Here is a 65,957-nt window from a genome sequence, read left to right on the forward strand (position 1 = left end):
CGTTAATTAGCATTTCTTTGAGCATTAGTAAACTCTGTAGTAATATATCTATACGATGTTTTTTTTTAATGGACAAAACAGATGGAACTGCCGATCGCTTCGAGATGTTGCAATTTAATTTTTAGCATTTTACTAAAGCAGTAGATATTAAAGTAAATATTTCTTTTACATGTACCTTCTTTACACAGTGGTATTTTTTTTTCTACACTACATTTCTCTCCGATTTTTCTCCATTGTTTACTTCTCAACATAGACTGTGCTACATGTATTAATACTGTCACGTGACTTTTCATACAAACGGGACGTAACTCTAAAACATTGTGATAGCGATTGATTTTTTATCAAACAGTCGAAATATTTTAACATTAAAATTATTTTAATATTTGGGCAGCTTAAAACGGTATTTTTGCTTCTGGCAAATCTTTTATGTGCACAACCATACTTAATTCAGTGTATGTTAACCCGGAAATGAAACTTTTTCTATTAGACAAGATGTTGCATTCAACTTGTGTATTGTCTGCATGTTACGCTCGCCGTATTTTTTTTTTCTCGACATGGCTTTTGAAGGACTGACTGCATGTTCGATTTTAATTTCAAGCTAAAAATCTTATTTATTCTGCTATTTCTTAAATCCGAAAATAAAATTGATAACAAAAAAAAAATGATTGCCTAATTTTTGAATTCAAAAACTGATCATTTAACGCTTACATAAACACTTTCAAACTACATGTAATTAACTACTCTCTAAGTAGACCAATCTTGTGGCCAAACGGGACATTCATGTTACCTGGCCAGGGACTAATTACGGAACACCTGTTTAATTATGTCGGATTACCCAGGTGAAATCATAATGTAATTATCTAGTTTTGTTGACAAAAAAGCGCCGGAATTCGGAATGTTCAGTGGTCGGAATATACAGTGTTTTGTTGTATATAAAATATAAAGAAATTTTTGGGAATAAAATATGAGGTCGGAAAGTCCAGTGTGCCGGATTGCACAGTTGTCGGATTGGACAGTGGGCACTGTACCTAGGTATATGGAAGCTTTCTGAGGTAGTGTAGATTCTTGATTGTTCAAATCATGAATCATGACTGGGGGGGGGGGGGGGGGATCCAAGTTTTACATTGAAATATAATGAAAAAATCTTTACATTGAAATATAAATCATGATCTTGATCCCTGGGGAGTAGGGTGAGGCTACAATAAGTATTACAAGGGGAAAATCTGGTGAAAAACAGCAGGGCCAAAATTACTCAGGTGAGTGTTGTGGCCAATGGGTATCTTGTTTAACTCTAGAAGTTCATTGAATTTCCCAAGTAATTATAAGCCCTACATCATATGCAGTATTGGTCCTGTAAGAGATGCACACCATCAGAACTACTTTCGATGCTGCATCTGGCCTCCATTTTCTGGATGATGAGCATGTTTAAGCTTTTGGAGCAGATCCCTTCCAAAGTAATTAAAAGCCCTGCCCTAAACTTAATGGATGATGCATCAAAGGATATACACAACCAGACCTGCTTTAGATGCTGCCTGCATTTTTAGGTCACCTGAGTCACTCAGGTGACCTTATTGCTATCTGTTTTCATCCGTCATCATGCACATGTGCGTCATGCATAAACTTTTCACATTTTCGACTTCTTCTCAAGAACCACTGGGCCAGTTTCAACCAAACTTGTCACAAAGTATCCTTGGTAGAGGGTGATTCAAGTTTGTCCAAATGAAGGGCCACACCTTCTTCCAAAGGGAGATAATTAAGAATTAGTGAAAAATTAATGGCATCTTTTAAAAATCCTCTTCTCAAGAACCACTGGACCAGGTAATATGAAACTTATATGGAAACATCTTCAGGTAGTGAAGACTCAAGTTTGTCAAAATCATAACCCCCAGGGGTAGGGTGGGGCCACAGTGGGGGATCAAAATTTTACATAGGAATACATAGGAAAAATCTTTAAAAATCTTCTTCTCCAGAACCAATGGGCCAAGAAAGATGAAACTTATGTGGAAACACCCTCAGGTAGTGTAGATTCAAGTTTGTTCAAATTATGTTCCCCAGGGATAGGGTGGGGCCACAATGGACAATGAAAGTTTTACATAGGAATACATTGGAAAATCTTCTTCACCAGAACCACTGGGCCAAGAAGGATGAATCTTATTTGGAAACATCTTCAGATAGTGTAGATTCAAGTTTGTTCAAATAATGATCCCCAGGGGTAGGGTGGGGTCACAATGGACAATGAAAGTTTTACATTGAAAAACAGGAAAAATCTTGAAAAAATTCTTTTCTCAAGAACAGCAAAGCCATGATTGGTTATATTTACATGGAAGCATCCTCAGATAGTATAGATTCAAGTTTGTTCAAATCATGACTCTGGGGGTAGGGTGGGGCCACAATGGACGATCAAAGATTTATATATAAATTCATAGGAAAAAATCTTGCACAATCTTCTCTAGAATAGCAAAACCATGATTTGTCTTATTTATGTGGAAGCATCCTTGGGTAATGTTAATTCAAATTTGTTCAAACCATGACCCCCTGGGGTTGGGAGGGGACACAACAGGTGATCAAAGTTTTAGTTAAGAATATATAGGAAAGATCATTTAAAAATCTTCTTCTCAAGAACAACAAAGCCACGATAAGTCATTTCAATACAGAAGCATCTTCAGGTACTGTAGATCACTAAATTTTCGCAACACCTTATTTTCTTGAGATAGTCATTGACTCTTTATTAGCAAGTCAGAATATTCACGAATTGTGGTTATTACTGTATATAATCTTTAGGAATACTAATTAATATACACGAGAATGAAATTTTCTTCTTCTATCAGTTTATTTTATACTCTATGGATCCTCTATGGATTGTTGTTTTATACTCAGGTCACTGTTAAGGCCCTAGGGCCTCTTGTCTGGAATATTAAACCATTCAAGTTTTTAGAGCAAGTCCATTCCAATGTAATTGTTAGCTCTATCAAGTCCAAATTTGCATGGATATTGAATCTAGGGATGCACATTACCAGAACATTTGTTTGGTGTGAGAATTTGCCTTACTTAGAGATAACTTAAGTTGATCTTCATAGAGATGTATTCTTTGATGACCTATCTCTGCTTTACCTGAAGACAAGATAGATTATATGATTAATTTAAAGAACCATGCTTACAAGTATTTTGTCAGTAGCTAGATACTTTTGTATTTAAGAAGGAGTATGGTATCAAGTGAGATTATACATGCATATAATGAACAAAAAAATTGTCTCAGAATGTATGCAAAGTTTGTAAAATTATGGTCTGGGAAAAAAAGTAAGTGTCCATAATTTACAAAACTATGATGAACTATCTTTATGGGAGTCAACTGTTTGTGGAATAATTTCCCCTTATTTTGAACTTGAAATTGCTGAAGATTTTTCATGATATAAATTTATTCAAACAGGTTTCCAGAGCATTTTATAAAGAGTGGAAAATGTAGCATTGAAGCATTTATTGTGACTACAGTGAAATTCAGTTATAGTGAAGTCCTGGGGACCTGTGAATTTACTTTGTTATATTTGTAATTCATTTTATCCATATGATAAATTCATAAATTAAATATAGCAAATTTGCAATGCACGCTTTCCTTTAGGTACTATAATGCTGAATATGTTCAGAGAAGTATTTTATACAGAAAAAAATCATCATGGAGATCTAAAATTTTCAGATGAATTTAATCTAAAGAAAAAAATTCTCGTGAAAAAATTATGTCAGTTCAATACTTAGAATTTTGTGATCATAAAAATTTGTTATAAAAGATGTATATTGCATTATTTTTAACTTCTGTAGAACATAGAATACATTTGTTATATCCATTAATTCATTATGTCTGTGTTCGTTATATCCATAAAATTTTACAAGCAATTATTAAAAATTTTGCTGGGGATCCCAAAAAACTTCATTATATCCATAAATTCACTAACCCTGTGTTCATTCTAAACAAGCTTTACTGTATATATAAAAAGTACATGTTCTAACAGAACAAATGGAATGTATTCCAGTATTTCCCAGCATTAGACCAGAGAATCAAGATGGAGACCAGAATGGAATTATTACAAGCCCCTCAGAAGATGACAATGGGCAGTTAGTTCCTGGTGGTCAGAGAGTCATGACAGATCCTGTCTATTTAGTTCGATCACCAGGTGGTGATGGTCAGCAATCTTTGGATCTCTCAGAGTTGAGTGGGACACTCAGTTACTTAAACACCAGAGGTATCATTTCTCTTATATATGTCTACCTTGTTTTTTATGATCTACATCATATTTTCTGTCTGTGTGACCAGGTTTACCTCATATTTCACCAATACTGCATAAAGTCCTAATGTAAAGAGTGTGCAATTATATTGTTGATAAAAGATTAGCTTAAAGGTCAAATCTTAGTGGTACGTTGGCTTCTGGCAATTGTGTATTTTTTACTAGTAATAGCAGCTTGCTCTTTGAGATGTGCACTATTTTCAATAGTTTATTTTGCTTATTAATAAGTACCTTAGTGAGTTCCAAAGAGGTCTTTTGATTATATTAAATACTAGTATGTTCAAATTGATTTCTTTTATCAGTAAATTATTTTTGTTTATAAATACAATTGCTTGCATGTGTCTTTAAGGAATAACTGTCTAATTTTTTGGATTCATGATGTGATCCATCGAGTGGCTTGCGTGATAATTTGCATAAACGCCAAAGGCGTTTATGCATAAAATTATCACGCAAGCCAATTGATTGATCATCGTCATGAATCCAAAAAATCTGACAGTTATTCCTTATATTTACATGCTCTTGATTCTGCAAATTCCCGTGCTAATAGCCCCGCTTCTGTCTGTATTTGTCCCGCCCCGCACGTGATTTTTTTAAACCGCGCCTATCGATGAACCAGTAGATTTATGTAGAAATAAAGTATTTTTACAATTTGTAATTTTATCTCGGACAAAGACATTGGAAATGTAAATATTAATTGTTATTGCCTTTCTTTTTGTGGTTATATGTGTATTTGTCTCTTTTAGGTTGAAAATCTATATGAACACTCTATAGATCTGCAGTAACTGACTTGAGCTTTGTTGAAGCCAGAGTCAAAGCTGGGAGAGCACAATACTTCTTTAAGAGGCCTGCTTGGGCTGTTCATTCATCATTTACACCGAAAGCATCACATTGAGGGAGGAAGGGCAGTGAAAAAATGTATCCAAAAAAAAAAAATCATGCTTTTATGATAGATAGAGCTATCATGAGTGGGAAGAAACTAGAAAAAGGAATTGAGGGGAAAAAAATAAAATTATAGTATGAAATATATATACTGGTATGATCAATTCCTATCTAAGGATGAAAGATGATTTATTGTTTTGGAGTATTTGACCACTGGGTTGTGCTGTGGCCAGTGCCAGCTGAGGTCACACAGCTGCAGAGACACAAATCATGTCTGTTCTATAGAGTTTTAAGACAAAAGGAAATGGGTTCTTTATCAATGCACATGACAATGGATACCAAACCATGTCAAATTGATTTTGCTTCTGATTCAATTGATTCAATTCATTTCCTGAAAAATTTAACAAGTGTGACTATTCATACACATTGTAATTTACTGTAGATTAACAAATTTTGCAACAGCTTATTTTCATGATTGTTATTTGGTATTTAAAAGCAAGTTGTCTCGCATAAATAATTGAAAGTAAAGTAATCATGAATAAAAAGTTATTTAGGGCTATTCCAGGAAAAAATGTATGGGAGGGTTGGACGGCACTTCATATATTTTTGTATGGGTAGTGGGTCTGGAGCAATTAAATTTGTATGGGTGGTTGTCCTCACTCGATATATTTTTAGATGGGTGGTTGTATTTACCCTCACAAATAATCAAGTGCAAAGTACTTCTTTCCTCTCATTTTGTATAAATTGGTAAACACTGATATTTTCGTCCTAAACAGTTGTAAACAGTAAAGTGTGTTTACATTGAAAGTGAAAGCAGAATCGAACAAAACGGAAACAAGGGCAGATAACCATAAAAGCATGTGCAACTGTGACTGCAATGAAAGTAGGGGATTGGAAAACGGATTAGTTGTGCTTTTGACTCCCTGGTCCAGTTTCTTTTTGCCAGTTTAATCAAACATGATTACATTGGTAAATTAAAAGATATTAGAAACAATCAGAAAGATCGTTTTATTTTAAACCGAAAGTAGAAAAAACGTATCTGATAATGAACGTTTTAGAGCATGACTACGGAGTTTGCAAGTCAAATATTTTACTTTATACCACATACAGAGTAAAAGGAAGATGAGATATGAGTTTGAAAACAATATGAAGTATATTATGTCAAAAACATGCCAGTCCTTAACCTGTTAAGTGTTAACTTGTCGAACTTGTATGCACCAATGGTCTAAGTTGTTAGATGGAATTTAGAATTCATTAAATATATTTTTTTAATCAAAGTTTTCACTTCACAGACACTGCCTACAGAAGTTTAGTCCCCCCCCCCCCCCAAAAAAAAAGCAGGAATCATTTTGTTATGAACAAGGTGAACAACAATTGTTAAGGATAGCTAATTAATTGTAGGAATGTCATTTCTACTAGCACATGTGTATACATACTTGTAAAAGCTTTACCTATTAACTTAGCTTTACAGACTACAAAGTCATGCATCAGAACAGATATACAAATCACTAGGCTATAATAAAGGCTTTCAGTGGTGTGTATCATAGGACTAAAGGAACATATTTTTTTAAGCTGTAGCAGGACAAAAAAACTTATTACTAAGACTAAAAACTTTAGTTGTTCATAAAATCATACAAAACTTATGTTTCTGTTAAAAATTGTTGGCATAAAACTATCTTATTTTTAAAAAAAAATTATTAAAAACATTTTTAAAGTAATGCAAAAAAGAAATTTATTTGCATAATAACATTTTGATCTTAGTCATAAGTTCTTTTGTAAAACGGGCCCTGGTTGGATAGATAGAGGATATTCAATGTTTTGTAGATGAATATGGAATTTATTTCACGAGTGGGACAGGATTTTTTGATATTTTCACGAGTGCGAAGCACGAGTGAAAATATCAAAAAATCCTGTCTCACGAGTGAAGTAAATTCCATATTCATCTACAAAACATTGAATTTTCTGTTTATTACATTTTCTTTGATTTTCCCTTTGCCTCTGTCTTTTCTTAACACAGTGTCATAGACTTGACGTCATAGTTGAGCGGTTGAGACGTCATAGCTTAGCAGTTGTGTGATTGAAAACATTACGTACAAAGCATGGATTATAGCAACATATTTTGGAAGAAATTTGCAGTTTTAGCTCTATCAAGATGCTTAGTTACTATTTCTATCTTATGACAGGCCAGAAATTACTTTTTGCTTACTTTGATATCCTTTCACACTGTGAGAGAATATCATTTTGGTATCCTTTCACACTGTGAGAGAATATCACTTTTATTCAATAAATAAATCACAGTATTTCACTTTTGAAAATGTAATAAATGTCAAAACCCAACACTCATTCGAAGTCAGATAAATTACAATACCTGAAAAAAGTACATAAAATTTTATTGTATATATATATGTGACACAATTTTTTTTTAAATTTAGATGGGTGGTTGTATCAAAAGCAATTTTAAATTGATGGGGGGTGGGGTAGAAGGTAATTAAAAATGTATGGGTGGTGGGGTAAAAATAAAAGTGCCTTCCAACCCCCCCATACAATTTTTCCTGGAATAGCCCTTATAGAATTTTGTTGAATCAAGAGTCTGTTACATGTATTGATTGGTGTGTGAAAGTTTAGAATCATCAGATTTAGACATTCATTTTTCATGTGTAAAAGAAATATGTACATGTACTGGTATTTGTTCTTGATGTTTTTAAAAATAGCAGTGATGACCAATTCTTGTCTTTTGAGAGAAATTATAAAATTGAGATTACCAGTAACAGTTTTTTTTTCAAATGTAGTAGAAATAGAGGATGGGAAACAATATATATATATATATATATATATATATATATATATATATATATATATATATATATATATATATATATATATATCATGTTGTAATGTCTCTTATTTATTTAGGCCGGCCAGCATAATGTTTTCTTTAAGGTTTCCAAGCAAGTGACTTTTGAATCCTAATTCAAAAATATTTTAGTATTAGGCACTTATTTTGTACATATGATTACATATGATTGGTCATTCAAGTGTAATAAAGGATATTTATTGTTTAATGTTTGAAATACAGATCATATTGCTGGTTCCAATATGTTTAATAATGTATTTAGGGATTGCTCTTTAAACATACAAATTTTTAAATCATGCAGCCTTTATTGTTTCTACATGTGCATGTCCTGTTTTTTCCTTGACTTAATTGGTTGGTAAGTTTTCAAATTGTGTATCGGTGCAAAACAAGAGATATTAATCTGGCCATAATATGTACCAGGTGAAGGCTAAAAAGCTGTAGGTATCAAATCAAAACCTCTTTTGTATCCATTTAATACCTTTTGGTCTCTTGTATTGTTCAAATTATATAAACATGAACATTGATTAAGTTTTATTTCATGTAAATCTTTGTTATTTTGTGCTTTTTATGTACATAAGCTGCATAGAATGTGCAGATATTATGGTTTTTTTTTTCATTTTGGCAATAAGTAGAAAAGACATGATGCATAATACTTGAAACTTATTTCATAATGTAGACCTAATCATTCATTATGACAAAATAAGGCATGATTGTTTAAGAACTTGCATAATTTAGTAAACCTTGAATGATTTTGACTTTCATTTACATTAATTAAAGTTATTTTCCTCAGTGATAAACAATAACAGTGTCCAGTTGCCTGCAGCTAGTAAAATCTTGGTTAGGACAAGTGAATATTTCAAATTACCTGGTACTTGTTTGAGTGAGAAAGTGAATATGTCTTAATATGGAAACGCATCTTTATTTTAAATTAGATCAAAAAGAAATAAATTGTACAATTGATTTCCTTCAGTACATTTATATTGATTTGGCATTTGAAATCTATTGCTAGGGTTTCTAGATAAGTTACGGTAGTCCAAATCATCATTCAATATAAATCTGACAATTTTTTTGTGTTTTTCATGTAGTTTAAAAAAAAATAAATTACCCTATCAGCCTAATGAATCAGATTTGGTTACATTTCTATCATGGAATTAGATATATTGACATAGTTTATTTACATACATACAGAATAAATTAAATCAAGTATGCATACATGTACAAATTACTCGGTTTGCTCCTCTTGAACAAGATAAGTTTGTTTCCTAGAAACTGTACTTTCATAGACATCTAAAGGACCTTCTGAAAAGAAATGACATTGTCTAGATTATTCCTTTAATAGTTTGTAATAATGTTAGCAAATTTTAATCACCTTTTGATGTTCCAATCAGAATTCCTGAGGAATTGAAATAATTAATTGATTATTTTTTTCATCTGAATAAATATCAAACAACAAAGATTTACATTCAGAAAAGTGAATATTTGAGTTGACTTGCTGCATTGGCAAGTGGGTCTAAAAGTTAATGTCTTTCCCCGTTTCTTATGGCATGTCAAACAATATTCGATCTTTTCCATTTGTATTGTATGTTTCTACTTATATTGTATAATTTTCCATTTGTATTGTGAAATTTTCCATTTGTATTCTATAATTTTTCATTTACATTGTAAAATTTTTATTTTTATTCTATATTTTTTCATTTGTATTGTAATTTTTTTATTTGTATTCTATATTTTTTTGTTTGAATTGTAAATTTTTTATTTTTATTGGATAATTTTTTATTTGTTTTGTATAATTTTTATTATTTTGTATTCTATAATTTTTCATTTGAATTGCATAATTTTCCATTTGTATTGTGTAATTTTCAATTTGTATTGTATTATTTTCCATTTGTTTTGTAAGCTTTTCAATTTGTATTGTAAAATTATACAATACAAATGGAAAATTATAGAATAGTAATGAAAATTATACAAATGAAAAATTATATGCAATACAAATGAAATATTATAGAATACAAATAGAAAACTATAGAATCCAAATAGAAATTATACAATACAAATGAAAAATTCTAAAACAAATAAAAATTTTACAATACAAATGGAAAATTATAGAATATTAATGGAAAATTATACAATACAAATGGAAAAGATCGAATATTGCAACGTTTGACATGCCATAGTTTCTAACATTTTTTTATATGATAATATCTTTAAAAAGTAGGAGGAAAGGAGGATTTATATTTTCAGCAAAATTAAATTACCACTACTAGTTAAATTTGACAATAACAAGTGATTCACCTACGTGTATATTAAATGGCCATATTTCAATCATAAATTATCACAGAAATAGTTTTGATATGCTGATGATTGTGAGAAAATTAATGGATAAATCATGCGATATGCTTGAGATTTTACAACTAAGTGCAATTTTTATTTTCATTGTAATCTGTCATATTTAATACTCTTATCATCTATGAATGATTAAACCATTCTAGTCACCTCTTATAGATTGTCTTTTTGTGTACTTGGTAGTAAATTGGCTCCTGTTGAAGAACAATGACAACAGGGCTACATCCCACCAAAGCCCAGGAAAGATTTAATCTACACCCATATTGTGAAATCACTATATATATTGACCTGTACCTAACTTTTTAGCTCAATTTTAAAGAAATTATATTTTAGGCCAAAGTTTTTTTTTCCATTGGTTTACGATTCCGCCGACCCTAATTTTCACCAATCATGAAAATAAAAATAATGACTTTTTCCGACATATTTTTCCGGATTTTTCTCAGCTGAACTGGTGGGTTTTAAATTTTAGAATGCATCTTAGTCGAATAAGCGCTTATAAATATATGAGACCTTTACAAACATTTAGGTGACCGTAAATAAACACATGTGCAAAGCAAAAATGGCGGTTCTGTCATGTAACAAGGTAATTCCTCACTGAAAGCAATGACACACACTTAAAGAACTTTTTCTGCATGGAAAAGTGAATAAAATATTGGATGCATGATCCCTTTCTCCAATTGCAATGTCTCAATTGGCTAAATTCATACCGTAATATTGGAGAGTTTATGCCCAACCCTGATCGACCTAGCAGACACGGTTACACCTATAGATAACAAGGATTTATCAGTGCCTTCTCAGGGGCCGAAATTCGGCCCCATTTTCAATTGAAAATGAGTTCAGTTTTTGCCAATTTGGCAGTATTTTTTGCCAATTGGTGAACAATGCTTTTATTTTTAATTATCTTGAAAAATCACAAAGTAAAATTGTCAGACTGTCTGTAATTTTCATCTATTTAACTCATTTAGCAAAGCTACAGTCATAACACATGTTTAAAAACACTGTAAAAACATCGCCAACTTTTAATCCGAATTTCCTCCGTTTTTCTAAAAAAGATGATACTATGTAATTATATAGATTTATTAAGTTATTTCCACCTACTCAATTGACCTGCGAGTGAATGGTAAGGACTTTAGGCATTATTTCAGATAGAAAAATATATTTTCAATGCATTAATACATATTAAAAGAGGACTTTTAGAAAATGTGTACTTGGTATAATTTTTTGCAGGAGGTTTATAATCTCCAGAAACAGATACTACATGACCTAAATTGAAATCTCATACACACATGTACTACCCTAAGTTGTATAAATGCTTTACACTCATTGAAGTCCAATTTACTTTTATTAGTCTTTTATTCATAATTGATCTTGTATGATGAAGATGGATCATATTTAATTGTCGTTTGGTTGCCCAAATTAGAGTTCATGCTGAAATGTTAAATGAATTACCCCTGAATACAGGATTTAAATTTTTTCCATTTTCATCAAATAGCCGATAATTTATTCCCAATTCCCCAAAAATGGTGTTTCCCAAAATAGGCTGATAAATCCATTGATAATAGTTAGGCCAATTTAGTGTTGAGAGATACATCTTAGTTGAAGTAACGCTGACTGGTATTTCACTGGATAAATTCAAATGTGTATAAAACATTTGTTATTCTTATATAGAAGTAAATTCAATATACAAATCTTTGCAAATTTCATACTCAATTGAGAACAAAGCCCTTTGAATTACTAAGTAAATAATGAGCATTGCCTACTGTGCATGTACATAACAAAAATTTTAAGAAGGACTTGATGGAGAAATTATTAGGCTATTGTGCCGCAGGTTGAACTTTAAATTTGATAGCTGCATGATCAAATTATTATAACCTTTATTTCAACAGTGTCAATTACTTTTGATATTGTTAAACAATTAAATCGTATTTTTCATCAATCTAAATTTAACTTAAATTTGGATCCTTATTTTTAGTTTGTGGGGATACCGAGGTTTATAACACATCACATATCACTGAAGAGCACAAAAAGAAGTTGAACATCATGAACCAAGCACTGATTGACAAACAAAAATCAGAACTATATGTAAATGAAAATGACATTCAGTCTAAAGTTAGAAATGAATCAAAATTTAATAAAAAGAGTTATGTGATCTAGACAATAAAACTTAAAAGTACTATTGACGTGTATTATTTTTTATTAAAATAAACATTGCTGGTATTTTAAAATGAAACTGTTGAATCCTAAATTATTTTTATTTTTATTTTTCGACCACCCAATGCATTTTTTTGAGACAGAAAATCGTAAACCAAAAAAAATAAAAACTTTGGCCTTAATTGAAACTCGATCACTAACTATATATTCAGGTGAGAACTATTCAACTGTTTTGAAATACTCTTACCTTGATCTTCCCTATGACCTTGCTAATTCTTCATTTTGTTCAATATGTTTTACGTCCCTTGATTTTTCTGAAAGGTATCCTCCAGTGCGATTAAAAGACAGAAATCTCTAATGAGACTGTAGCTCTACTGGTCTGTACTTATTACAACAAAGGAAAAGTAGCTTCTGAACTTTGCAACAGCAATAAATAAAATAATAACCCTTGGTTTAGTGAAAACGCATATATATTTGAAAATCTTTTCTCTGCTCTTGGGTATTTAGCAGACACTGTAGGTGCATTCTTATGATTGAATTACTGAACAAAAATATCTTCCTTAGTTTAGAGTAGTTTGACCCTTGACCTTTTATGACCTCAAAAATCTACAGTGGTCATCTACCCTTTCGGCAATACCAGTGTACAAAGTTTCATGTCTCTAAGCAAAGAGTTCTCAAGATTGATTAGTTCCTATGTCGAATTTGATCCATGACATTTGATCTTATCTATACCCCCCCCCCCCCCCTTCCCCCACTTGTCAGATAATTATGTCGACTTGTCAGATCTTTTTGTTGTCTTGTCACTTATTCACATGTTTAAAAATTCAACAGGAAAATGGGTCCATGCCCAATTAAGGCCATCCGTTGAAAACATATTTTACTGACAAATTGACATAAGTATCTCACAAGTCAACATAAAAATCTGACAAGGCAATATATTATCTTACAAGTAACATAATTTTTTTTTTTTACAATTCGACATAATATTCTACAATTCATCTTTATTATCTGACAAGCTGACTTGTCAGAAAATTATGTCAACATGTCAGATAATGATATCTACTTGTCAGAAAAATATATTTACTTGTCAGAAAATTATTTCGACTTGTCATATATGATAATGACAAGTAAATATGAATTAGTGGCTTTAAAATGCTGTGTTAACAAGATACCGAGTTCCTAGTCATGATGATTTTTATCTGACAAGTCGACATAATTATCTGACAGGTCAACATAAACATCTGACTAGTTGTGGCAGAAGTATGCCAACATACTTATAGTTTTTAGCTCACCTGAGCTTTTCTGATCAACCGTTATCCGTCGTCCGTCCGTCTGTAAACTTTTCACATTTTCAACTTCTTCTCAAGAACCACTGGGCCAATTTTAACCAAACTTGGTACAAAGCATCCTTGGGTGAAGGGGAGTTTAAAATTATTATAATGAATTGCCAAGTCCCCTTCAAAGGGGAGATAATCAAGAAAAGACAAAAATTGGGTGGGGTCATTAAAAAATCTTCTTCTCAAGAACCACTGGGCCAGAAAAGCTGAAACTTAAGTGGAAGCATTCTGGGGTGGGGTAGATTCTAAATTGTTCAAATCATGACCCCTGGGGGAAGGGCGGGGCCACAATAGGGAATCCAAGTTTAACATTGAAATATGTAGTTAAAATCTTTAAAAATCTTCTTCTCAAGAACCACTGGGCCAGAAAAGCTGAAATTTATGTGGAAGCATTCTGGGGTAGTGTAGATTCTAATTGTTCAAATCATGACTCCGGGGGGTAGGGTAGGGCCACAACAGGGAATCTAAGTAATTTACATTGAAATATGTTGTAAAAATCTTCTTCTCAAGAACCACTGGGCCAGAAAGGCTGAAACTTATGTGGAAGCATTCTGGGGTAGTGTACACTCTAAATAGTTCAAATCATGGCCCCTGGGGGTAGGGCGGGGACACAGTAGGGAATCCAAGTTTTACATTGAAATATTTAGTAAAAATCTTTAAAAATCATCTTCTCAAGAACCACTTGGCCAGAAAAGCTGAAATTTATGTGGACGCATCAAGGGGTTGTGTAGATTCTAAATTGTTCAAATCATGACCCCGGGGGATAGGGCATGGCCGCAATAAGGAATCCAAGTTTTACATTGAAATATGTAGTAAAAATCTTTAAAAATCTTCTTCTCAAGAACCACTGGGCCAGAAAGGTTGAAATTTATGTGGAAGCATCCTAGGGTAGTGTAGATTCTAAATTATTCAAATCATGACCTCTGGGGGTAGGGCGTGGCCGCAATATGGAATCCAAGTTTTACATTCAAATATGCAGAAAAAAATCTTTAAAATCTTCTTCTCAAGAACCACTGGGCCAGAAAGGCTGAAACTTATGGGAAGCATCCTGAGGTCGTGTAGATTTTAAATTGTTCAAATCATGACCCCGGGGTGTAGGGCGGGGCCACAATAAGGAATCCAAGTTTAACATTGAAATATGTAGTAAAAATCTTTAAAAATCTTCTTCTTAAGAACCACTGGGCCACAAAAGCTGAAACTTATGTAGAAGCATTCTGGGGTAGTGTAGATTCTGAATTGTTCAAATCATGACCCCGGGGGGTAGGGTAGGGCCACAATAGGGAATCTAAGTTTTACATTGAAATATGTAGTAAAAATCTTCTTCTCAAGAACCACTGGGCCAGAAAGGCTGAAACTTATGTGGAAGCATTCTGGGGTAGTGTACACTCTAAATTGTTCAAATCATGGCCCCTGGGGATAGGGCGGGGACACAATAGGGAATCCAAGTTTTACATTGAAATATTTAGTAAAAATCTTTAAAAATCATCTTCTCAAGAACCACTTGGCCAGAAAAGCTGAAATTAATGTGGACGCATCATGGGGTTGTGTAGATTCTAAATTGTTCAAATCATGACCCCCGCATATAGGACGGGGCCACAATAGGGAATCCAAGTTTTACATTGAAATATGTAGTAAAAATCTTTAAAAATCTTCCTTTTAAGAAACACTGGGCCAGAAAGGCTGAAACTTATGTTGAAGCATCCTGGGATAGTGTGAATTCTAAATTATTCAAATCATGACCTCCGGGGGTAGGGCAGGGCCACAATATGGAATCCAAGTTTTACATTGAAATATGTAGTAAAAATCTTTAAAAATCTTCCTTTCAAGCCACTGGGACAGAAAGGCTGAAACTTATGTGGAAGCATCCTGGGGTAGTGTAGATTCTAAATTATTCAAATCATGACCCGGGGGGTAGGGCAGGACCACAATAGGGAATCCAAGTTTTACATTGAAATATGCAGAAAAAATATTTAAAAATCTTCTTCTCAAGAACCACTGGGCCAGAAAAGCTAAAACTTATGTGGAAGCATCCTGGGATAGTGTAGATTCTAATTGTTCAAATCATGACCCCGGGGGGTAGGGCGGGGTCACAATAAGTACTACAAGGGTGGATCAGGTGAAAAATAGCAAGGCCAAAGTTACTCGGGTGAGCGTTGTGGCCCATGGGCCTCTTGTTTAGCCATAGGGTGCATCTACATTGTAAGGAAAAACCAGTGTACGAAGTTTAATGACTGTCATGCAAATGGTTCTCAAGATATTGAATGGTCAATATATTCCTCTGTCCAATTGACATTTGATCTTATGACTTCAAAATTAATAGGGGTAATCTATTCCTTAAGGAGAACCAATGTACCAAGTTTAATGTCTGTCAAGCAAATGGTTCTCAAGATATTGAATGGACAATGGTTTTCTACATGTGTAGTATATCCAGAGTATTTGAACTTTGACCTTTTGACCTCAAAATCTACAGTGGTCAGCTACTCCTCAGGGGAAACCAGTGCATCAAGTTTCATGTCTGTCAAGTAAATGGTTCTCAAGATATTGAGTGGACATTTTCCTTTAGTTAGGGTATTTTTGACCCTTGATCTTTTGACCCCAAAATCAATTCATCAGATGGTACCAGTATACCAAGTTTTATGTCTATTAAGCAAAGGATTCTCAATATACTGAGCGGACAACCCTTGGGCTCCCTACGTAACGACCGACCGACAGGTGCAAAGCAATAAACCTTTTTAAGGGGGATGTAAAAATATTATAGATGATGACTCATAACACTTTTTAAAATGACGGAATCGTCGTTTTAAAGAGTGTGATGACTCAATCAAAACAAGAACTTAATTAACAAGACTTCTTGACCTATGAATCTTGGATCAATACATGATAAACCTTGATAAAATCCTGTCTTTGTAATAGCCAAGCATATTTTTCTATAGCATATGAAAAGTGTTAAAATCAAAGTAAAAGTGGTAACAATCATTAGAAAAATCAGACTGGGATCCTTCTGTAACACATTCACAATATGAGGAGAATCGCAGTTTCCCAGAAGATGTGTCAAAACCTTAGTACTGATTCATTTGGACAGGTCGAAACAGGGATCTGACATGTGAAATTCTTGTCTGATCCATAACTTTCTAATTTAGAAACACCAGAAGCCTATAACTGGCAAATAGGAAAGTTATGTTTAGAAGATGGAGATGGGTCTCAACCAGTCATGTTAAATGACATCTGTAACAAAACTGGGCAGTGTTTCTTCTAACACAAGGTCTCTTACTGTTATTTCTAGCTTACTCTGACACCGACACCAAATGCAAAAGGTGTGAATAAAATTTAAGGCATGACCGGAAATTGAATACAGCACCACTGCATCACTAATCAGGTTTGGTTTGAACATATTTTATCGCTTAGATGTTAAAACAGAAGGATCGAACACACAATTCCTATGTCCTCTCCTGACAATTAATTACAAAAAATAATGTTCAACAAATTGAATACCCTGGAACCAAAGGTCAATGAAATTATCTGCTTACATAAACTATGCATACTAGTCAGATACTCAAACCATTGAGCTATTTAGTGCAATATAGCCCAGACTACTACATTCCTCCCCTCTTCAAATTATCTTAGACATCGAAGACGCAAAACCCAGATTCTCTAGCCCCTATGAAGACTTTCACCCCTTAACTCCAGTGGTGATCACTTGCATCAAAAAATAACTGGATAAAAGATAATTTATGGTTGGACCAGGAATCGAATTCAGGACCCCTGTATTACTAGGAAGGTGCTCTAAGCTATCAAACCCGATATCTGCGGTCAATAAAGCAGAAATCACTGTACTAGTACTCTCAGCTAATAGATACTGGGCATCAAATATAACACAACTAACTTTTCAATTCAAAGGTACACGTACAGCAACAAATGTGACAGGAAAGGAGATAAGACAGTCACATGCTATCTAAGATTGACATTTCTCCTTTAAAACGGTACATAGTCTAAAATTTAGATTCATTTAATTGTAAAAAAGAGGCCCAAGGGCCTTAACGGTCACCTGAGTATAACGCAGGTGTCCTAACAGTATATTTCGGTCGAAGTTCACATCAAAACATGGCTTACGCAAATAATCCTGAATCTACCCTCCCAATCTGATTATTTATGAGATAAAAAAAACTATATGTAAACTTTTTGTGTTTACCAGATTTACTAACATGTAGGGCATACTGATCTTTTATATACTATATTGGAGGGGGGATGGGGGGCTGGGGTTAGACCCTTCACTTATTTCCAAGCCCCAGCCTCCACTTCGACCGAAACAAAATGTGTGCCTTGCCAAATGGCAATGTGTTTTTAGGTACTAAACAGTTTAAAAAGATTTGCTTTACAAGACCTGAAAAGGAAACCTCTTGAAAATTGTTTTTAATTAAGATCGACTATTCAAAGTTGTGCAGTTTTGGTAAGAGTACGGTATATAGCGAAAAGTAATACAGTAGTGATACAGTAATACAGTAGTGCAATTTGCAGCAGTGTAATTGGATCCAGAAAGAAGTATAAAACGAATAATAACTTCTCTGAGTAGAATTAAAATTAATAGAGCCCTGCCCAGCACCAGATGATCCAGATTTTCAAAATTCTGGTAAAAATACCCTTTCTTATTACAACATTATACTCTGCTTGTCTCCTAGATGCCCAGGATCAGAGAAGATTTTCAAAGAAACAATGCATTTTTACTATATATAAAATCACTATAGCCCCACCCTAACACCAGAGCCCATGACCCTAAAAACCGAGGAAATCCACAAGTTTGGAAAAGACACCCTTGCTCATCATAACCATGCACATAGTTTATCAGCTTAATTCCCTGGAGCAGAGGGGGGAAAAGATTTTCAAGGAATTAATGCATTTTCGCTATATAATCAAAAGACACTCCCATCCTCTCTAGAATCCCTGATGGGGTCATGAAATTCACAATTTTGAGGCACTCTTGCTCATCATACCAACCGGTATGCTCTTAGTTTGTTTGCTTAATACCCAGCAGCAGAGAAGAAGATATTTTAAAAAAATAATGCACTTTTACTATATATTAATCTATAGAGCCCCCTCCCCCACCAGAACCCCAACCATGATGCCATAAATTTCACAATTCTGGGAGAGGCATCTTTGCTTATCATAACCATGCATCATCTAGTTTATCTGCTCAATATACACGGTGAGAGAAGAAGACTTTTAAGCATTTTCACTATATGACCATTTGAGCCCTGTCCTAACTCCAGAACATCCAGAACCCCTGGATGTGCGGCCATGAATTTCAAATGCTTATAACTATTATGCCAACGTTTGACTAGCTGCTTAATGCCTAGGAGTAAAAAAGATTTTTTTTTTTAAAATAGCAGTAATTTTGTTTGTTTTAGGCCCACTCCTCATGTCCCAGGGGTACAGGGACCATGAAATTCAAAATTATTGTATCCCTTCATCCATTAATGCTACTTGCCAAAATTGATTGAAATTGATTCTGTAGTTCAAGAGAAGATGAAAATGTTCAAAAGTTTACAAACTACTTCACAATACACGTCGCACGACGACGGACGAAAACAGATTATAGCAATAGGAGTGACTCGGGCGACTTAAAATTGCATGCATGAAAGTAAATTCTTTGTAAAACAGTGTCACAGTTCACCAAGTATCTGAGTATTCTTCCACAAGAATGTTAGTTACGATGTTAGATACGCGTACTTGTAAACACTTCTAGGTTTACAGGTACACTTCGACGCACACGGTGAAACGCTTAACCTTTCTAATAACTCACAGATTTCTAATATCTTTTTATTATTTGATAATATTATCTCTTTCTTTTTCTCTCTCCAAATGGTCTGGGACGACCTTTGAAGTTCTGAATTAAAAACATTAATATAGATATGTATATATCAAGAATATTCATAAATGTATAAAGAACTTTTACAAAATAAATCTTCATGTATTTATAAACCAAATTATGTGAACATTTTCAGTGTCTTTGGCAATGTCTTAAAACGTTAGTAAAGCACCGATTCATGAATCATTGATTCAGATGCTATAGAAAATATAAAGTCTATGGAAAAAAAATTATATAGAAATGAATACATAAGTTAGATAATGAATAAAAAAAATCTTCTGATGACTAAGAATAGAAAATAAGAGGTAGAGAATTGAATCTAAAGATATCGAATATTATAAATACTAAGAACTGTTAGAATAAGGATTATAATTGTGCTCTTCCATCACTTTCAACCACTGAACCAAAAGCAGTTTTTATCTTTTTGTTAGCTTTATCTACTTGATGCATCACATAATACATCTTTTGCATGTGTAATGTGACGTTAAAATCCAATTTCTAGAGTAAATAGATTTGGCTCTTGAACTTGTTAAGAGTGTACAAGTTTTTCAAGCCGTTGAGCTGTCTTCCTCTTGGACTCCGTCACCTTCCAGGGACACGCAATGCCCTTTAGGGAACATTTCTTTGTCGTCTCCATTGACAAATTCGACACCCTTATCGATGGTGTTTGTATAGCCTGTTTCCTCTGCCGTTGACACTGTTATAAATTGTTAAAAAGCAGTTCTGATTACTTTAATTTACAAAGTAATTAATATATCAAATTAATTCTTGCTCTTTGTTAACCTGCGACACACCTCTCTCACACAGTATATATATATATATATATATATATATATATATATATATATATATATATATATATATATATATATATATATATATATATATATATATATATATATGATTGAATATTTCCTATCTCTCTGATTGTTGGCTGAGATCCAACATTGTAGGAAAAAACACAATAAGGATTTATTTTCTCCACATTAGATTAAAAAATAGATTGGGAAATTTCAAATTGATGCAAATAGTTTTGGAAAGTTATTTCATTTGCACTTCACTTCCACTCATAAGAACACATCATTTAGGTACATAGAATCTTGGATGACGGAGGAAGTGGGGGGGGGGGGGTTAGGGGTGTTTAAGGGGGCCTCCCTCTCTCTGACCCTTTTTTGAAAACGTTAATTTTTAGTTTGAATTTTTTAAGGATAAAAATGTTCAACAAAAGCCCCCTCCCCCTGTTTAAGAACTTAACATCCCATCAGATAAAATTTTGATTAGGGATACTCACTTCTTTTTTCAAATGGGGAGGGGGGTGGGTTAGTCATAGATATTTTTTCTGGTAAGTTGTCAATTTTTTCCCTAATGACCCCCCCCCCTTTTTTTTCCAAATGGATCATATATATACGTATAAATGAACGTGCCTGACATTTATTTTCTCTACATTGCACTTAAAATAGAATTAAAAATTCCAGATTAATACAACTGGTTATGTTTATTTTAACCCCGTTCCTCTTATTATGTTTGGCTAGTACTTCAGTAAATGTAAATAAGTAAGACTGCATGGATTGCTTAAAGAGTTTGTGTCATTTAATCATTGAATCATATAATAAAACAATTATTGCTGTTTTTTCAGTCAATGCGACGATTTAGACATATTCCAAGTACAATATTCACCTCGCCCTTCGTGCTCGGTGAATATTGTACTCCTCAGGCGTCTATATCATCGCACCAGCAATAATTGTATATTCTATATATATTGGGTAGGATAAGGTCCATAAACAGTGGGAGGGGGCTTTCGTTGAACATTTTTATCCTTAACAAATTCAAAATTCAAAATTCAATATATATATATATATATATATATATATATATATATATATATATATATATATATATATATATATATATATATATATATATATATATATATGTGTGTGTGTGTGTGTGTGTGAGGGTGTGTGTGCGTTTGTAAACACCTTCAACTCAGCTCAGGTACTTATTGACACATCAATCAACTCACTACAGTTTTCCAAGTCACTACAGTAATCACTGTAGTGAGTTGCCGTTTTACGAAAAATGGGTAGTTCTCGATTATTTATGCCCAAAAAATCGAGAAAAAAAGTTGGTGTCATTTGACGATTTACACCCGTATTTTCACACACCGACTTATGATCAAAAAATGGCCCTCACACACTTTACTCGGTTTTGATTCTAGCGCATGCGCAATGCAGACTAATACTATGGCCGACTTCCGGTATGTAATGATCTCGATTTTTCTACAAAGCAACAAATGATCTCATCAGGTAAGTTAATTTTCTGTTGATTTTACCGTGAATTAAAGCGTTAATTACAAAACATCACATCGTTTCCATATACAAAGATATTAATCAATCACTCGATAAACATAGAGTATTTAGATTTCGTTGTTTATATGCCCTTGAAAAATTTATGTTCAAATCCCTTAGTTATAATCCACAAAATAAAACTTTAAGGTTAAAGAATTATTTAAATATATTTCCATATAACTTTAAATCCACTACATGGCCAAATCCATTTGTTAAGCATAATTTGCAGTCGTCATCGAGTCTAAGTTCGAATTTTCTCGAATTATTCATAATGTTGACATGTTTCTATTTCATGCACTCGTATCAATTAATTATGTTCAACTTATATAAAAAATTATACTTCATGTAATATATCAAACGTATCTGGTTCTTTGTTCTAGTTATGAACTGAACTGGAATTATCTCTATCCTTTATAGTCACATATATTGCCATCAACACATCTTCAGTTCAGAAGTTAAATAAATTATTTTATGAAGTTAGAAATTATTTATCTTATTTATCTTTGTCCAAGACATGCACTTCATTTGTAATTTATTCTTTATTTAAAAAAAACTGCTTCAAATATGTATGATTACAAAAGTATTTAACAGTACGTTCTCACTATATAAGAATCACACTTTTCGATTTTAAATGTTTCTCGACTGATTTTACAGAATTTCAAATGAACAAATTCATTTAAATATTTTCTAATACAATGTCCCTGATGTATGTCACAATGGAACACCTGCACATGTATTGTATAAAAAGAATTTAGAAAGATTAGATATCTTTATAATGGAGGTACGTGTATGATAAACTGTTTTGATCGGAAGGGGAAATGCATTTTTAAAATACTACGGCTAATGTAGACAAGACCAGAGTTCTCTTTCATCCAAAAATAAAGTATGCTCAGTTCTTCTTGTATGTGTCCTTAAAGCTGGTAAACTAATCAAAATATGAAAATCTGCAAGTTTTTGTACATGTATTCAGATTGGAAACTTTAATCATTAGTTGCTTACCTGTCCGTGTAAGAGAAATAATTACAGTCTCTAGACTTGATGAGGTGTGATTACGGTAATTGTAAAATGTGGTTTCCAAGACTTTACCTTATTTATTCATTAGAGTTAGTGATTCATGTTCACTGTTGTTTCCTCAGAAGGAGATGATCCAGGAATTCTTCCGGGGGGGGGGGGGGGTCCATGCCCCCCCCCCCAAAAAAAATCCAACTGAGAAATTTACCCAAAACTTAAAAAATAAATAGATAAATTTTAAAAAACGCAAACTTGTCCATCCCCCCCCCCCCCCGAGAAAAACTACAATTTGAAAACTCAAAAATAAAAATAATAAATATGAGTGGACTGGACTGGATCGGTGCATGAATTGCTAAACATTGTCCATCGTATATATAAAGAACTGCATAAATTTTACACTTAGTCTAATCAGGGACTATATATAGAAATATCTATTTGAACATTGTTAATGCCTCCCCCCTCCCCCCTCTCCATTTACCATGTTTATTTCTAGTAAAAAAAATTGTCTGATTAACCTATTCTACTCAAATTTACTCAAGTAATAAACATTTTTTTTCTGTGTAAAATTTCATTCCGAGTCATCACCGGAACGAATTACTACTTAATCGTAACTGTTGTGGCGTGATGCTTGATTGTGAACCTAATAACATAGAAATACTTATTGGATTATACCTTCGATGTCATTCTGTGATTTATTTTAGTATGTTAATACCCCTCATGGTAAGTATAGAGTAAGAAACGTTATATAAAGGTGTAAATGACAAGTTCAAAATAATTACATGATAAACAAATCAGAGGTCATTCGAGTCACGTATAAAATTATTAAGTCATGCATGTGATATCAGTCAAGTGCAGATATTTCACAAAGGTTTGGTTGTGCATATATTTTAAACCTTTCACTGTGGTGTTTGTGAGCGTGATACGTGATACAGCTGTGATACCAACACGTAAAAGAAGATAGGCTAAGTGAGACTCTTGTAAATTCACATACACACACAAAAGATGTAAAGGTTGCTCCACACCTCTTCAAATTAAGGCTTTGCCACACTACAGCATGTACAAAGCTTAAAAAACTTGCATCGACGTACAGAAAGATTAACATACTCACTGGCATATGCTGAAGGCTTGTGCCATGCACCATAATCAGGATAATTGCACTGAAGTAAAAAAAATTTAAAATGGTCATTAAATCAACCATATTAGCACCAAAGTGTGCATTCAATTTTCCCTTGGCTCTGTTCATTGGAAAGATTTCGACATTATATCTTTTAAAGGAAAGGTTTGTTTTGTTTGTATGTTGTTTAACGTCCCTCTCGAGAATTTTTCACTCATATGGAGACACCACCACTTGCCGGTGGAGAGCTGCAAATTTTGTCCTGTACTCGGCATTTATGGCCATTGAGCAGTGAGGGATCTTTTTTGTGCCAGCACCTACTGCGACATGGGATCTCGGTTTATACGGTCTCATCCGAAGGACCGGTCTCCACGTCCCACAGTGGGATTCGAACCCGCGACGTAAGAATCAACTCCTTACTCCGCGACTCTAGAGCAGACGCTCTAACCACTGCGCCACACGGGCGACTTTAAAGGAAAGGAATTGTATAGTTTGATATGTGCACACCCTAGATTTTGGAAATGTTAATGCTCTACTTTTATTGTTTTAATTACTTTCATTTTCAGATGTTTATTTTTTGCGAATGTGTGCATTTGGCCGGAAAACAATCTGACATTCCACCTTGAGATGTTATTTGAGAGTTGTTCCGTCCTTAAATGTAAAGCAAGGATTTAAAACAGTGTGAGAAAAGGTTAACATTGTCGCCTATGGGAAATGTATTGGTGGACTGTATACCCCATATATATTGAGTACGTCTATTGGTAAGCATGCTAAGAGAAATTCTACTTGTTAAAAAAATTGTACTTTCAGGCTGAGTTGAAGTTTGTAATTTAATAATATTATCATTTCCAATTGTTGAAATCTATGAAATACACAACTTTTATTTTGCTTAATGTGCATATTTTAAAACAAATCGAGTCGCAATATAGTGTCCTTCCAAAATTTTGAGGTGAAATAGACATAGTGTATATAGACACAGTTAAGGCACGGAACCCATATATGAAATTTAGAAAAGATGTACGGGCTCCACAGACCCAAGATATGACCAAGAATCTGAGGTTGAAAGCAAGGTGTTCTTGTGCACAGAAACCAATGTGTAGGCAAGGAATACTTGTCCCAAGAAGATATTTTCTAACTTACAAAATTTGAATGAGGCAGATTTGGTTCAAACTATATACATGTATTTTTAATCTCACGGCTTTTTACATAGCATGATCATAACTTCCTTTGTGCAAATCAGATTAGAAGGATTCATGATCCTGAGCTAATATAGCTTGTGTCTTTCTTAATTTATAAAAGATACATAACTAATATACATGTATATCACTTGGAATTGTACTTAGGTCAACTTGAATGATTTTGTCACTTTTGAACTAAAAGTCTAAGTAAGTAAGTCTAATATAGAAGCCATTTGAAATCTTTATCCTTGGATGTTTCAATGCAAGCTGACAGACATTGAAATAGTCTTTGTTGATCAATGATGATTTAACCTAAGTTAACAATCTCATTTCATTTTGTGTCATCACATGATAAAGAAAGTTATGATTTTATTAAATTCAATTTGAACAAACTTAGGCTGAAAAAAACAACAACATGTATTTCCCATAACCCAGCTGACCTAATTTTACCCACCGACTCTACTACTTTTTATTCCAAATCGAGATTTTGAATCATACTTTTGTTCATAGTAAAGTTTTCTCGTAGTGCAGTCCATAAAATGCATGTCTCGTACACTGTAAAAACCTGTTTATCCAAGAGTCTTAAAGAGTACTCCTACTTTATATATATATATATATATATATATATATATATATATATATATATATATATATATATATATATATATATATGTTTGTTTGTTTATTCATATACATGTATGTTTATGTACATGTATATGATAGAAAAACAATGTACAGAATAATTAATTGATGCTTTCAAAATAAAAAGTGTTGCTTGTGTGACGCAGTGGTTAGAGTGTTTGCTCTAGAGTCGCGAAGTAAGGAGTTGATCCTTAGATTGCAGGTTCGAATCCCACTGTGGGACGTGAAGACCGGTCCTTCGGATGAGACCATATAAACAGAGGTCCTATGTCGCAGTAGGTGCTGGCATGAAAAAGATCCCTCACTGAGAGCGGAGTATAGGTCTATTAATTTGCAGCCCTCCACCGACAAGTAGTGGCATCTCCATATGAGTGAAAATTTCTCGAAAGGGAATTAAACAACAAACAATCAAGTAAACAAAATTAACAGTAAAGTAAAAAAAAAAAGTTATTCCCTTCTTACCTAGCCTAATTTTTTTTAGCATATGTCACCAGAAACACATAATTTTTTTCATTTGGCCTAATTAAGTTAAATTACTATAGAATTGTGCATTGAATCATTTGATTCTTAATAAGAAACTACTATAAATTGTTAAAATGATAGTGTAGATAAGTTCTATAAAAATGAATGTGGCACTCTCATACATGTATTAATTTCAAACTTTAAAAATTCTAAAACTAATCAAATTAATAATGTAAAGCATTGTAAAGTTTGTATTCAGTCTCTATTTGGCATCTACAGCAACATCAGGGGATTCTCCAAGATCCTAACCCAGATCTAGATGAATTAATTAAGGCACATGCAGATCTCATGACTCCATATTTGGTTATTTTTTGACATGGTCGGTTTCCCAAATCAGGGTCTCCAGATATGGAAAATGGCACAGGTTTCTGGTACAGGTTTTTCAGAATCCATGAGTTCATGTAGGGAACCTAGCACAACTTTCTGTGAAGGGTTTATTTGTAAAACTGTGTTATGTTATATTTCAGTCATTATCCCATGCCTGTTCTTGCCTTGACCACTTTTTCGCATGGCTTTCTATACATATTTTACATATATAGGAGGAGAAATGCTAGTCTGTTACAGGTTTATGGAAGCTAAATTTGTGCCTGTGTTTAAACCACCCAGACAGTTTCATATGGGAGTAACCCCCCCCCCCCCCCTTATGAACATACAGCTAATTCTCATACCTCCTGTTGTTTACAGTTACATGTATGTAGCGAATAAATTCAATTAATGTGTCAATTTATATTGTTTATTAATTCAAAGCTAAGTTGAATATATTTTTACATAAGGATTCAATATGTACACAAAAATTCACAAACGAGGTCGGAATCGGTATTCAGTCAAGTTCAAAGTGAAAGTAGTGTACTCAATGTACAGGCCGGCAGGGTCTTGCAGTATGTAAGTGACATGCATGTGTCATTTTATGAAGGGGTATAAATGAAAACTATTATCATGGAACAGGATTACATGAATGAGGACATGTACATTCTTTGGAAGCAGTCAGTCAACTTATTCAAGTGTGTGTGAACATGCACACTAACATTTTTCATATTTTATTGATAGCATGATCGATACATGTATTAATTTTGTCTAATGTATTATTTGTCAGCATGGTCAGTAAAACATGCTTTTTAACTGTATTATTTATTTAACTAAACAATGTTGGGACTTAAATCAGTGCAAGATGAAGCAAATTCACAATTTATGATTATTTTCAAATAATGAACATAAATGGAACGTGGAACGTTTGTATGTGTTTAATGTCTGTCTGTGAATGTTTTAGGATGGATGTTTTGTGATACTGAAGTATAACATCGATTTTTTTAGGTTCATGGTGATACAGGAAAACTTCAAGGTTCCTGCAGATGGTGTTTAAAACTATTGGCCAGTGAACACAAACCCATTTAATTATATTTTGAACCTTCACCAGGAGAAAAAAGATGGCAGTACTTCTAATGCGTAAGTAGAATTGTTTTAAAAAGCTTCTTTTTTTTGTTTTGGGGTGGGATGAATGATTAAACAAATACATCATGTACATAAGCGTTGAAATCCCTTTAATACAGGGTGTTTCAACAAACATGTCCTTCTTTTACTACTTCACATGAGTCCGTCAAAAAAGGAAAGATCAGTGTTTTGTAACGATTTATCTAAAAATAAACATTACAATGCAGTCTTTGCCAAATCTTTTTTTCAGTACATGCCCTTCGGGCAGGTTTAACCACTTATTACGCTAGCCCGAACAAATATTCACATGCCCAGAATTTTATCAAGTAATTTTATTCTTATTTGCCTTTTCATGGCAAGGAAATGATCCGAAATCCATTTCTATCGATCTATTGTCTAGCCATTAATATTGTTTTCAACCTGTACACTTTTTGTGTTTCTTTTGCAAAAGAGTTCCCTGGAAATCGTGGTAGAATAAACTATCGTTAAAATTTTATTTGGTGCTCCACTTCAGATGAAAAATCAGACTTTTAAGTACATTTAATGTTATTGGTATTACTTAATTTGATAATACGGAGGCTTAGGCCTCAGAATTCACATGCCCTTTGGGCTTGTAAGTATGCAATTTCCACATGCCCCCTTCCAATTTTACCAGGTCCCGGGCTTCGGACTCCCGGGATTTGTCGAAGACTGATTACAATGTACTTTTTATAGTTTTTTGAAAGTACATGAAGTGTTTTATTCCAAAGATTTTTAGCTCACCTGAGCCAAAGGCTCAAGTGAGCTTTTCTGATCAGAATTTGTCCGTTGTCTGTCGTTGTTGTTGTCATTGTCGTTGTTGTTGTAAACTTTTCACATTTTCATCTTCTTCTCAAGAACCACTGGGCCAATTTCAACCAAACTTGGCACAAAGTATCCTTGGGTAAAGGGGATTCAAGTTTGTTCAAATGAAGGGCCACGCCTTCTTCCAAGGGGAGATAATTAAGAATTTGTGAAAAATTAATGGCATCATTAAAAAATCTTCTTCTCAAGAACCACTGTGCTTGAAAATATGAAACTTATGTGGAAGCATCCTCAGGTAGTGTAGATTCAAGTTTATTCAAATCATGACCCCCGGGGGTCGGGTGGGGCCACAATGGGCGATCAAAGTTTTTCATAGGAATATATAGGAAAAATCTTTAAAAAATCTTCTTCTCAAGAACAGCAAAGCCATGATTGGTCATATTTACATGGAAGCATCCTCAGGTAGTGTAGATTCAAGTTTGTTCAAATCATGACCCCTGGGGGTCGGGTGAGGCCACAATTGGCGATCAAAATTTTACATTGAAATATAGGAAAAATCTTTAAAAATCTTCTTCTCAAGAACAGCAAAGCCATGATTGGTCATATTTACATGGAAGCATCCTCAGGTAGTGTAGATTCAAGTTTGTTCAAATCATGACCCCCGGGGGTCGGGTGGGGCCACAATGGGCGATCAAAGTTTTACATAGGAATACATAGGTTAAATCTTTAAAAATCTTCTACTCAAGAACAGCAAAGTCATGTTTGGTCATATTTAAATGGAAGCATCCTCAGATAATGTAGATTCAAATTTGTTCAATTCATGACCCCCCCCCCCCCCCCCCCCCGAACCACTTTTTTATTTAAACTTTTCAACCTTTCAAGACTGAACTGAATTCTGCTTTTTCCTAGCCATAGTGCTCAGGTGAGCGATGTGGCCTCTGGGCCTCTTGTTTAAACTCTCGTGATCATGCAGGAAGTATGAACATATTCCTGATCTCGTTCATTATACTCAAAACGTTTGACATCTTTATGTATCATACCCTGTACAAAATGTTCCACCTGGAAAAAGGCATAATCAAGACAGAATTCTCAGTAAAATTCCAGGCGTAAAACTTACTATAAATGTTAAAGCAATATAAGCAGAAACCAAGCGTTAACCAAGCGGAGACTAGCTGGAAATTTGAGGCGAAAATGTAATTAGTTCCGCCTGGAAATTGACATTCTGCCTGCATGGAATTGAAATTCCACCTAGAATTGAAATAACAGGATTCCGCCTGAATATAGATTCCATTTAAACTGTCCAAAATATTTCTTTTTATAATTTCCAGCTATTTTCCCACTGAACTAAATTCAGCCTAAAATTTGATGACTGGAATCTGTTAAATTTAGGCGGAATCTCTGAGAGCCTGGAATTTGTGGATTCGGTGGAATACCCTTGGTGTCCAACGAAATTCTGGGCGGAATCCACCTTAATTGTTTGTACAGGACTAAATCATAATCACTAAAATGTTTAATTTCACATCAGTCAGTCGTAAAATTAAGTGCCAACTTGACTCAGAATTACCTTACTACCTGCTAAGATGCTAGAAAGCTAAAAATACATGCAGGGTTTTCTAGTAAATGTTGTTGAAAATCGTAATTTATTCATTTTGTTTTCCAGAAATTTTTATTGGTCTGTTGGGACTTACTAGCGACAGATTTTATTAGTCCAAATGAAAATGTATTAGTCTGATCAGACTAACGGACTAACATTAGTGTTGAACCCTGACATTAAAATATCTCACTCATATATTTAGTCAGGCCATGCTTACACTGTATAAAACATGATGCTGGAAAGTTGAATTGAAAATTTAAGTCTCCTTTATCAGTCTCTAACAAAAAAATTTAACTAAATCAGTAGAATTAATTTAAAATTCATAGTCTTTCCGAAATGTTTAGACTTTATATTTTGCAATAATTACTTAAGTGTTCATTATTGATATCCCTTATCTTAATTCCTGAAACTGACAAATCACAGTAGCCTAGACGGTAGTTGTTGTCGGTACTCGCATTATAATTAATAGGTCCCTGTTCAATTCTTGTTCCTAGCACCTTGTCAATCCAAGATGTTTGAAATAGGTAATGAGATTGTTCGGTTACTAAGCTGTGACTCTATAAGTGAAAGATGCATGTGTTTTAAATGAAACCTTAAAAATCAAGGTCTCATTTCATGGTAGGCAAAATAAAAAAAAAAACCTCCAGTGTTAAGCTACTAGTATACATTGTAGTGAAACCAAATATCGAAATTTTATGATATGGTGTCATATGTTTTTTTTTTTTTTCAACCACAAATTAAATCCCCTCAAATCATGAAAATTTAAACCAGTGAAAATAACCAATTTTGCATTAATTGAGAAACTTGCATGTATTTGAAAGCTTCCTGAAATACCAGTAGTGTAGATTCAAGTTTGTTCAATTCATGGACCCTAGGGGTAGGGTAGGGCCACAGAAGAGGATCAAAGTTTACATGGAATGACAGAAACATGATTTAAATTAGTCATATTTATTGTATCCATGTTCTTACCAAATTTCTGTTGCACTTTTCTCAGCAACTACTCATCGAAGGTGCTTAATATTTTAGCACGCTCTCTGTTTAGGCATGCCATATGGTAGGATGTATTTTTGTAGGAATCCCATGTTAACTTCCTGTTCATCCCTCCATCTGTCCGTACTAAATTTCCATCACAGTTTTCTCAACAACTGTTAAGGATGATGCTTGAAAGTTTAGCACACTTTTAAATTGTTTAGGCATGCCATATGGTGGGATTCATTTTTGTATGAATTTGACGTCAACTTCCTGTTTACCCCTGTGCTTGTCCGTACCAAATTCAAATCAGTGTGGGAATTATAATTACTAGTGAGCATTGGCTCGATCACAGACTTCTTGTTTTCTATTTGATAGGAATGTCTTTTACTTTAATTACACTGTAGCTAAAATACTTATTTAGTTCTTCACAAATATTCTAAGAATGTTCTTTTTTTTATAATATGTGTAACCATTACTGTTTCTTGAGTCAAGATTTTTTTAATTTATTTTATTGGTATTTATTTCTACTAGAAGCAGCTACTAGGGAAGATTTAATGAAGGAAGATGAGGAAGTGGAGAAAAAGCTGAAGAACAAGGAGGACAAGGTGAAGAAAGGACAAGGTTATTACATTATGTATCTCACAGTAATTTTACAAAGCCCTCTCAAATCCTGATTTATATAGTTTTTTTGTAAAACTTAAGAATGAATTCTTATTTAGTTCTTGATCCTTAAATATAAATGAAGAAGGTAACAATTTTTACAGGGCACAGTGACTTGCAGTGTGTGTCATGTAACATTATTACAACATCTATATCATGGGTCCATAATTTTGAGTAAGTCATTCATCAACCACTTTATCTGTACTGGAAACCATTTCTGAGAGGGATGAAGTGATGGAAGATAATGAGCCAGAGGGTGGAACGGAAGAGAAAGGGAAAGAAATAAAGAAAAAGGCAGAATGAAAAAGGACTAGGTAATTATTATCACAATACCCCCCCCCCTTCCCCATCAATGTATTTCTTCAAGTCAACAAAATTACCATGTACTTATCTTATTCTTTCATAAATATTTTGAGAAAAAATATCAAAACATCAACTTTTACTGGATGTAGTGACTTGCATGTGTGTAATTAGCTATGGTCGATACAATGACCTTGTCAGCAAAAACAATCTTTCATTACATGTAAGTCGAATGCGGACTGATGTTTTTAATACTAATTGTTTGGCCATTATTTACACATTGAATTGTCTGTTTACACATTGAATTGTCTACAGACTTTTCCGTTTTCCCGATCATGACAAGGAGCACACATCAAATGTGAATGATTGGCAGAGGATGTTTACTCCTATATTGCACCTGATCCCACCTCTGATGTTTTTAGTGGTCCGTGTTTGCTCCTGATTTGTATTTTTTCTATGGACTCTTGAGCTTCGTTATCTCCATAATTATATGATTGTACATGTATGATTAAGTGGTATTTGAGTACTCTTTACTGGAACCCAGGAACATCTTTATTTTTTTTTACTTTGTGTCATCTAGTTTAAGATAATGAGATTGGACTGTATATAGGTAATTCATCATGAAAAATGTTACATGTTACATGACTATGCCCTGACTTTACCTTAGGCTGAAAATGTCGATCAAGACACATTTCTAGTCTTTGCAAGTACTTGTAAATCTGTTCAGTCATGTTTTTTTTTTTCTTTTGTGTGAATCAAGCTGCACACTTTGAAACTTTGAATCATAACCTTGTTAATTGATGCCTGTTATAAGGGAAACGTTATTTCTTGACCAGGCTTTAATAGCAGCAAGAAATATAGGTGAATTTGAGGTCATGGAAATATTTTAGGTAATAACAAAAGTATGTATTTCACATTCTAGTACCAAAACGTTTCTGTCGAAGTCAAGCAGGTACATGAAAATGAATAAGTTACTAACCACTCTTTTCTCAGATAAATCACTAAAAAGGTTCAGTATGCCAAGATTTTTCATGAATCTGGTAAAATCCGAAACTTGACAAATTGAGTTTTTGTCAGTTTAGTAGTTTATCGAATTGGATTTTTTTTTTTTACAGAACTTGCAATAGAAGAAAAAGTTGAGGAAATGAAGAGGAAGAAATTGAAGATGAAAAGAAGAGCTCTTGGAGGAAAAAAGTGAGCATAGTGCAGTTATTTCTATCATTTTACATTTTATTGCTGCATTATCAGATGCCGTCTGAATCATAAACCTTATCTACTGATAAAGATGATGGGCAAACAAGGCAAGTAAATGCCTATTGTGTGACAAAAAAAGATGTAAAAAGTTAAATCTTAATCATGTCAAAATTTTCTTTGATACTTCATGTAACATTATTGTATACCTTATGTAAAATCTTTGCAATTTGCTACAATCTTATAACGATTAATATTATTGATCTATGAAATAGCAGATACACACCAAAAGAGGGCAAAAATGGTCATTTTTTCCTCCTATATCATACTTTTTAAATATGAGTAGGTCTTCACTCCATATTTTGGTAAGATTATACTCGAAGCATATTTAAAACTTTTCCTATTTCGTTTGACAAAAACATGGTGAAATGACCAACTCTTCTAAAAATAGACTTTTATGTCACAACTAGTGATGGGAATTGGTAAGAATTTCATAATCGATGATCAGGCTACTGTAACTAACTAATTATCAATTATAATCGGACATTTACAAAGTCTGTCAATTTTAGTTTATTAAATGGTAAGAATGGTTGAATAACTACTTTCTGTGGTGGTCCAGCTGTAGTTGGAATAACTGTGTCTCGGAACAACCCCTAGTCCTTAGGACAATATCATTTTAACGACAGAATGTTCTATCTAGTCAAGCTGGTTCTACGCTCATTTTGTAGAATCCAAAGTACGTCCATACCCAGGAATGAGCATTGTTACCTTGGTATGAATACAATGTCTCTTTGTCTGTGCCATTACGATATGCATATAAGTTAATAGAAAAGTTGCGGCTGGAATATTTGGCTTAAAAACTATTACGCTTTTAAAATAAAATAAATAACCCGATTAATCAGAATAAAAAATTTGTAATCGAGTGCTTGGATTATGCCAGCAATTGACTGATTTTCGATTATAATCGATGATTGGAACACCACTAGTCACAACAACATTCATATCATGGTTTGACATTAACTTTTATGAGTACTAGATCAGTCGTGCTACTTCCCATAATTTTTACTAGCTCTGACCATAAATTCACTAGCCCTGACCAAACTTGAAAATTTTCTATTTATAACCTCCTATTATAATGGGAAAAAAGTTTTGAAACCATACTACAGTGTATCTCTCGCATGTGTTCATGTATACATTTTGACAGACTGTTGAGCCCATAGGTAGCAGCCCAATGAGTGAACATGCGAATGTTATAAGCTTTAAAGAACATTAATTCAAGGAACTTAAATAAAATTATTACCGTAAATATACATGTAAATAAATTAAAAACTGTAATATTCAATGAATATTTATACCAAATGATACTGAACAAAGCTGAGGTTTCGATTGTGACTTGTCTATTACAGCCGGTCTAAAAAAAAAAAGCAATTGTGTCATGCAGGAAAGTTTTCTTTTTCAGAGCAATGGCTGTGTTTGCAATCTGAAAATTAAGAAAATTTCTTTAAAAAGTTTTTAGTCAGAGCATTTATTTGAAAGACTGAAATGAGAGTTAACATTTATTTCATCCACACAACCAGTAGGGCAAGTTATTGAACATTTAACATGACGGACCATGCATTTACTAGACTGGGTCAGTCGGACGTGCCTTAGTGTCAAACCCTGCATATCTTTCAGAAATATATTTGAAATCCATTTAGTCAAGAGCCACATTTTTAAACGTGATTTACATATGTAAATGCCCATTTTTGTCATGAGCTACATGTATGTAGTTTAGTGGTTAGCATGTTAGTCTCTTAGAAAAAAAACTGATATTCAGGATTTAATTTCATTGCTTGGTTTTCAACCCCTAGAATACCACTTCTTTTTTTTTATCATAGAATGATTTTTGCTTAAAGAATTTTCCACAGAAAAGTTTTGTTTGTAATATAATGTTATACCTTTCAATAAGAAGAACTTTACTCTAAATACTAAACTCAGTATTTGAATATGACTTTTATACATTTGAAGCTATAGGCTTTTTGCATGCCTTGTTCACCCATCTCCTTATGCACATTATGAAACATGTAAAACTAATTATTACATATTACTGTTACTTGGTAGACTTTTAGTGTAATTAAAATTAGGTCTTTCATTTTACTCCATTTATTAATATATGTTACTAATGAGAGACAGATAAATATACAGGAAAAGCTAAATGAATCTAAATTGTGTAGCTTGTTGAATGTTTTCATTTATAATATTCTTATAAGTGACTTGCTTGGATACATGTTTTCATTTTGAAAAAATCCTTATTTGTCTAGATGCATGTATTCTGTTGTGAGTACTTATATAGTCCTAACTATAAAGATTCCAACCTTTTGATATGTAAATTATAGAACAAGATGAGATTAAAGTTTGGCACTTTAAACTGAAAAGCTTGATAGGAAACCAAAGGCAAGGACAAAAGAAAAGGATAACCCAAAATTTCAGAAAGTGTTTGTTAAGTTGTGAATATACTTTTCGCTGTGTATTCTTTTTAGTGCCTTTGTCGGAAAACAATGTCCACTGATTCAAGTACAACGCTAAATGTCTTGCACAAATACACATAAAGAAGAACATTAACAAATGCTTTAAATCAAATCTCCGCTAACTTGCTCAATAATCAACTTCTGCCAAATATCGTACACGCTAAATATTATACATTTACAGTAATTCAAAAGGCTAACAAGTTCTAAAGGATAATCATTTAATACAAATCAAATACACAAAATGTTAACTAGCTGTTTTAGGAATTTTAATTTTAAAATTTATTCTTGTCCTTTTGCTTTTAAAGAAGTGTTGTGTCTTAATTAAGATTGGAAACTTGATCACTGATATATTTTTATTTCATTTTTATGTAAAAGCTTTAATGGTTCTATTATATAATTATGTATTTCAGTTCCATTTGTAAGATGTGTGGACAAAAGAAAAACAGCCATAGAGTGCCAATGTGGAGTGGAATAAGTCAGTATGACTTAAACATGGTCAATTGAAGTGTTTGAATGCCCCTCCAGAAAGCAGAACAATCTTTGAATTTGCAGGAAAGAGTATAAAATTTGCTGTTAAAATATCATAACAGCTAGACAAAGATTAAATAACAACTACATGTACATCTAAAGAATTCTTTTGTCATAATAGTGATTCATGTGCTAGTACATGTGACAAGTGCTATAACGACCTAATATAAGTGTGTTTTAGGAGCATGTTGACTCTATTGTAAATGTATTGACTCCTTATATGACCTCATTTATATATAACATTATATGAATGGTAGTGTAGTGACTTGAAATGTGTGTTAGTAGTATAGCTCGTTATGTGTGGTAATTTTGTTATTTGTTTTACATGTATGATAGTACATATAGTATGGTGACTCATGTGTTGGGAATTAATGTATAATTTTATGTGTGTTACTGGTATAACTCATAATGTGTGTAAATATTGTTTTTTGTAATATATATTAGTAGTGTAGTGACTCGACATGTGTGTAAGTAGTGTAGTGACTCGACATGTGTGTTATGAGTGTAGCTTATGATGTGTGGTTATTTTGTGTACATATGTAGTATGGTGACTCATGTGTTAGGAATGTATAATTTTATGTATGTTACTGATATGCCTCATCGAGTGATTTAAAATGGTTATTTGTAATGTATATATTAGTAGTAAAGTGACTCGACATGTGTGTTAGTAGTGTAGTGACTCGACATGTGTGTTAGTAGTGTAGCTTATTATGTGTGGTAATTTTGTTATTTGTTATGTGAGTTGTACATGTAGTATGGTGACTCATGTGTTGGGAATGTATAATTTTATGTGTGTTACTTGTATAACTCATTGTGTGTGTTTTAATATAGTTATTTGTAGTGTATATATTAGTATTGTAGTGACTCCACAAGTATGTTAGTGTGTAGTGACATGACATGTGTGTTAGTAGTGTAGTGACTCGACATGTGTGTTTGAAGTGTAGCTTATTATATGTGGTATTTTTGTTATATGTTATGGTTGTTGTATATGTAGTACAGCAACTCATGTGTTGGGAAAGTATATTTTAATTTGATGTGTGTTACTGGTATAGCTCATTGTGTGTTTTAATAATTTTTTTTGTAATGTATATTTTATTAGTGTAGTGACTCGACATGTGTGTTAGTAGTGTAGTGACTCGACATGTGTGTTAGTAGTGTAGTGACTCGACATGTGTGTTAGTAGTGTAGCTTATTATGTGTGGTAATTTTGTTATTTGTTATGTGTGTTGTACATGTAGTATGGTGACTCATGTGTTGGGAATGTATTATTATATTCTTGCTCCAAAAGATACTGTTTTACCCTTGTCTGTCTAGCTGTGTGTGTGTCTGTCTGACTGTCCATAACAAATTTTTGGTCACAGTTTTCTCAGCAACTACTCATTGCAGATGCTTGAAATTTTAGCATACTCTTTGTTTAGGCTTGGTGGGAATCATTTTCATACAAATCTGATGTCAACTTCCTGTTTATCCATGTGTCTGTCCATACCACACATAACACATTTTCGTCGCAGTTTTCTAAGCACTACTTATTGCTTGAAATTTTAGCACACTCATTGCTGAGGCATGTCATATGGTGGGATTCATTTTTGTATGAATTTGATGCCAACTTCCTTTTTATCTGTGCGTCTGTCCGTACCATACATAACGAATTTTTTTCGCAGTTTTTTCAGCAATTACTCAGAGCAGATGCTTGAAATTTTAGCACATTCTTTATTTTGGCATGCCATATCGTGGGATTTATTTTTGTACAAGTCTGATGTCAACTTCCTGTTTATCTGTGTGTCTGTCTATACCATATATAACAAATATTTGTTGCAGTTTCTCATCAACTACTTATTGCAGATGCATGAAAGTTTACACACTCTTTGTTTAGGCATGCCATATGATGGGATTCATTTCTGAATTTGATGTCAACTTCCTGTTTAACTGTGCATCTGTCTGTATAATATGGAACAAATTTTTGTCAAAGTTTTCTCAGCAACAACTCATTGCAGATGCTTGAAATTTTAGCACACTCTTTGTTGACGCATAATTGTCATATGGTGGGATTCATTTTTGTATGAATCTGATGTCAATTTCCTGTTTATTCATGCATCTGTCCATAGTTGAACTTGTGAATATACACATGATAGTGTATATTCAAATCACAGCGGAGGTATTACCAGTGAGCATTGGCTCACAGACTTCTTGTTTTATGTGTGTTACTGGTATAGCTCATCATGTGATTTAATGTTGTTATTTGTAATGTATATATTAGAAGTGTAGTGACTCGACATGTGTGTTAATAGTGTAGTGACTCGACATGTGTGTTTGTAGTGTAGCTTTTTATGTGTGGTAATTTTGTTATTTGTTATGTGTGTTGTACATTTAGTATGTTGACTCATTACGTGTTGGGAATATGTGATTTTATGTGTGTTATTGGTAAAGCTCCTCATGTGTTCTTATATTGTTATTTGTAATATACAGTGAAACTTGTCTTATTCGGATGTTGTGTACTCCAAAAACTTGACTTATACAATGTTAACTTTAAGTCACCTGCAGTAGACTCAATTGTTTTAAATGTTGTCTAATCCGGAATGTCGTCTAATCCAGCGAATTTCTCGACATGTGTGTAAGTAGTGTAGTGACTCGACATGTGTGTAAGTAGTGTAGTGACTCGACATGTGTGTTATGAGTGTAGCTTATGATGTGTGGTAATTTTGTTATTTGTTATGTGAGTTGTACATGTAGTATGGTGACTGGTGTGTCGGGATTGTATAATATTAAATGTGTTACTTGTATAACTCATTGCGCGATTTAAAACTGTTATTTGTAAGGTATATATTAGAAGTGTAGTGACTCGATATGTGTGTAAGTAGTGTAGTGACTCAACATGTGTGTAAGTAGTGTAGTGACTCGGCATGTGTTTTATGAGTGTAGCTTACGCAGGTGAGTTAAGGCTAGGTATAGGCATTTCTATTGAAATAAACTAATTCAAGTGCCTAAGAACTATATCTATTTTACAGAGAAAGTTAAAACTTATTGTCTAATTCATACTTGGTACCCACGACATGAGATAGCCAGTACACATTATGACGTCATATTATGACGTCATTGTTCTTTACTGCACAAGATTATAATGGACTTCAACAAAAATGCTTCGGCGCAAGGGCATGCTGTATTTTATTTAACTGAAACAAGGTATATTTTGAAGCAAAATATTCCAAAGATTGTTGGTATTGCTGCACAAATATCAACAGCTCAGTTGTATAATTTCTATTTGTAAAGTTTTAAGTTGAATCAGAGTGAAAATACACAGTCCGGTATAAGTTTCCTCAAATTCCGATCAAATGAGAAAATGCCTAGGATTTGTGCAGCAGTTTTATTAATCTATAGAATATTCTTCTTAGCATTATACAATTTTAATGTAAAAATAAATAGGGTAATCCCTTGCGCCGAAGCTGTTTTGTTGATGCGTTTTATTGCCTCCAGTAGGTAAGAACAATGACGTCATAATATATACTGGCTATAACATATCGCGGGTACTAAGTATGCATAAGAAAATAAATCAAAACTTTCTCGGAATAATAGATATACCTCTTATGCATTTTTATTAGCTCATTTGCATAGAAACGCCTATACCTAGCCTTAACTCACATGCGTATGATGTGTGGTAATTTTGTTATTTGTTATGTGAGTTGTACATGTAGTATGGAGACTGGTGTGTCGGGATTGTATAATTTTAAATGTGTTACTTGTATAACTCATCGTGCGATTTAAAACTGTTATTTGTAAGTTATATATTAGAAGTGTAGTGACTCGACATGTGTGTAAGTAGTGTAGTGACTCGACATGTGTGTTAGTAGTGTAGTGAATCAACATGTGTGTTAGTAGTGTAGCTTATTATGTGTGGTTATTTTGTTATTTGTTATGTGAGTCGTACATGTAGTATGGTGACTCATGTGTTGGGAATGTATAATTTTATGTGTGTTACTTGTATTGCTCATCGTGTGATTTAAAATTGTTATTTGTAAGGTATATATCAGTAGTGTAGTGACTCAACATGTGTGTAAGTAGTGTAGTGTCTTGACATGTGTGTAAGTAGTGTAGTTACTTGACATGTGTGTTAGTTCTGTAGTGACTCGACATGTGTGTTAGTAGTGTAGCTTATTATGAGTGGTACTTTTGTTATTTGTTATGTGAGTTGTACATGTAGTATGGTGACTCATTTGTTGGGAATGTATAATTTTATGTGTGTTACTGGTATAGCTCATTGTAAGTTTTAATATTGTTACATGTATTTGTAATACTTATTTTGTATTGTTATTTTGATTTGTTTGTTGTACATGTAGCATGGGATTCATTTTGTGTTGGGAATGTAGAATTTTACCTGCGGTAGTGTACATGTAGCTCATTTTGTGTGCTAATATTGTTATTTTTATGTGTAATAGTCATGTAGTGACTCAATATGTGTGTAAGTAGTGTAGCTCATTATGTGTTTTCATGTTGAGTTAGTTTAGAAGAGTGTTGACTTACTGTGTAAGTTAGAGTAGCCTCTTGCTATGTGTGAGCATAATATAAAAAGACACTTTTTTATGATGTGTATATAATTATTAAAACATTGCTAAATATAATATTATATCAACCTCTATTGATAAACTTGCATGTGTTTGAATTTCTAATGTAATGTAAGCTACATGAATAGATCATATTTTGACTGAATTTTGAATGAGCACAATTTGTGATGATTTTTATTTTTGAAATAAACAGAAATTTAATTTTCTTTGTATATGTTTATTTTTTCGTTAGATTGCAGAATAAAACTACATAACTTTTGCAGTATTAAATATCTAGAAATGCTTTTTATGACCAGAATGGTGGATACTTATACAGTTAAAATATACCACTGAGGGAGTTAGCAAGATTCCAGTTCCCCAAGGCCAAGACTATTTCCTGAGGCGAAGCCGAGGGAAATAGTCCTGGTCGAGAGGAACTGAAATCTTGCTAACTCCCGCAATGATATACTTTTAACTGTTTTATTATACTGATAAAAACTTAAAATTTAGAGTTAGAGGATTCAGATAGCATGATTTCATAGCAGGGATTAGCTCACTAACTAACTAACACACGGGGATTAGTCCATTCACATATCATACCAATGTAAAAGTAAAATCTAGAGGATTACGGATAACCGGGAATTAGCTTTCGAAGCAGGGATTAGCTCACTTGACTAACGCACGGGGACTAATCCATTCATTACGATTTCTAGGGAATTAGTCACATCTAACGATCTAATGTTCTATAGGGAAAAAATCAGTAGAGATATGATAAAACTATATAACATGTTATTCTGCTTGGGAGAACAAGTTAAGGGGAAGATCAAATTGGGTAAGAATTATAGACCAATGCAAACTGATGTACAATGTATATAAAAGCAGATAAATGTTTGTCGGTGGTATGCTGTAAATTTTAAATGATAAAAGCTTGACTTCAACTGTAGGAAATTCTCGATTGGGACAAAAATACACACAATCAATCAATCAGCTGTAGGAAATATCCCTACTAAAATATCATGGTAAAGTTAGATCAAAATAACGATAGTGGTTTTATAATGCACATTATTGTGAAACCTAAAAGACATCTTAAAAGAAACGGGGCGTATAAGGCGGGGACAATCACCCGCTCTGAGATAATAAATTTCTCAATCTTTAAAGTTCATGGAAAAGTTATATTTTTCTAAAATAAAGTTTTCAGGAATGGCATTTTCAACATATTTGACTCATTTATTTTATTAAATGGCATTGGTTGATGATTTGTTTTAAAGTTGTAAGTAAAGCATATTTAGTGGAAAACTGGTTTTTTGGAGCCACACAAAATGATTTTTGAAAATGAATGGGACAAGTTCCCTTTCTACATTAACCTTTAAATGACCGAAAAGTAAATGTAAAATTAACTTAAAGTTTTAAAAAATGGAGTCTGAGCCCATTCCATTTGAAAATCGAACATTATAGAAAAAAATACGCTTCAACAACCTCTTTTATTTTAATCACACTGAAACACATCAATGACAAGAAGACTTCGTGGCGAAAAATAAATTATTTATCAATAAATTATTCAGTAAAATAAAGGAAGCTAATGTGTAAAAGATGATATTGACAATACATTTTTTTTTTTGAAAAATGTAACTTTTCAAGAACTTTCAAAATTGAGAATCGTGTTTTTTCAGGCTGGGAGATTGTCCTCGCTCTGTACCAGGGACCTTTACAGCGAATATAGGTTTTAAAACATATCATATATAATGTATCCATTTAATAATTGAAAGGGGATTATGCTTTAGAGGTTATTGACTCACACAGCACAGATTCTATAATTGGTCTTCCAAATTGAACATAGATTACCCTCTCCCCCCAAATAAGGAATAGAACAGGAAGTCACAGTCACGGTCTAGCCTTGATATTAAACCGGGAAATACTACGATCTGCATGAAGCATGCAGTATCGAAGGGGTACAGGGATGCCCCCTAGTGTTTTTTTATTCTCCCGAGAAAATAACTGTTGTTAATGTACATAGGAAATTTTAATATAAGGCGTTTTGTCATTTTTTCTTCCTTTTTGCTGCTTAAAAATCGATTTTTAACGCGGGAGGGGGGGGGGTGGGACTCCAAAACAGTTTGACAAGCAGGAAAAAAACCTAAACCTATTGTCTAAACTCGAAAATCTTTTCTACATTCGGGCCACAAAAAAGAGAGAGAAACCCCAACCATTTGAACATGGGTAGGAAAACGAGATTATATATATATTTTTTTCTTTTTGTCCTTGGTCTTCTTTTTGGATATCACCAATCCTTCACTTTGAAGCGGTGTTCCACGTTTTCGCATATTGATAATATCTTTCCGCAAAAAATGAGTCACAATTTCTCGAATATTTTTTTTTAATTACGATTCCGCATAAAAAAGGGGGAAAATGTATTACGATTCCGCAAATACATGTATGTTATCTGGATCACTGGTACATAGATAAAATAAAAATTACACAACAGATTAAGATACAAACAGGAGTAGCTGAATAGATTGCTCCCATGCATGTAGTTGTTTTTTTCTTAAATTTCATTAGAACGCCCTTCTTGTCTCTCTGAGCTGAGTCGAGTTTACTACCAATTGGTCGAACTGGATTTAAAAAAAAAATCACGGAAATAAGTTTACGGAGGGCTTCTGAAATAATACACACCGATCGATGCCTTAACTACATGTAGCACATGTATAATTCTTGTATGACTTTTTAAATAACTTTAAATAACTTAATAAGTCATACCAGATTATGTTCAGTTTGAGACTAAATGAAAAATTGTTACAATTTTCTTAATTCAATTGCAATGCATGTTTCTAACACCGACTATACTACTACGTATAGAACCATGTAAAAATAAAGTGGGTCAATTCTCTTCACTTTGTTGGACTTTCATTTAAATGTACATGTAATTATAAATATATTTCGTGAGGGACTTAAAGGTGGAGTAAGGGTGAGATTAAACACTTTTACCAACAAGCAGTTTTCCTTCACATGCATATATTTCCTGAAATGGGGTGTGTATCGAAATTCATAATTTTGTTTCTTTATTAACTCTGAATAAGATGGAAGGCTTCAAAGACCCCTGACCGTCCTGCATGTTTCGATATTGAGAAAATAAAAAGCTATTTATAAAACGAGCATTAAAGTGTAAAGAATAAAACAAGAGATTACAATTAAATTTGTCCACGGCTCTCCGAAAGGTTCCGGATTTTTTTTTACTATTAGGTAGGGTCATAAGTATGTTTTAGGCGCAATCTTAAGACCTGCCTAGGTACTACTTAAATTTGTCTTAAACCGTAACATAAAATGAACTTAGCTAGGTCTTAGCTAAGTCAAACTTACGTTCGAAATATTTTATGAATCATCATAATTTTCATATTTATTTATATATATACATGTATTTCTAAAAAATGATTTAGTTGCGTTTTTAATTACACATAGATTAAAGTTGACGTCCTTACCTATCGGTTTTAGCTAGGTTAGATTAGATTTCGTATTAAAAATATTCTGTTTAAAATTAGTCTGAATATTTGAAAATAAATATTGCACGGACACAAAATAGTGGTTCACTGTAAATGCATGAATATTGTTTATCACTAGAGACTGCAATGTTTGTCGTTATTCTTTTGTTTTGACAAAGGTTCACTTGCTTTCAAATTGTCACTTTCGCAGACATTGCACGATAACCGAACGTCTATGTACTTGAAATTGAAACTCTTAATAAAACAATAGGGACATATTAAATTCTTTTTACTCCGATGAATCAGCCCATATCAGCAGGCAAAGACTGCAGACGTTTTATGATATACTTATTTACAATTCTAATCAAGGATGGAAAAGAAGATAATTTTTCGTATACCTCCTACATCTCTCTCTCTCTCTCTCTCTCTCTCTCTTATATTAGTGAACTCTGTCTGAATCCACGCTTGTTGCATTCTACGTTTAATCTTATTTAAGCAGACACTCTTTATTAGTTTTCTAGTAAGCACCCTTTAATTCAACGACAATTTTTCTGTGTTTTTTTTTTTATATAAATCTATATCATCTCATTTTTGAATATAAAAATCCATGATTACTGTGTACAATTAACTTATAATGCTTAGTGTTTATAACCTAGGTCCCACTAACATTCAATCGTATCCCAAAAATAAAATTTTGCATTTACATGAATGTCATTTAGAGAGTAAAATTGGAATCAGTGATCAATATCACCCCCCTCCCCCTTCCCCCGACGAAAAAATAAAATTCTTATATATACCAATATTAAATAGAGAAAATTATTTTCTTTAATGTATACTATGATTAGATGAATGTTTTGACGTCGAAAGTCAACCTTTGAATAGTTCTAAATATGTGTTTAAAGAAGTTAAAACATGCTTAAGTCACCTCTACCGACTGCCTAAGTTTTGCTAAGATTGTCAAATCTTAGCACGCTTCTAGTTATGGTCTTAAGTTTTAAGACTGTACTTAAGTCCTACTTTAGCATGGTCTTGGACTTAAGTACATTTATGTCACGACCCCCTGAACCGTAATCATGCTGAAAAATTCATTTAATCAAAACAGATTATGGGCAGAGCAAAAATAGACCCCTGAAAACAGATCAGGTGCCATGGAGGAGTAAGCAACCCCTACCGATTGACCGGTGTTGCATATTATTTGTTCCGCCTCGTTTAAAGATCGGGGGGGGGGGGGGCTAATACGATAACTTTTTAAAGAAAAGGTCCAGCGCGTATAAGAAAAGGTCTGCTTACATTTAAAGGTCCAGGTAGTGCAAAATGCTACTTGCATAAACCTTGACAATCACATAAATTTTCAGAGAATGGGTTTATATCATTTGAAAAAGAATTGTTTACCCTTGTCGTTCAATATGATCTCTAAGGCAAGACTTGCTATTCCCTGTTCAGCTGCTTTGAGTTGTGCTGCTTATGCCCCAAAAATAAATGTAAAAAGTGTCACATTTATGGTGCTATTGTTTGTTGTTTTGTTTTGTTTTTTTACCAGCGTTTGCTTCGATTAAAGGTATTAAATCTGCCTGTGTGTTCAGGTAATAAAACAAGGGGGGGGGGGGGGCGGTGAAGTTATCATACCTCTACCTGCAGGTAGGTAGCAATGGCAATGTAATGACCATGTATTTGCCTTATATCAATTGCTCTGAATTCTTTATTTTAATAATTTATGCCAAGGAACAAATTATAGTACTATTATGATATTCATACTTTAAAATTGTAATTTATATTATTATAGTCTATTTTTAGTAGAATATTTTAAGATATTTCTTATCCCAAGTGTAGATTTCAATACGAAAATCGATTTAAAAAATATACGAATGACTATTCTTCAATTTTGTTTTAACAATCGCCATTTGTTTTCAGTTTATAATTACATTTTAATTATTTACTTTTGGATAGGGTAAAATATGCATTTACCTAATGATGTATTCTATGTATATCTACTACTGAAATAAATACATTTAATGCTTAAGCTTTAAACAGGTAACTCAATGTTGAAAACATACATCAGAATGAAAGTATGGTTGAATAGATTTAATTCTTTGAAGCATGGGGGAGGAGGGAAGGGGCTATTAGTTTGCAAATATTTACTCAAGAATAGAAAATAAAGCATATTTACAGTTGGGCCCATCGAAAATAACATCAGTTGATCCTTTTTTTTTTGCGTACCAAGGACTTTCTAATATGTGCAACCCCCCCCCCCCCCTTTAACTGAAAATTAGTTCAATGTGTAAGCCTGTATCTGTACCTGTAGGGTTTCTGAACATTATCATTGAGATACAGACATCAGCAGAATACGATTTGGGTATCTGGATTAACCGGGCGCAACATGCTGCATACACCCCGGGCACAACATTGAATTTTCGTCAATATCTTTAAATACGAACTGTTTTATAAACAGACAATTTATGCATACATTTATACAGATAACGTGTACTTAACAGTAATATGAAAGTGGTGATAAAGCGAAGCTTTGTTCTGATATGTAGTAGTTACCCCATATAATATTGTTTGTTATGTACAGATAACCTACACTTTTATATGGCCGTAGGAACCGGGGGGCACGGGGGTAGGGGCGTGCCCCCCCCCCAATAATTTTGCCGATATATAGATTATTATAGGAAACATAGATACTATTTGCTTGTGCCCCTCAATAAAAACGTCTGATGCCCTTTTTTATTTTTCTATTTTTTGCTTGTCAGGAATTCTTGTGTCCTCTCAACTGTCAACTGAAAATGTATGGCTATGCCCCCCAAACTGAATTTGCTTACTACGGGGCTGTTTTAATAAAAGAAAAAAAACCCAGCTAACTAATGGTACAATTGATCATAAACACAATGTAGCGTCAATCTTGCTCTGATCTTCGGAATTGTGTTGAGGTGTTTGATAAAACTAGAAAGTGTACAGTGGATTCATAGGTATCCATATACTTCTTAGATAATGCTTTCTTCCGTATGCATATGCTTTCCGGCGAAATATATCCATAAATTGAAATATTGATAATGTACAAAAAGGATACATTGACCCCCTTTTTATCGCCCCGAAAGCATATACCCCGTGCACAACGTAGCATACACCCCGTATGTTGGAATATACACGATGTAAAAGGTCGACCCTCTGTATTTCAGATACAGTGTATCTTTCTGTTAAAAAGTGAAAATTATGGACAGGGTTTATTGGATAGCGTAAAAACTAAAGGTTTACGTCAAAACGTGGCCAACGCACATTTATTTTTCAATACTTCCCTCGAAAATTTTACCAGATGTGAGAACAAAGCAGTCCTGTAGTTTTTTGTTTTTTTTTGTTTTTTTTTTTTTTGTATACCGTATTTAAGGAAGGCTGGTTAAGTCCTGTGCGTCACTTTCAAGCACCTGTTCGACTTCGATAAACTCGCTTGCCTGTCTGGAAGTTTTTGTATGCTTAGAAAGCATTGTCTAATAAAGTCTGAAAAAAAATTCTCGAGGAGTTTGTTTTCGACGAGTTACATGTATGTCTTCTATAATTTTCGTAATTTTGGTAATAATTAATATATAATTATTGAAATTTGATACTGGTGTGCAACCTAGAGTAAGCCCCAGGGCGAACTTAAAAATTCAATTTGATATAAAAGGTATCCCCTCTGTATTCCCAGGTATGCTTCAGTCAGAAACTTAATTAATATACATGCTATGATTTATGAATATCGCTCATTTCTGATATTTAAATAATATCAATTCATACGTAAACCTGTATGGCAAGGCCATACAGAATATGATGAGGTCATCTTTAAAAAATTGTTTGTCCTCTCCCGACCGACTGCTTCAAAATGGCTGTACTCAAACCTTTTTTAACCTCCAGGGAATGCTAATTTTCCCCTTTTATTCCCAGATTTTCTCATCTTGTCAATATGACAACCACTGGCGGATTTAAGGGGGGGCGTGGGGGGCGCACGCCCCCCCCCCTAAAATTTTCAAAGTATGATATGACTGATATCAATAATGCCATACTTTGGTACATAACAAACCAATACCACTATTTTTGTGCCTGGTTTTACTCTTAAAATACACGAAAACCAAGGAGCTTCCGGGGGCTTCGCCCCCTGGGCCCCCTCTATTCAAAGTATGATATGACTAGTATTAATAATGCCAAACTTTGGTACATATAAACTAACCAATACCCCTATTATTGTGCCTGGTTTTACTCTTAAAATACACGAAAACCCAGGAGCTTAAGGGGGCTTCGCCCCCTGGGCCCCCACCAGGGCTTCGCCCTGGACCCACTGGGGGCCTTAAGGCGGCCCCCAGACACCCTGCCTGAACAAAGTTATCCACCCCCCCCCTAATCACAAATCCTGTATCCGCCCATGACAACCATTCAATTTTTTTCAGACCAGTGGAGAGCTACATGTATATATCTGCAGCTAGATATGACTAAAATTTTTCGATAATATATATATAATATTTTGTATTTTATAAAACATTTATACCTCGTTCACCAGTCTAAACAATTATTTATGTTATATACATGTAGTGGACTTTATCCCTAGCCCCCCCCCCCCCCCGATCTTTTATTACATAGTGCCATTGTGGACCTCGTATATTACTTTTTGATCTGTCACTTATTTCGGGTCTCTCAGAGCAAAACATGGACTTTGCCTTTATAATCATATCGGAGGCGGGGGTATCCTTCAGTGAGTTCAGTGCTCACAATACCTCTAGTTTGTTATGTGAGTTGTACATGTTGTATGTTGACTCATGTGTTGGTAACGTATAATTTTATATGTGTAACTGGTATAACTCATTGTGTGTGATTTAATATTGTTAGTTGTAATTAATATATATTAGAAGTGTAGTGACTCGACATGTGTGTTAGTAGTGTAGTGACTCGACATGTGTGTTAGTTCTGTAGTTACTTGACATGTGTGTTAGTTCTGTAGTGACTCCACATGTGTGTTAGTAGTGTAGCTTATTATGTGTGGTAATTTTGTTGTTTGTTATGTGAGTTGTACATGTAGTATGGTGACTCATGTGTTGGGAATGTATAATTTTATATGTGTTTCTGGTATAGCTCATCGTGTGATTTAATATTGTTATTTTTAATGTATATTTCAGTCGTGTAGTGACTCGACATATGTGTGTAAGTAGTGTAGTGACTCGACATGTGTGTTAGTAGTATAGTAACTCGACATGTGTGTTAGTAGTATAGTGACTCGACATTTGTGTTAGTAGTGTACCTTATTAATATGTGTGATGCATAAATAAACCTTCAGAAAAGCATTTATGGAGAAAGCAATACATTATATATGTAAACTTACGTTCATGTGACATCAAAAGTTTAGCCCAATAAGTAATCATTCGTGCCTTTATACGTATTATTAAAGGGTATCGCCCAGTTTCCCCATATATATACCATACAATTTGGAGTGCTGGATTTAACATGTAAAACAAATTTCAGAAATTTTAAGTGTATACCGTAAATTAAAATACCTTATTTTTCTAAGTACTCCATACATGGCTTTTGATGCTTGTTTAGTTAAATGTGTTTTGGCACTTCTGAAGAAACCACTACGAGACATGATAACAAATACATTGTAAATATTTAAATTCGTTCACAATTTCAATTGGTGCACCTCTATACAAAAATATTTTCTTTGGTATTCTTCCTCTAGAAAAAATTACTATTTTATTCTTGTCTGTATTTACTTGAAGCTTACAATGGTCACAATAATCAGAGAAAATATTCAAAGATCTTTGTAAATCCTCTGGATTATCAGATTATAAAACTGTGTCATCAGCATAAAAAAGTCTAAAAAGTTTAAATATTATCTGCATTTCAATTTCTAATTTTTCATCAAATCTCGTAACCCCTTCAATATTATTCTGCAATAAATAGTTTTCTAAATTGTTAATATATAAAGTAAAAAGAAATTGGGATAAATTTACCCCTTGTCTTACCCCAAGGTTACACATGAAAAATTCAGAGATATTTTGATCAATATATATCTTCGATTTAATACCACTGTACATATATTTGATAAATCTTAGACATTTACCATCTATACCCCTTTTAAACACTTTGGACCACAAACCAGATCGATCGCCAAGCAGCATCAAAGGCTTGTTTAAAGTCAATAAATGCACAATAAAGTTTTTTCTTACTAAAAGAAACAAATTTACACAAAAAATCTAATATCAATATGTTATCTTTTGTGCCATATCCTTTTCTAAAGCCAGCTTGGGCTTCAGTAATCAATTAAAATTCATCAGAAAAAGTATCCAAACGCTCACATAAAATACTGGTAAATACTTTTCCTAAACAGCTTAATAGTGTTATTGGTCTATAGTTTTCAGGAAGAGGTGGGTCTTCCTTGTTTTTATACATTGGCTTAACGATACCAATAAGCCATTCCTCAGGTACAAAACCAGTATCAAAAATCAAATTGAAAAGGTCAACATATAGTGGCAAAAAACATGATATTGTTGTACTAATATATTCGTTACAGAATTGATCATACCCTGGAGCTTTATTATTTTTCAGTTTGTTAACTGCTTGCAAGATTTCTTCTGCAGAGATTTGACAATTTAAAGGGGAGTTATTATCGAAATTGACATCATTATCATCTACATCACCTTCATCATCTTTAGATTCATTATTTTTTATTCTTCAAAAAAGCGTACATTGCTTTGATATCAACTTCAGTTTTACATCTAGCCTTCGAACTATTTAAAATTCTCCAATATTCCTTAATATCACTTTTCTGTAAATTTTCTAATTTTGACGTTATAGATAAAGAATATTCTTTAATACATTTATCCATTGTTTTCTTGTATTCTTGTATTTCTTAAACACGAAATAGTGAAGTCATCTTAAATTACTTGAAATATATCATTAAATCAATCATTGCTCTCAAAAGAACTGAAGTGCCAATCAATTATTGCTCTCATCAATTGAATTAATGCGAATTATTGATGCTGGCAAACATTAGAAAAATTAAGGCGCGCATCATTTGAATTGATGAGATCAGTAATTGATTTGATGCTAGCAGCAATTAAATTCAGTCATTCTTCTCATCAGTGGAATTTAACTCGAGCCCCAACAATGTGATGGCATTATTAATATTGCTGAAATATTTAAAATTTCTAACCAATTATCACATGTTTTTTTTATCATTTCAATTTACATGCTTTATTTGAATATATCTTTAACACAAGTAACATAAAAAGTATGTTAATTTGGCTGGTATGGCAGAGCTTCCATATTTCCTTATATGCTCAAGCATGCACATCGTTTAGTCTCCCCCAAAGTAAATTGATTAAAAAAAATTAATACTCCTTCAGGGCATAGGATACTCAAAATCAAAGGTTGTACATATTTTATCATTGACAAAACTATAATTATCACGAAGTTTGCATAGAAAGCCATCTTCGTATATGAATTTTCTCTTAATTTTTACTTTCATATTTATACTGAAATTCATTGTAGGAACACGATACAAAAATGTTATCACTAAAACACCCTTTTAAATTTTCTGTTTATGTACACGTTATAATGTATTTCATTAACTTATGATTGATTTATCTTCTTTAAAAAATTTTCAAATACTCTATTAATGTAGTACCGAGAAATATCAGTCGCCCAGTATGCCTCACTAGAATAAGAACAAAAATTTATCTATTCTCCAACTTCTTCTGTGAATAAAATGGCTTTGCATCGTCAAAATTCCGGAGCTTTCAGGGACTTTAGTCCTCTGCGCCATCATCTGGGCTTTGCCCTGAATCTATCAAGGGTATTGAGGCGGCTTGAGACACACTGTCCGTTTAGAGAATGCATTTTAGCATTTTCTAGCTAAACCACATGTTTCTTGTTAGATAGCGTATTTTCAAATCATTGAAAGTCTCCCCCACCGGTCGATCTGAGTAGTAGGGTGTTAAAACACACTTTCCCAAGCGGTCAGGGAGTCTTCGCATCTTCTTAACTATACACTAGGGTATATTACTATATGTAATCTTTTAAGAATTTTCTCTTGAAAATGGTTAAAAATGGAACGGCGAAGTATTTTTATCATTATCATTATTCATTTTTAGCTCACCTCAACGAAGTTGGGGGAGCTTATGTAATACCCTCGGCGTCGGCGTCGGTGTCGGCGTCGGCGTCCCAGGTTAAGGTTTTTGGAGCAGTTTTCTTTTCAAGTACTTTTATGGCCTATATTAGTCAGAGATGCATGGAGGATGCTTCTAGTGTGTTTCATTGTACCAGTCAAGGTTTCAGATGCTGCAATTTCAGCTAAAGAATGACCAGGTTAATGTTTTTGGAGCAGGTTAAAGTTTTGGAGCAGGTTAAAGTTTTTGGAGCAGGTCTCATTTCCAAGTAACTATAAGCCCTATATTGACCAAACTTGCATGGATGATACATCTAAGGATGCACACTACTGAACTTGCTTCGGATGCTGGATCTGACCTACATTTTCCGGATGAGTGACTAGGTTAAGGTTTTTGGAGTAGATCTCATTTCCAAGTATCTATATGCCCTATATTGACCAAACTTGCATGGGTGATACATCTAAGGATGCACACTACTTGACTTGCTTCGGATGCTGGATCTGACCTATATTTTCCGGATGAGTGACCAGGTTAAAGTTTTTGGAGCAGATCTCATTTCCAAGTAACTAAAAGCCCTATATTGACCAAACTTGCATGGATGATACATTTAAGGATGCACACTACTGGACTTGCTTCGGATGCTGAATCTGACCTATATTTTCCGGATGAGTGACCAGGTTAAAGTTTTTGGAGCAGACCCCATTTCCAAGTAACTAAAAGCCCTATATTGCCCAAACTTGCATGGATGATACATTTAAGGATGCACACTACTGAACTTGCTTCAGATGCTGAATCTGACCTATATTTTCCGGATGAGTGACCAGGTTAAAGTTTTTGGAGCAGATGTCATTTCCAAGTAAATATATAAACCCTATATTGACCAAACTTGCATGGATGATACATCTTAGGATGCACACTACTGGACTTGCTTCAGATGCTGGATCTGACCTATATTTTCCGGATGAGTGACCAGATTAAAGTTTTTGGAGCAGATCTCATTTCCAAGTAACTATAAGGCCTATCTGAACCAAACTTGCATGGATGATGCATCAAGGGACGAACAATCTCAAAACTTGCTTAGGATGCTGGATTTGACTTACATTTTCTGAATGAGTGTCTAGTTTTAAGTTTTCAGATAAGTCCATTCCCAAGTAACTGCAAGCCCTATCAGACCAAAATTGCATAAATGTTGCATCTAGGGATGCACACTCCTAGATTATTAGTTTAGTGTGGGACTTTGCCTTACTTAAAGACAACATTCGTTGAGGTGAGCTCTGTAATCTCTGATTACCTATGTTTTATCATGTTTTTGCATTGTATATATAGATATTGTACCTCTGAACAGTTTATATGAAATATATATATATATATATATATATATATATATATATATATATATATATATATATATATATATATATATATATATATATATATATATATATATATATATGTTATAAATGTATCCCATGTACTATTATTTTGGGTTGGGTGAATAAACTGAACTTGCACTTGAACTTGGGCGATTATCATTGGGTATTAATGAGAATGAATTATCATTTATACAATTAATTCCACTAACTTTTTGGTTACCCAGATCACGGAATATTTACTGTTTTGAAACTATGATGAATTGACGTTCGACTTTGTTTTTTTACTAACTGACCACACGATTCTTCACACAGGGATTTTTTGGGAAAAATTTAAAGAAAATTCGATGCTGAAAGAATATATATTTCAAACATGCCACTACTCTAAATTTTGAAAGAACTTATAAATCGCAAGTTATCTAGCTTAATGCCGAGCAGCTAATATTGACTGCTGATAATAGCAGTATTGCTTCGGATGCTGCTTTTTCCTTCATTATCAGCAAAAGTGACCATTTAGGTGCTTAGGGAGTAGCTTTTTTCGTAACTTTAACAAGCATTTTGAGAGTATTGCATATGCAATGCTAGCACCCTACCGGCAAATGTTATCTGGTTCTCCTAAAAAATTGAAATGCCCGTAATTCCGTCAAAACTCTTGAAAGCGGAAATTCAAACTTGATCTGTAACTTAGTAAAGGTAGACTCACATACCAAACATCAGTTCAATTTTTGCAAGCTGTAGAAAAAGGGCGGAAAATTCAAGTGCCATGGGAAGGACTTACAGAGGGACAGACAGGCAGACAGTTGAGGAAAGAACCTTTTTTACCAGTAGGGGACTAGTTTTTAGCTTAACGAATCTTGCACAGATGTTACATGGAAAGAAAAGATACAAGAAATGCTTAGGATACTGCTTGAAATACATTTTCTGAATGAGTGAGAGCATCAGATCAGTTATTCCTCTCATCAGCTGGATTTATACGCGCAACTATTCAATAAAGGAGAGCAATAATTGATTTGATGCGCTTATCAATTGAATCGAAGATAGGCCTTTCAATACAGTGGCGGAAAATTTACTCGCAAAGAATCAACTTAGAGATTGTCTTAAAAAAGATTTTTTCCGTTCTTTCATTAAAAGAAAGTATCGTTCATTCCATTATTAATAATAAAAAATGAATTGATGATGTCCTTGATTATTAAAAGATATCTTCAATTATCGACTCTGAGATTAATGATTATTAAAAGATATCTTCAATTATCGACTCTGAGATTAATGTTATTAGAGTTTATGTTAGACCGGCGCTGTACATGCTGTATACATGTATATGTCAACATGGGAACAGCTCTGATAACATACATATTTGCCGTATATCCAATCTTTTCCTTTGATCTTGTGTACTGTCTTGTACATACATACACCATTTATACCAGTAAATAAAATAAAATAAACGGTGCAATTAAAAAATTAAACATGATCACTAGCTGTAGCGATTTTCCTGTGTGTTTATAACCTTGTAGTGAATTGACGGTTGAATTAGCTGTACTGATTTGCACGTGTGTGTTCAATAAGTGTAAAAATGTAGTGAGATTCATGTCGAATTTCAATATACTTAAAGTAAAAGATATCAAAAATTCCTATAGATACAGAGAAATCCTAAGGTTAACCTCGGTATATTCTGGTCTTACTTTCTCTTTTTCAAGCCTCTAAATCGGTGAAGCGAGATGAAGGTAAAATTTCAAATGTAGTCAGTTGGCTGGATTTACAAACAAGGGTGTGTGTGTGTGTGTGAGGGTGTGTGTGTGTGTGCTTTGTAGAATGTCTCTTACCAGGTAAAACTTTTGACCCTACGCTTATAAACCCACTGTCACTTTGGTCCATGATTTGTCCTATTTAAAAAAAGCAAACAGTAATTAATACATATATCATTTTTAAAAAAAAGTGATCATGGAAATAATATATAAAGCACTTGAAGTAATAGTCACGTCGATTTTCAATTTCAGTTAATTCTGTCCTTGACATTTTGATAATTTAACTTATTAAAAACATGTATACTTACTTCCTCTGAACCCAGCTGGTCTCATTTCTATAGGACACCACATTTCTCCATCTATAAAGTAAACAAGAAACATGTCAGAATATCATTTTCCCCCTTTTCTCCCATCATAAGATCTACATGTATTAAGCTTTTTTTTTACTTGTATTGGATTGTTTTGGTTTGCCTTTTATTTACTTCAAATGGGAATGAGATAAACTGCCACTGGAAGGGCTTTATGGCAGATTTGAGCACGTATCAACTCGCCATAATTCCAATAGATATTTAAGAACAAGCAGTCTGAGAAATAATATCCTACCGGCAAGTGTAATCTGGTCCCCTTAAAAATTAAAAAGATCGACTGCATTTCTATAAAATTCACCGAAGTGCAAACTTGATCTGTAACTCATCAAAGTACATTCACTGACCAAAAATCAGCTCAATATCTGCAAGCGTTTAAATAAAAACAATTTGGACAATTATTTTTATTTCTGGATCATAAGTCGCCCGAGTGGCGCAGTGGTTAGAGCGTCTGCTTTAGAGCCGGGAAGTAAGGAGTTGATCCTTACGTCCGAATCCACTGTGGGACGTGGAGACCGGTCCTTCGGATGAGACCGTATAAACCGAGGTCCCGTGTCGCAGTGGGTGCTGGCACGAAAAAGATCCCTCACTGCTAAATGGCCGTAAGTGCCGAGTATAGGACAAAATTTGCAGCTCTCCACCGGCAAGTGATGGCGTCTCCATATGAGTGAAAAATTCTCGAGAGGGACGTTAAACAACATACAAACAAACAAACAAAGTTACTGGATCATAACAACATTAATGTTTGCGCAGTTTTAGTGTTATACCTATCAAATGATTTATTCTTGAATAAAAGAAGACGAAGGTATACATTGAATCCATTCAGATATTTTTTCTCTCCAAAGAACGAGGCGCTGATTTAAAATGTTGGTGTTTCCTTTGTTACACAAAACTCACATTCGACCTGGGAATCAGACAACAGCATATGGCCAAAAGTGAGTCATAATATTGCATTTTACACTATTTCTTGAAAAAACAGTTTTTACAAAAACTTATCGTGAAGTCAATTTTTAACCCGATTTCCATGATTTTTCACTGGGTTATGCAGAATTAATCAATTTTTCTAGTCTTAAAATGCATAACAAAATTTACACTATACATTGAGAATAATTAATAAAAACATCAAGGCAAAATTTCTAATCTCAAATTACTATAATTTCTCGTAAAATTTTGACTTCAAATTTGACATGTGATATTACCGCAATGCAAACAGATAAAATTATTTTGAAATTATGTTAAGAAACTGCAAAGAATTATACATTTCATTTTTCAATGAAATAGAGGAAAAATAAAACTAAGACTCACTTATGGTTTGTATGCATGAAATCGTTTGCTTACAGAATAAATTTGTTATGGCGTACAGAAGGTGGGGATTTTATTTTAAGAACAAATATGGAAATTACGTAGAAATAAAGAAATAGAATAATTTCGAATATATTTCATTTCATAAGCATTATTGTAAATATAAGGAATAAATGTCTAGTTTATGAGAACTTTGGGAATGATAAGTCGATTGCAGTTGGAGCATATGGTAATTCGTATTTGAATACTATGCTATGATAACTATCATTCTTTAGACCCTCAAAGAAGACTTTCCTAAAATAAAATTATATTTAAACATACATTGGCAGTTGCAGAGCTCTCGGTCGATGTCTATTTCCTTGAATGAAAGATTACTCTGTATCTTGCTTATTTCTTCTTCAAGACCTTTGCATTCGTCAACGAGTCCTTTTTTGCATGTTTGACATGGCCGTATATCTTCACCCTTGTATTTACTATCATCTAGCTTGTCACTGTAAGCCCTCAATGCTTTCCTCGTCTCAGACATGCATTTGCGTACATTCCTCCAATCAAAACTGAATTTATCGGAATCGTTGTCTCTGCAACCTAAACGAGACCGTAAAAAGCATTCTTACGAATGATTAATCACACACTGATATAACAGTACACATTATATAAATACTGCATGTAGTTGAGTGTAACATTGAAAATTTTCACTCCAAGAAAACCATTGTCAACCGAGGCGCAGCATTTATTACATTATACTGAATGTATTACAGTGAACCTTGCGCGCATAAATTCTACACAGTCAATATTTTTTGGAATAACACCCGTCGTCAAGCAATGTTGACTGTTGCTATGCTGGAGGGCATGGCTTGATTATTCAGGGGTAATAGTGTTTTTCAACAAATGTTTATATATAAACATAACCTTTGACGAAGACCAATTTTTATAAATGTGTAATATTTTTTGAGACTGGAAATTAAGTTAAAATGAAGAAAATAAAACTTTATTAATCTATAAATTTATTTGTTTTGTTTTGTTTTGTTTTTGTTTTTGTTTTTTGAATACTCACCAACTGACTTTGGTTGGCAATTGCATTTGACGAATGGATAATTACTGCTGTCTTTAAATAGGTTTCTAAATCTACCGATCTCTTTATCCAGTTCTGCAGCTTCAGTTTTTATGTGATGTGAGCAAAGATTGCAAGGTAGTAACGATTTTTCGCCCAGCTTTCCATCTGTTAAATTATTATTAAACGCACGGACGTTTTTCCTCGTACGTGTTATATTATTTCTCACCTCACAGGCAGCTATATCCCTATCCTCTTCCGAGACGCTCATTTCCTAATAATAAAAATATATAGAAACACCTAATGCTTCATCCATCTCTATTTCAATAATACACGACTACAGAGTAGTTATAAAAAATGATCCAAGATAAGTTTTGTGTAAAACTTCGGACTCCTTCGTGAGTCTATTTCTGCCCTAGAGCCATGGTTTGGACATTATTGAATCAACACTGATATGAATCTCACAGTTTGTAGAATTGCAGTTCTTGAGAAAACGATTTTTTAATTTTTTTTTTTTTGGGGGGGGGGGGGGTTCACCTTTTTTTGTTAGAATCTTGACCTTATTCGTGACCTTATCCCTGACCTAAGGGTCATTTTAATAATGTACATGTACCTTGTAACTAGGGATGTCAATTTTGTCAGTAATTCATATTCGAATATTCAATGAAAGTATTCGAATATATTGGAATATTCGATAAAATGAATAAAATCTGTTTTATCTTAAATATGCATCATCCTACACTCATGAAAGGTTAGCGTAGGTATACTTATTTTGGAAGTAAAATTGTATGAAGACTTTTGTAGGTGTACAATAAGAAATTCCATTTGATATTTGTCAATTTATATTTGTCAATGTTTGAAATAAATAATTGATTTAAATGTAGAAAAGTATAATTTTAACAAATGAAACGTGTATTTATAGTAGCTCCAACTGAGGAACCAGTCGTCTTACAAAAGGCAAGATAGTCGTAACGGTATACCGTTCAGATTTCAATACGTGTAATAAATTACAATTATCTGCCTGATAAGAGATATGATTATTACGAAAGCCTATTAGGATCAAACTACGGTAAAAAAAAAATTAAAAGGCGTTATAACCTTTTCAAAAGGCGTTATAACGCGAAAAAAGGCGTAATAACGCCTTTTGCAAAGGCGTTATAAGGCGGAAAAAGGCGTAATAACGCAAATAAAGGCGTAATTACGCCTTTTCCAAAAGGCGTTATAACGCGAAAAAAGGCGTAATTACGCCTTTCCAAAAGGCGTTATAACGCCTTTCCAAAAGGCGTTATTACGCCTTTTAAAAAGGCGTTATAACGCTTTTCCAAAAGGCGTTATTACGCCTTTCCAAAAGGCGTTATTACGCCTTTCTAAAAGGCGTTATTACGCCTTTCCAAAAGGTGTTATTACGCCTTTCCAAAAGGCGTTATTACGCCCTTTAAAATGGCGTTATTAAGTCTTTTAAAAAGGCGTTATTACGCCTCTTTTTTTTCAATACATGACTTACTTAGCCCACCCTGGGGACTGATTATAATTAGATTTCTAGGAAAAAAGATTTTTAAATGTGTAAAATATTTTCAGTGTTAAACCAACTTAGTCCTTCTCTGATGCCAGGCGCATATGGATTTCAGAAATTTTGTTGAAGGCTAATTGCTCATTATACCTATGCAAATACTTTGCCTGTTTTTTACCTAGAGGAGAGAAAAATATTTCAAATTTGACATGAATTTTTAATACGTGGCTAGCAAAGCCCAAAGCTGGTTCTGCCTATATCCTGGATTTTCAAAAGTAGAGTGTTGACTTCTCTTAATATGCATGCAAAATGCAAACAACTGTCTGCGAGATGTGCAGGAATATAGAAAATACTATAATTTATAATATAATTTATAATATTAAAACTATAATCTAAATATTGCATAAATAAAGATGGCTTTGGTTCAATCTTTCATATATTTACTATATTAAAATAACGCCTTTCCATTTTTGGATACAACTCCTTTTCAAACAGGCCGGTAGTACGAATGTGAGTGGGGGGGGGGGGGTCCCCCACCCCACTTTTTGGGAGAATAGTCTTGCTATAGTTTAAATATAAAAAAATCATTAATTGATTGCTTGGTCCCTTAACATTTTGTTGTAGTATGGTTAAACTCGGGCAAGTCATTGCATTTAAAAAAAGTTTTACCGAAAAATTAGAAAATGTTTCAACTCAAGTTTAGGCAGTTTATTTTTTTCGGGGGGGGGGGGGGGTCTTGTTTTTTTGTTTGCTTGTCAATTTTATGGGAACCCCCCCCCCCCTCTTTAAAAGCACGGGCCTGTCAAAGACATAATAATGGCCCTTCAAAAGTTTTGAAAGTCTTATTAATGCCTTTTAAAAAGGCGTAATAACGCCTTTTGAAAAGGCGTAATAACGCCTTTTGGAAAGGCGTAATAACGCCTTTAAGAAAGGCGTAACAACGCCTTTAAGAAAGGCGTAATAACGCCTTTTAGAAAGGCGTAATAACGCCTTTTGGAAAGGCGTAATAACGCCTTTTAGAAAGGCGTTATAACGCCTTTTAGAAAGGCGTAATAACGCCTTTTGGGAAGGCGTAATAACGCCTTTTTCCGCGTTATAACGCCTTTTAAAAAGGCGTTTTAACGCCTTTTAAATTTTTTTTTACCGTAGTTTGATCCTAATAGGCTTTCGTAGATTATAATCTTTGATACAATGTAAACAAATATTTCCATAGACAATTTTCCTAGGTAATTAACTAATATCCCGATAATGAATATAAAATTCAGGATTATCTACAACCCGAGATAATCAAGTAATTTACACATCTATTCTAAAATTAAGCCCTTTACAATATTAACAAGCATTCTGAGAGTATTGCATTAGCAATACTAGTCCCCTACCGGCAAGTGTAATCTGGTTCCTGTTAAGAATTGAAAATGCCATAATTCCGTCAAAAATTAATGAAGCGGGACGAAATGCAAACTTGATCTATAACTAATCAAGGTATACGTAAAGCCACATACCAAAAATCAGCTCAATATCTGAAAGCGCTTAGAAGAAAATTGCGGAAAACCCCTAAAAATTGAAAAGACCGTAATTCCGTCAAAAATCAATGAAGCGGAACGAAATGCAAACTTGATCTGTAACTCATCAAGATACACTCACATACCAAAAATCTGCAAGCGTTTAGGAGAAAAGTGCGGAAAACCAAGTGGGACAGACTGACAGACAGACAGAGGGACAGACAGACAGACGGACAGACAGACAGACGGACGGACAGACGGACGGACAGACTCAGAGGAAACCTATAGTCCCCTCCGGTTTCACCGGTAGGGGACTAATAAAAGAACAGAGCAAACTTTTCATCATATGTGTGAATTATGATATTACACAAACCTGCAAGTTTTCAATCATGTTTGTTGAATAAAAACCGAGATATTCAAAATATAAATTTTGTCTTAAGCCTATTCTCAGTTTATGGTCTTGGGGCCAGGCGATCGAAATTGATCTCTAGTAAATTAAACAGGGATAATTACAGCACTGTTCTAATCAAAATTTATTAATCACAGTACTTCTTTTTATGAAATCTGAAAAACACCGAATATTCGAATCCTAAATTCATATTCGAATATCAACTCATCGAATGAATATTCGAATGTTCGAATATTCGTTGCCATCCCTACTTGTAACTCATGGAGTTTATGTCCTCCGCTTATAAAGAGAGAGAGAGGGAGAAATTCCTTCCTTTTAAAGCCTAAAATCCACTTGTACTTAAAATTTTTATCCATTGCAGTTACAAAAAAAATTACTGCCTTTTTATTGTTTGTTGAAATTTTTCTTCTTAAAAAAATCAAGTTTATTCGTTATTGTTATCCAAAAGTTAACCTTCATGTCAATTTCTGTCATTTCCTGTAAGATTAAGACACAGGGCAACCGACCTTTGTAGATTCAAATGTTTTAAATGTTTCAAAAAAGCTTCAATTTTATCACATGATCTAATGTTTGCAATGGTAGCCATCTTGGATTTCAAAGGGGTCACCTTCTATTATTTTTCGATGTCTACAGACTCCTGCGAGTTACGTGATCTACATACTGTATAAAACTTTTATATTTTTAATTCGCTTGTTAATAATTATCTTCGTAATAACAAGAGGATGAACTGAGATAAAGACCTACAAATTCCACAAGGATATTTCTGATCAATAAACAACAAACTAAATGAAAGCAATAAAACACAGCACGAACAACAATACAACGAAAGAACAACACCCTATAAGCTAACAATACAACGAAAGAACAACACCCTATAAGCTAACAATAAAACTCACCCTCTTGTTCTCGACAGTGACAATAAAAATACATGAGTCCTTTCTTGGTTAAAAGGAAAATATATCTTTACTTCCTCTTATGGTCTAAATTTAATTTTGGAAAATCTGGGGGTTTTAAGAATGAAAAAGTGAAGATAAGCTATCTAATCAATCCTTTAAATAGTACGAATTGTGTAGAGGACACACATAGAACAAATAAAAAACAAACAAACAAACAAACAAAAATCAAAGAACAACCTAGAAACACCAGAGGTGGGACCGTGCCTTAAAGTACACAATGTAGTAAGCATCCCCTGGCAATCGGACACACCTGCCATCTGTATTGATCAAGTGAACGGAGTAATCCGTACACATAATTAGAATAAAAACAATGGCCTATCAATTGGTATGAAACATGTCAGTCAAAATGAGACCCAACAATAAGTTGGAATTGCAAACGAGGTCATTAAAATGACAACAAAATTTGCGAAAATGCTGATTTTAAGCGAGATAATTGTAAGCTTTGTAAATCAACTTATTTGTCAGTAGCTTGCATCCTCTCGCGTACCGAATATGTTGGGAGACATAAACTTCCAAATATACGTGATAAAGAAACATTTCTACAATAAATAAGGGAAGTTGACGATGGGAAAGCTGGTCATCTCACTTGTCGTATAGTGTAGTTGTTATTTGGCCACTGACATCTATAGTCAGTAAAACATCCAAATATATGGCAGACTCTGTACGATGTCTTTTATTTCCAGTTTACCTGGATATATCGAGTGGACATTAGAATGAAAATAATTATATTGTTAATAATTAATAAAACGTCCTTGATTTATCTAAATCTCGAATCGAAGGTCACAGCTTCTCATGTAGAATGTGTTTCATAAGAATATAAAACAGATTCTCAAGTAGAATGTGCTTCGTAAGAATATATAACGGGTCTGCTAAGAAATGTCCAAAATTAGTACCCAGGAACTCCGCCGGATTGTTCGAAGACCTGGTTTTTATATTCAGTTGTCAATAAGGAACTCAGTGCAATTTCTTAATATTAGTTTCAAAGTACTTGCGTGTGAACTGTCAGATCTTGCATATTATGACAAAAGTACATTTAGCAAAGGGGCAGTTGTACTTTAAATCAATCTGTACATGCATAATATGCTGGCTAACGAAAGAAACACAAAAAACACACCAATGTTTATCGAGTAGTTTCTGGTAATAACAAACCATATTCACCATCTAAAAAGTGCATGATTGTGTCAGTAGAGAACATTCATTTTACATGTTTCATGGTACTCGTCTACATTCTTTTATGTATCAGAAAAAGATATTGAAAACATTATGGTGGATCGTGCAAATATCGAAATTCATGCAAATATTGAATTATATGCATTCCTTGCAAGGAAATGTGGAAATTAAATGTTTCGCATTTAAGAAGAAATTTATACTCCTTCCTCCTATTTATTTCTTCCTCGCCTTCACCGTTTAAAAAAATTCCTGAATCCGCCAAATTTTGTCATTATTATCACAGGGGCTATTCTTGCTATCATAGGATTTATTCAAGTACATGTATGCGTATTAATGTTATTAAAGATAACAAAACAGAAAATTTCATCTATGAACAGTGGCAGAGTGAGCAGTTGGCAGTAAGCAATCAGCTGTCGTATATGGAATTCCATGCGGCATACCTCAAAGGCCTTCTTTGTAATTTCCGGTACACTATCAAACCGAAAGTAGGTACAGCATCTTTGTGGTTTATACGCATCAAATTGATGGTGGTTTGTATATTTATGTGATTCTGATTATAGTTTTAATACAAAAGGTACATGTAGTTTTATAAGTTAGAATATCATCTCTGAACGCAGCAAAATTTAGCGTATGCTGTAAAAACGAAAGTATTCGCTATTATTCGGTTTTCCCCATATGGTAAATAAATAAACCGAACCGGGTATTGACATTTCAGTAAAAATACTATTACACATTTTATTCTGCTGAAGTTTTGTGTAATAAAAAAATCATGCTTGAGGAGCTGAAGGTTGTGGTAATTGTGTGTGTCACTGTATGTGTGTGTGTGTGGGGGGGGGGGAGGGGGGGGTAGTAGTACTGTGATTTTTTTTATCCTTCCTTTTATAAATCTAAGGGTCCATTTCATAAACTAAATACTTGGCCACTGGCAAACAAACCAGCCTGACTACCATATTTCTCACAGTCCCTAAGTGTCTTAATTAGCCCCCAAAGACACCTGAACCAGTAGGCTCTTCCCTTGCACAAGTCTTTTTCAATCCCTATCAATTCCAGGGCATGATCACAGCATCATATGTAACAGGCAGGGAGAAAACAGACAGGAATTGGAATCTGGAATTACTGAACTCTATATACTATACTTAATTTTACTAAAAGTGGGGGTACTAATTAGGGTCTATCTGTCCATCTGTCATAAAACCCCCCTGCATAAATCATTTGGCTAATGCTCCAGGTTAATGATAAATGTTGATTGGGTTATGATGCTTAAATATTTGTTATGAGAATTGTCTCACAAAGTGATGTACTATTGGTCTGTATTAGCATTAGAGTAATGGGAAAACTAGATCAAGAGGGTCGGTTTATTAGCTAGGTGACTTCTAAACATGTCATAATCACCTTTAACCAACAGAAACCTTGCATGTAAACTAATTATTAGCATAAAAAGTGACTACTGGCTTACAAACTTGGTTATAGGTGGTGGTGACCTTTAAATAAAAACTTAAGGCATCATTTTCACGATTGATAATTGCAGGAAAAATTATTATAAACTCATAATGAAGAGTATATCAGCTTATGAAAATCATTTCATATATAATGAACTTTAAGTCAGAGTATATCCTTCTGTTGATATAACAATAATTAATATAAGCCATGCAAAATGTTGACTCTATACTGAAAATTCTAAAATCAAAGGACAGGAGAGACTGATTTTCATGAAAATACTGGGAAATATTACATATGATGACAATTAAGTCTCATTGAAGAAACAATACTTTTTTATACCTTCTGGTGTGAATCTTTTTACTATGCTATTTCTGTGTATTTATTATTTATATGATTAGCTCACCTGAGCCAAAGGCTCAAGTGAGATTTTCTGATCACATTTTGTCCGATGTCCGCCTGTCCATCCATCTGTCTGTCCATCTGTCACACCCTATATCTTAAGACCTGTAAGAGGTATATATTTC

The 65,957-nt window shown here is 33.6% G+C and overlaps 1 protein-coding gene and 2 long non-coding RNA genes across 4 annotated transcripts; 1 reads left to right on the forward strand and 2 right to left on the reverse strand.

Annotated features, from left to right (window-relative positions):
* Positions 1 to 20,140: 20,140 nt before the first annotated feature.
* LOC133182222 (uncharacterized) lies at positions 20,141 to 56,064 on the reverse strand. Its single transcript, XR_009720525.1, has 3 exons — positions 56,037 to 56,064; positions 55,807 to 55,866; positions 20,141 to 20,401 (listed from the first exon to the last, which is right to left on the reverse strand). It is a non-coding gene; the product is annotated as an uncharacterized LOC133182222 (long non-coding RNA).
* LOC133182220 (uncharacterized) lies at positions 23,652 to 33,443 on the forward strand. 2 transcript variants are annotated; one of them, XR_009720522.1, is made up of 6 exons: positions 23,652 to 23,783; positions 24,744 to 24,938; positions 27,831 to 27,962; positions 31,828 to 31,917; positions 32,061 to 32,270; positions 33,372 to 33,443. It is a non-coding gene; the product is annotated as an uncharacterized LOC133182220 (long non-coding RNA). The 2 variants fall into 2 exon arrangements; XR_009720523.1 differs by lacking the exons at positions 23,652 to 23,783; positions 24,744 to 24,938 and adding an exon at positions 27,387 to 27,520.
* Positions 56,065 to 56,986: 922 nt separating the features above from the next.
* On the reverse strand, positions 56,987 to 58,717 carry LOC133182648 (uncharacterized). Its single transcript, XM_061317495.1, has 3 exons — positions 58,450 to 58,717; positions 57,717 to 57,980; positions 56,987 to 56,997 (listed from the first exon to the last, which is right to left on the reverse strand). The coding sequence occupies exons 1-3, from the start codon at positions 58,715 to 58,717 to the stop codon at positions 56,987 to 56,989; spliced, it is 543 nt and encodes a 180-aa protein (XP_061173479.1).
* Between the last annotated feature and the right edge of the window lie 7,240 nt (positions 58,718 to 65,957).

Source organism: Saccostrea echinata, unplaced genomic scaffold (genome assembly GCF_033153115.1).
Source record: "Saccostrea echinata isolate AGI-Se365-2 ecotype Australia unplaced genomic scaffold, CSIRO_AGI_Sech_v1 ptg000009l, whole genome shotgun sequence".
Taxonomy (NCBI): domain Eukaryota; kingdom Metazoa; phylum Mollusca; class Bivalvia; order Ostreida; family Ostreidae; genus Saccostrea; species Saccostrea echinata.

Coding starts and splice junctions, on each gene's coding strand:
- LOC133182648 (XM_061317495.1), bottom strand. CDS start 58,717: ATGAGCGTCTCGGAAGAGGATAGGGATATAGCTGCCTGTGAGGTGAGA. Junction 57,981..58,449: donor TTGCCAACCAAAGTCAGTTG/GTGAGTATTCAA, acceptor GGTCTCGTTTAG/GTTGCAGAGACAACGATTCC.